At 38.0% G+C, this 72089-nt stretch overlaps 1 protein-coding gene across 3 annotated transcripts; it reads right to left on the minus strand.

Annotated features, from left to right (window-relative positions):
* Positions 1–3303: 3303 nt before the first annotated feature.
* SLC12A7 (solute carrier family 12 member 7) lies at positions 3304–59475 on the minus strand. Of its 3 annotated transcripts, XM_032442537.1 has the most exons (26): positions 59225–59475; positions 43981–44075; positions 42923–43045; positions 40375–40521; positions 39525–39579; positions 37402–37532; positions 36787–37028; positions 34194–34405; positions 33135–33302; positions 31982–32080; positions 31280–31337; positions 29463–29637; positions 28022–28140; positions 26791–26889; positions 24727–24846; positions 22091–22195; positions 19275–19443; positions 16573–16768; positions 16086–16255; positions 15810–15941; positions 13644–13751; positions 12003–12119; positions 10062–10243; positions 8833–8847; positions 4634–4767; positions 3304–4240 (listed from the first exon to the last, which is right to left on the minus strand). In XM_032442537.1, the coding sequence occupies exons 1-26, from the start codon at positions 59337–59339 to the stop codon at positions 4149–4151; spliced, it is 3378 nt and encodes a 1125-aa protein (XP_032298428.1). In that variant the 5' UTR covers positions 59340–59475; the 3' UTR covers positions 3304–4148. The 3 variants fall into 3 exon arrangements, with proteins under 3 accessions (XP_032298428.1, XP_032298429.1, XP_015710341.1); XM_032442538.1 differs by lacking the exon at positions 8833–8847 and having other exon boundaries at positions 59189–59475; XM_015854855.2 differs by lacking the exons at positions 3304–4240; positions 4634–4767; positions 8833–8847; ... (2 more) ...; positions 13644–13751; positions 59225–59475 and adding an exon at positions 57473–57500 and having other exon boundaries at positions 15653–15941.
* Between the last annotated feature and the right edge of the window lie 12614 nt (positions 59476–72089).

Raw genomic sequence — 72089 nt, forward strand, 5'->3', positions numbered from 1 at the left:
TATATACAGTGCAATTGCTCACCACCCACTGACCAACACCCAGCCACTGCCTGAGCAACAGCTACCCCCTCAACCACCAACTCCCCTCCGTTTTGTATGGTTTTTTAATCTTTTTTTTTTTTTTTTTTTTTAACATGTTGTTATATAGTATAGAATATCCCATTGATCACTTCAAGTCAGCTGTCCTGGTTGTGTCCCTTACCAGGTCCTTGTGACCTCCCAGCCCCCTTGCTGGCAGGACAATAGCAGAAACTTAGAAAACTTAATTATTCTTGGCACTGTATAGCACTGCTTGGCACAGCTACAACATCAGTGTGTTACCAACGCTGTTTTTCCCCTAAAGCCAAAAAGTGGCATCAGACCACACAATATGAAGAAAATAACCTTGTCCTATCTAGAACCAGAACAGACAGTGTTAGGAAGAGGCTTAATGCTAGCATTAAAGTCAGAACATGGTAAAGGTTTAGGGTTGGGGCTAGATTTAATTTTAGGGCTATGGCCAGGGTTAGCATTAGGGTCAGTGACAGAATTAATGTTAGAATATATGTCAGGGTTAGGGTTTCAGTTAGGTTTAGGATTAGTTTTAGGGTTGGGGTTTGGTAAGTGTTGGGCTTAGTTTTCACATTAAGGCTTGGATTAGGTTTTGAAATGCGGTTATTGTTAAACTCTGGTGTCAGTTACAGTGAGGGTTAGGGTTGACTATAGGTTTATGGTTAGAGGTTAATGTTAGGGTTAGTCTTAAAAGCAAGAGTTAAGGTTTGGATTAGGTTTTGAATTAGGGTTAGGGATTGGTTTATGGTTGCAGTTAGTCAGGATTAGTGTTGGGATGTGTTTTAGGGTAGTGGTTTGCTTTTAGTGTTAATTTGGATTAGGTTTTGGATTAGGTTTAAGGTTTATGTTTAGTTTAGAGTCACAGTTAATGTTTGGTTTAGGTTTAGGTTTAGTGTTAAGATTAGGGGTAGATTTACTATTAGTGGTTTTCTTAGGGCTTAGGTGTGGATTTCTGTTAGGGTGCTATCGAAATTTGCTCTACATCTACAGAACAAAATACTTCCAAAAGCACTGTCTGTAATACAGGAACTTAGACTTAATTTCAGTGGACAGATGCACTACACATTTTTTTTACCAGAATGTATATATGTATGTATATACCAACCCCAACATCAATGACATAGATGATGGAATCGAGTTCACAGACAACACCAAGCTGAGTGGTGCAGTCAATACATTGGAAGGGAAGCCATCCAGAAGGACCTGGACAGGTTGGAGAAATGGGCCCATGTGAACCTAATGTTGTTCCACTAGGCCAAGTGCAGAGTGCTGCACTTGCACTGGGGCAATCCCAGGTATTTTTACAGACTGGGGGAAGATCTCCTAGAGAGCAGCCCTGCAGTGAAGGACTTGGCGGTCCTGGTGGTCAAGCTGGACATGAGCCAGCAGTGTGTGCATGCAGCCCAGAAGGCCAACTGTGTTCTGGGCCCCATTAAAAAAGGGGTGGCCAGCAGGGAGAGGGTGGTGACTGTAGCCCTCTACTCAGCTCCTGTGAGGCCCCATCTTGAGTACTGCGTCCAGGCCTGGTGCCCCCAGTACAGCAAGGACATGGAGTTCTTCGAGCAGGTCCAAAGGAGAACCACTAAGATGATCAGAGGGCTGGAGCACCTCTCCTGTGTAGAAAGGTTGAGGGAACTGGGACTGTTTAGCTTGGAGAAGGGAAAGCTCTGGGGAGACCTCATGACCTTCCAGTACTTGAAGGGAATGTATAAAGAGGGGAGGGGAGAACTGTTTATGAGGGTGGGTAGCGAAAGGACAAGGGGGAATGGTTTTAACCACGACAGGGGAGGTTTAGGTGAGATGTTAGGAGGAAGTTTTTCACACAGAGGATGGTGACACTGGAACAGGTTGCCCGAGGAGGCTGTGGATGCCCCATCCCTGGAGGCATTGAAAACCAGGCTGGATGTGGCTCTGGGCAGCCTGGTCTGGTGGTTGGTGACCCTGCACATAGCAGGGAGGTTGAAACCTTTGAGGTCCATCCAACCCGGAGCATGACTGAGTAGTTAGCAATCACTACAACCTGCCCACAGCAGCAAGTTGGAACTAGATAGGAGTCCCTTCCAATCCAAGCTGTTCTATGAAAACAGTGATGTTGTCACATAATCATGTAACTAACAAATGAAGGGGGAATAAAATGACATCCAAATTAGAGACACATCAGTGAATAAAATTACAAATGGAGGCAGTCTCATAATTTTCTTTATCATGTACTACAACAAACAAAAAACAAAAGCATGTAAGTCACTCCATTCCAGTCCAAATACTGTAGAGAACTTTTACATAAGTAAACTAATTTATTTACAGAAGTGATATAATTTTCATTTTCCACTGTCCCACTTCTAGCATGTACTTAATCCACAACCAAATACAGACAGTCAGAGACCCTGTTTCCTATTCAGCTGTTATTAAAGCCACATATCTATTTAGAGTGCTGTAGTCAACCCACCAAGCAAAGTACTTGTACTTCTGTGTTCCGGTTGCTTTATACTGACACATTCATTTCATTGTAAGCAATTTATATATTTGTTATCCTTTCAAATAAGCAAAGCTGCACATATTTATCTTGAATGTTTACTTTTAAAAGCAATTACTTCATTCTGGAATTATTTAGAACTTGAGATGTGAATCTGTAGTTGTTTTCTTTACCTATAAGAACACTTTGTATTGTTTCTTATTTTCTATTACTGCTACTCGTTAAGTAGTTTTGATCCATTTCCTTGAGTAGGATAATAAAATAGTATTTCCTGTGATATCTCCATGCCACAAGATGTGGCAAGAGAAAAGAGGAAAAACAGAGGAAAAAAGCCCAAAACCAACAAATGCACTGGTAAGCCTGTTGGTGTAACACAGGTTGCCAAGGAAGTTACTTGAATATGGTTGTCTTTCTATTTCTGTGCAAACTTCACAGTATTCCAGCATTGCCACCTTGGCTTCCAGAGCACTGAAGCTGATACTCAGTTCCATACGCAGTTCCCTGGTCACAGTGGACTGATTCACACAGATGAGCTGATCGAGCCACTTTTCATTTTGTGGTGTGACAGCAGTACGTAACTATCTGGAACACAGCTGATCTTTCTCATCATGGTTACCAATGCTGAAACACACCACCCAGCACCTCAAAATGCCAACGTCTTCTCTTTGGTCTCCATAGATGTTCAGCAAGCAGCAATGCATGTCAATGGGTGCAAGTTTTTCCACAGAGGAATTCAGTATTCTAACTATTTCCTGAGCACAAATAACACATCCAAGGTATCATTTTTCTTTCAGAAAAAATTTATTTTCATAGCAGCAGATGCATGCAACAATTATGGAAATACACAGACGTGAACATGAGATTACACTCCATTGGTCAGCTGTTTACCAGTTGCTATGATTCTTATCTCCAGCAGGTGATAACACTGCATCACAGAATTCCTATGAATTGACTGTCGTAATTGTGCAGTATTCCTTCAGCTGCTGGTAGTTCATGTGAAAGGAACATTTGCAACTTACTGCTACTCTCACCTGGAACCTTTACATTCTTTGCTTGAAGTATTTTAAACAGGAAATTTCATTTAAAACAAATGTAGCAAATCATAAACTTAGGGAAATACTTTGCAGTCCGCAACAACATGTAAATTGGAGTATTTTTATATGTTTCTAAATGAAGTTTCCTGAACCAGGGACTAATCCCATCAGAAGCAACATAGCAGCATCTTAGTAAGTGAGGAAGCAAAGTTTTCCCTTTTATTTAGAAGCAGAACAAAGATTAAGAAAACAAAAGTTCCTTATATTTCTGTATGTTTAAAAATAACACAGCATTACCATTTGTTGTGTCAGCACAGATTAACACGACATAATGCACTATACATATCCTAATCCAGTCAGGATTTACTAATCCACTACAGAAGTGTTTTCATAGGTCTTTAAAATATACTTTTAAATATAACATTTTAGTAGGAAAAAAAAACCAAAACACCTCAATTTTCATGTTTCCCATGCGCTAGAGCTCTTAAATGAAGCTGCTCCCATTACATCAGATAGACTTTATACATTTTATTCCCTTCATTCAAAAGAAAATTAAAAAAAAAAAGAAAAAAAAAAAAGGAAAGCCAAGGTTAAGAATAAATGGTGATCACTTCACGTCCACTGCCTCGGACTAGGAGGACTCTGTCCAGACCTTCTGTTAGAACCTCCAAGAACTCCATGTCTGAAGTATTGTTAAGTCAAAGGATCGCAGAACAGGCGCAAAACAGCTACCAATGACTCAAGAACTCTGATGTACAATTGAAAAGCACATTCACCAGGGAGCTTCCCCTTTACTGTCCCATTATGCTTGGGCACTTCCACCTGTTTATTCAGTCAGAAGTGAGAACTAATTTAGGGTATTCCCATGGAAAAACATGCTATTTCTACCCTACTTACCTACAGGGGCGGGAGGGGGAGTTTAATTTAAAGGAGAAGTTAAAAATTGAGGAATTTCTTACATCAATTCAGTTGACAAAACCCCCATGGTTAATAGTGCTAGCATTAGCTACACTTACAAAATACAATAGCATAATCAGTGGTCCAAGAACTACACCATCATTATCGTAAAGGATACAGTTTTCATCTCCTTTCCTGTTTTTAGGAGGTCCAGGCATATTCAGGAGAACCAGCTGAGCATGTTGTGATTTATTAAGCACCACTCCATTGAGCTTTACAGCAGTGTGCATTCTTCTTACGTTCGACTGATTCCTAGTACACAAATATTTTTAGGTACTGAAAATACTTATGTATCTGAATTAAGACATTCAAATGTACGTATATTATGTATCTGAATTTATAAATTTAATCTAAAATGCATTTAATAATCTACTTCCATGGAAATCAATACTCATTCCAAGTAAACCTGAAAAAGTGAGATACCTAGGTTTGAAAGATCTCTTTACTTCAAAAATAGAAGTGATTGCTTCTGATTGATTTCAGGAATTTCTTTATGTTAGCATCTATGTTCCATGACTTATTTTCTCTTCAGAAGTAAAAAATAACAGTCTCCTTGTTGAGTTCCTGAGGAAGTCACGCTGTTATTTTTGTTACAAAACTAGCCAGAACTGGGAATGAGTCACATGCACCAGTGCAACGGAAATACCCAGTTATCAAAGAGATCCGCTATCCTAAAGCAGATTCTTTACAATTGAAACAGTTGCTTCAAAAGGAGCTTTGGAAACACGTGGTGACAGCACATCTCAAGAGCAGAACTGACAGGCTGTCATAAGATGCATCACTACATCCCATGCAATTTCCTTAGCACTTTCAGTGCAAGACTACCAGTTAAAGCATAACTGTGCTCCACTCTGCAATATTCATAGATTGTCTTAGGTCAGAAAGTGGACTGGCAGGTCAGTAGCAGCAGGACATGAGACATCCTCTGAACTGCCTGTCCAAGTCCATAACATGTTCTGAATTCCTGTAACAGTAGTCAAAAATGTAGTAGAAACACTCCACCTCTGTTTCAGATCAGGAAAACAATAGAAATGATTGATATTATTATCCTATAGAAAGCCCCACTTTCCTTTAACAGCTACTCCTACTATTAGGAACAGCACATCTTGAAGTGTATCTTTACCTTTAGTGCTGCAGGTGCAAATAGAAGGGAAAAACGATGAAAAATGGAAGACTGGAAACTTAGTAGTCAATGGAGACCAACCCTATCAATTCCAGTTCTCCTAAAAAATACAGTAGCATTTCCAAAGCTAAGTTTATCAGTCTGCCCTGGGGTGTTTCCTGTCATGGGGCCTTATGTCCTAAACAAGAACTATAAGAAAACCACATATAGAACAAAATACTTGAAGGTCAGCTTTCCAAAGGCAGAACAGCAGCTTGATAAGAATGACTAGGAGAGAGACAGAATTATTTAACTGAAGAGATGTATAAATACTGAAGTAGAAATTCTCTTAAAATACAGATGTGAGTGAAAATTTGCAGTGGAGCGGACAGGATAAATAAATAAATGGTCGAATTGCTCACTGTGTACAGTGTGAACTGAGGCTCACTTAACTTTCAAACACTTGTTGAACTGAAGTCGTACATGGAACACAGTGTAAGCCGCCTAGTTTTCTTAAGCAGCTCAAACTGGCAAATACACAAAAAGAAGCCAACACTGAGCTCAAAAAAAAAAAGAAAGAAAGAAAAGCAGAGCAGTCTTAAGCTGGTTCTACCCAAGCATGAGAAGGGATACATTATTCAGAAGTGCAGCAACCATGCACACTGACAAAGGCCATCCTTCTTTGTTCTGAAGACAGAATGGTATGCAATCATAAAGGCTACAGTTCCAGCTGAAGCATCTATCCCACCTACACCAGCACTCTTCAATGCCTCTTCCCAGAAACAGTGGCTGAAGGGGGAGTACAGACCTCAGGTTGCAGGAAGCAACTAGACTTTTCTCTTGTAGAAAGGCACAGGGATCAGACCTGCTTGCAAGAAGTGTGCCCAGACAGTAATCTCCTGCAGGAGGTAGCTGAGCATCAATAGGCAGTGAGAAGATTACACATCAGGGAATCTGATGTTATGTGTTTCCATGCACAGTCTGCATCAGACCCACAACCAGAAACTCCCTCAAAAATACATAGAAAGGAACAATACTCAAAACATGGAAAAATGTAAGCTCATTACAGCAAGGACCAGTAGAAAGGATGAGACTTTCCCTGCTGCATGAGATGCCCCTGCTCTAAAGACTGCAGAGGAAGGACCTATCATGTCACAACAGACTCCAGTGTCAACTGAACCACTTGGTCTGTTTTCCAGTATACTGAACAGAGCAACCAAAAAAGTATTATGGGTGACAGTCGTAGAGGTTTCTCTTTTGCAGCAAGTAGAAGCACCCATTTGCCAACCTAATTTAATCTCAATAGAGGCTTGCTCCATATCAGGGACTCACATTGAGAACATTACCAAGAGATAACCAAGCCTTCTACAGCCCACAGACAACTATCCACTGATGTTTTTTCACATGGGCATCAATTTCTGTCCGGAGCATCCCAGTCGTGTCATGAAGGACTACAGAGCAACTGCAAAATGCTCTCCAAGTGCACAGTCTTCTCTTTGGTCCTATCAGTCAAAGGAAAAAGCTTTGAAAGGGCCTTTTGAATCTTGCAGATCAGTGCATGGTTGCTGGACTGGTGTTACAGCCAGGGATTTGGCTTTTCAGACCACAGTTCTCTTTAAGGAACCTGGTTTACTGGGAATTGATTAATTCCACCTGTCAGAGAAGAGCATCTTTGGTTATGGGTTTGTCAGCAAGGTTGGTAATATAATCCGAGTCTACTGCACATCACCCAGCTAGGTGGAAGAGGTAAGAGACAAATTCTATAAGCAACTAGAAGACTCACAGTAACAAGTCCTTGTGTGATCAGATACATGGGTTCATGAAAGGTAAGTCCCGCCTGACTAAATTGATCTCCTCCAACAAGATGATCTGACTATAAGATGTGGGGAAGGATGTGGATATTGTGTATCCAGATTTTAGTAAAGTGTTCTGCCATCTGACCATAGTATTCTCCTGGAGAATACTAGTTGCTTAAAGTTAAAAAGCCAGTTCTTGCACTTGGGTCATTAAAAACCCCATGCAGCAGTACAGATTTGGGAAAAAATAGCTAGACAGTTACCAAAATGAAAAGAACCTGGAGGTATCCATCAACCACTAGCTGAACATTATCTGGCAGTAGGCCCAGGTGGCCAGAAAAGTCAATAGCAGCTTGACCTGCATCAGAAATAGCACTGCTGAAAGGACAAGGAAGGGGGTCATCCCTTTGTACACAGCACTGATGAGACTGAACCTTAAATATTTAGTTTAAGACACTCACTACAAGAAGAATATTAATTTACTCAAGCAGAGTAAATGTTTCTTGTGCAGAAATGAGCATCATAGCTGGTGAAAGGACTAGAGAACATGATTTCTGAGGATTGGCTGTGGAAACTGGGATCACTAAGTTTAGAGGAAAGGAGGCTGAGGGTAGATGTCACCTCTCTCTACAATTATCTGAAAGGAAGGTGTATCTTTCCTCTGGTGACAGTGAAGGAATGCGAGAAACTGTCTCAAATTGCACCATGGTACATTCAGATTGGATCTTAAAAAAAAATTACTTCATGGTGAGTGTGGTCAGGCCCAAGAAAGTGTTGGATTCCTCATCCCTGGAAATATTTGAGGGACATGTAGAAGTGGCATTAATGGGACTCAGTAGCTTAGGTTGACAATTGAAATTGATATCTTGAAAGTTTTTTTCCAATATAAAAGATTCTTTGATACTATGATTCAATTGTTTTTGTCTGCTTGCGTCATACCCAATGTATATCCACACATGAAGAGTAGAAGTGAGCCAGAATTGGCATTCAGTGGAAAGTTAAAAGCTCTTTATGATACAACTACCTGGACCACAAAGATGGAATTAGTTACAAGAATGGGTACTTTTCCAGACTAAGTATATATTCTGTTTTTTGGGGTAGTTAATCAGAAAATTAAATATTACTTCGATGGAGAAGAACACTCAAGTGTTTCATTCATACAGAAACTGAAGTAACTCCTCTGTAACTTACCTTGAAAGGAAAACTAATCGTATTCACAAAAAAAAAATTAACCATTTACAGGGCACAATACAAACTGCTTATCAGTGATAAATGCTAAAGCACAGCATAGAAAACAACGAACAGATCAATACACAAACTGCAGATCATGGCTTAGGAGCATGCAGACAAAGTACACCACCACAAGAGCCAAGGAACAAAGCCTAAATTGCTTAAATGAAAGGAAATTTAAAGACTTACAGATTTCCCCATTCTCTATAATGGAAGGGAAACAAATGCATAAGAAGTTATTTTTATAGTATCAAGTACATTTTAATTCAACAATATTAATAATTGTACAGGCATGCTAAGTTCAAACTGTAGTTTATACTCCCAATGATATGCAGTAGCTTCTAAATAAGAGTAAATGAAGTCTAAACTCTGCACAATTCTAAAGAAATAAGAGGAAATCTTTTTTTAGTTTAAAAAAACTAAACAAGCAACAACAACAAAAACCTCCTAAAAATGAGAGAATAATGGAGCTCAGAATAAAACAAAATAAAGGTATTCTAGAAGGTGACGGCTTCATTTTGCAAGGTGTCTGGAATCTACAAAAAGTAAACTCTTTGCAAAGAGCATAGAACAAATCCACAAAGCAACCTGGAATCTTAAGTACTTCTAGAAGTAGTTAAATCCACCCATAAGTCCTCAATTTAAGGTGTTTCCTTTAGACATTAAATTTCCCTTGCTATTCACAGTTTCACTTTAAGTATGTGTAGAAAATTGACTAGACCATCCTTTAAGGACTCAGGAAAGATGCACGTGTGCAACATGAATCCCAAAAGAAGTAAGCTGATGTCCTATCATTGGTTATGTATGCCTACTCTATCAGGCCTGACACAGGAAGTAGCACTTATCGAGTGTCTTCTGTTTGAAAGACATTAAGGAATATAACAGTTTCACCAGAAAAGACTGAATATATCAAGACATAAATATAAAGCAATATAAAACTTGTGGCTATATAAATTTACAGGATAAAGACCTAATGCCTTTTTAAAAAAAAACAACCACAAACTAAATATTTTGAAAGAATCTGCTCCTTTGTACTTGCTGCACAGCAGAAAAAAAAATTAAGGCAAATAATACACAATAATTAGGTACTTAAAGGAAGAAAGGAAAACAAAACACTTCAATCAAGAAGCTGAAAAATCTTAAAAGCCTGACGTACTTGACCTTCATTCATAACATTCCTGTAAATATTTTATGTGCTTATTAACTATTCATTACAAACACTTTTATTCCACCAGCCCATCTCACAAGAATGGCATTTAAGCCAAGTTCATGGAAAGATCGTATTTTCACTCAATTTCAAATAAACCAGAATCTCTTGAAAATAGACTGTACAAGGGCAACAAAAACACACCTACAGAAAGCAAACAAGAAAACCCCCCACAAAAAACACAAACTTCAACCACCACATGTGTACTTACGGCTTCATGTTAAAAATATCTTTAAAACCTGACACACTTGTGTCTTTGTTTTTATGTTTTTCAGCTACGAACTTCTCCTTAGTCCAGGTCATTTGCACTTTTTCTGGCATGGCAGCAGCCACGCTGGCTTTGACAGCTGGAGCTGAACGTGAGGCTGTGTTTCTGTCGTGGATCAACTGAGCCTGGCCACACCAAGAAAAAAAGTAAAATTGTAAGTTACAGATTATTAAGTCCTTGAAATGCAATTTAACTGCAGCATAGCAAAAGAAGAAAAAAAAGAGTATCTTATTTCAAAAACAAATGTGAGACAAACATCAGTGTTTTGACACTAGCATGAAAGGAAATTGATTATAGAAGTCTAGTTATTTACATATGCAGGATTACTTCCAGGCTAGGATATGATTTTGTAATGTGCTGAATAGAATTTGAATCCAGTTTGAAGTTAGCCTTCTAATATCAGGGGCTTCTGCCAGTGAACAGCTTGAAGGACAATGAACTATCAGTTATTTTTGACTTGCTCTTAAAACTTGCCCTTATAAACACTGTAGTTTCTATCAAAAACAGAACAACTTCAGTACCTTAGACTCTTCCAATTTGAAATGAATTGGTATTAGGGGAGTGATTATTGGTTTTGTGGGGTTTTTGCTGGTTGAGGTTTTTGTTTTGCTTAAAGTTTTAATAGTTTTAACTCTCTTCAAAGAGACTTGTTAAATCATGAACTGAGCACCCTATTCTATTCAAGAACATCAAGCATTCATTTTGGTCTCTCCACACACGTGATAACTCAGGAGAACTGATTTCATTCAGTCATAATGACATGAATAAAATTTAAGTAAATATGCGAACTGCTTTCTGTCTCTTACTACTGCTTCTCCCAGAGGTTCATGGATTGTAATTTCAGCTGCTTTTAACAGTCTTAGAGCTCATAAGTTTTCCTAAATTATTTCTCCAGTTCCTAGTCTAACCTTGAGTATTCCCAAATCCTACAGTTCAATTCTGTAATTCACATATAAACACCTATCTGTTTGATGGACTTCATATCTCCCAGAAGACTACATAATGAGTCAAGTCTACTAAGTAGACTTAGTAGTAACTAAGAAGTTACTGTGAATGTGGTAGCAATTCTTATAATAGAAAAAGTTAATAAATATTTCATTCAATAAATAATTCATGCTGCAGAGCAGAAACCAACATACTAAAACTAACAACTGTAAGGTGAATTCAATTGTGCTTTAACAAAAACTAAACATGTTCATAAAATCGTATATATAAAAAAGACACACGTTTGTTAGTGCTACTTTGAAGACAAATTAATAACACAGAATAAAACATTCTTCTCACTCTTCAAGAAGGGAAACAAAGGAATACATCACTTCTACAAACTAGGCACTGAATCACTGAATCTCCAGAGATGAGCAACACTTCAAGTGCACACTAAAAGCATTATTTACAGCAGTCCATTCAATTTCAAACCCTCCATGTAAAAAAGTTGTCATGACACTTATGGAGTAACAGTTGCATATCAACATGCAAAGAAGCCTTTTCCTCTTATAAAAACCCTAATACATCTATAGAAACTTAGGAACTTCAGCACCACAGTACAGCAACTATAAAGGAAAAACAATGCTCTGAAAGCATGAAATATTAATCTAACACCCTCCATTATCATTTTTAAGATAAGAAACAAATATTTATGCTTTTAAGAAAAATAGGTACTCTCAGATAATAAATATTTATTTTATGGAAACTAACTGTGACAAAATAAAGATGCAATTATTGTCACAATCATCTAGACGAAAAAATACAATTAGGAGAATACTAGAAGTTTATGAAGGACTGCTTTAATGGCAATGAAACAAACTCTTATTTCTAGTTCAGTTTGCATCATGGGCACTTCAAGCGTTGCAATAGGAAAACCTACAGAGTACTATTTCTAGCTACCTCCTCCTTTTCATAATCATTATTCAGCAGTGCCTGTACATCTTGGCCAATGGATTGTGGACAAGAGCAGCTTTTTCTTCTAACAGAGCCTCGAGATTCATCAGTGATGCTTTGAATCTGGGACAAAAAGGTTACCAATGACAAAAAAAAAAAAAGAGCCTGAGAAATAAATGGCTGTGTCATTTGAAACAAAAATTGCCTTTATTTATACAGATCTTAGATTGTTATAAACTTGGTTTGTTTTCACAAGCATGATATTTATTGAGATATATGTATAGTTATTTCAGTAACTAACTGCTAACAGTTTCAAAGTCTCTTCATGGAGATTTTTTAAGTCATGAAATTAAATCCTTTTGTCTGTACGAGTACCTCAAATACACATGCATGAGGGTCTGATGAGTTGTTACATGCAATGATTCAGATGAACAGGTTTCATTCACTCCCAATCAAAATATAGACAAAACTTAAACAGATGAAAAAACTACTTTTCAGCTCTAAATATTGATTTATTCCCAAAAAGTTCACTAAATATAATTTACCCAAATTGCTCTCAATCTTGCCTAGCAGCAACAATCTACAGAACACCAATTATGTGGAACAATCCAGTACAAAGCAGCACTGTGATGGATGACTTCCTTTTCACAGCTTCAACATAATCGCTACCTGGCCCAACAGTTAGGACTAGTCACAGAAGGAAGCCAACTGCAATTAAGCAAAGTGGCAATGAAGTGAATCTGTTTCTACAGTTCTTTTCATATTTGCAATATTATCGAACTGAATAATATCTGGCATATGCACCTAAGTGTGCATATCTTAAGCTCTGTAGGTAGGCATTTGTTGTGTTTACACTTAGGTAGAAGCAAGCTTTCTCAAAACTAATATGAATAGAAAAGAGTAAACAAAAGAAACAAGTCCTGTATTCCAGTTCCACATGAAAACCCAGCCACCACAGGGTCATGATCAAACAAATCTCCTTTAAAAACAAGTGAGAGAAAAGGGGAGGGACACGGGTGATTACACAGATATAGGAACAGGCCGAAGTGAGAAACAACAAAAGAACACCGCACAAGTTCCCTTTGTATAGATTTAAACCAGGTATGAAGATGTATCAACACAAGTATAAAACACTAATTTTGTTGGTTACAGGAAACAACAGAACTACATGCATGACCCCAAAAAATGGAACATTACTGCAATTTTAACCTGAAGTGGTGATACTAAAGAGAAAACTACTTTAGAGTATAGACACTTTTAAAAAAAGCATCTAGCTCACCCAACTGGAGAAGAGGCTCTCTGGCTATGCAGCATTCTTTCTCAGTATGCTGCACAGACCCAACAGATGCTCTCCCTTCAATGGCTGGCCTTTACATGAGCACAGCATGGCTCCATCCTGCTCCACCCCTTCTGGTCACACAAGGAACACAGGTACAAACAATTTGCCTGTGCTCCCCAAGCCATACACATCCTTTCACCAGGTGCTCAATCACCAGTTCAAGCCATGACCTAACCATTCCCCTACAGCTACTCACCCTAATTTTGGCTCCAGGAAACAAGCTAAACAAAAAAAGCTAATTGGTCCAATTGGTCCAACCATTTTTAGATTTTCCATAGAATATCACAGAAAAAGTTAGAAGTTCTTACCTCTCTTTCCCTTTCATTTTTTGATAGCTGCATCTGTTTTAGCATCTGAGATCTCTGCTCCATCATAAGAGTTCTCTCATAAGTATATGCTGAAATATCACTATTATGCTGCAGAAATGATTGACAACAGAAATATCAGAAGTACTACTCAAAAAAAAAAAAATCCAAAACATTTAGACAGTCATACCCCACTTATTCTTGCATTCATTGAACCCTGGGTTCATTAATGGCATTAGAGTAAGCCCAATAGTATATTTCACTGATCGTTTCCATTACCTGAAGATTAAGCTTTAAGAATGAAGACAATCTTCTTCCACAAACTATTGTACAATATCAACAAAGTAATATCAGCTAAATTTGAGATACATTTGACAGACTTTCTAATATATCTACAGAAACAAGTAAGGGTAGAAAGTGTTTGTTTAAACCATCTGATCTGCTGACTCCAGAGCACATTTGCATGCTGTTGTCTTTGAAAACAGTCTAGAGCTGCAACATAACACACCCTCCTTTCTCTGGTGAGAACTGCTAACAAAGAAGCACTAATGAAGCAACTTCAGCATATATTCCACCTGGAGTCCAGTTCTGGGACCCACAACACAATAAGGACAGCAGTCTGTTGGAGCTGCTCCAGAGGAGGGCCACAAAGATGAGGGCTGAAGCACCTTCCCTATAAGGGCAGGCTGAGGGAGCTTGGGCTCTTCAGCCTAGTGAAGGCTCAGGGAGGACCTTACAGCATCCTTCCAGTACCTGAAAAATGCCTACAGGAAAGCTGGGGAGGGACTTTTTGTAAGGGCATGTAGTGACAAGACAAGGGGAAATGGCTTTATACTGGATGAGGGTAGATTAAGACTAGATATTAGGAAGAAAATCTTTACTACAATTGTGGTGAGACATTGAAATAGGTTGCCCAGTGATGTTGTGGATGCCCCTACCCTGGAGGTCTCTGTTCAAGGCCACAGTGGATGTGGCTTTGTGCAACCATTTTAATAGATGTCCCAGCCTATAGCAAAAGGGTTGGAACTAGATAATCTTAAAGGTCCCTTACAACCCAAGACATTCTCAGATTCTCAGACAGGCGCAAATCTAAAATACAACCTAGAGCTATTACTGATGTAATTGACATTTAAAGTATTTCTTATCATTTGGAAGATTCTCATGCTTAAATGTACAAGTGACAGGGTATTCAGGGAAAGCCCATGAGCTGGGTTAATTGTTTGTTCAAAAGATGACACCCCCGAAATTCTCAAACTACACAACCAAATGCTTTTGTGTTATCTCAAACTTTTTTAGATCCAAGCAGGATTTTTCCCTAAAATTTCAGCTTAACTGCAAACATACTCTGAAGGGAGCATATAAACAGGAGGAGGAAGGACTGTTTACTAGGGTGGGATAGTAATAGGATGAGAAGGAATGGTTTTAAACTGAGATGGGGAGGCTTAAGTTAATTAGTTGCATGGAATGTTGGGATGCAGGTATCACATGACATGGAATCATGTGAGAGGTATCATGTGGTGTGGTGCCATCAAGTGACCTAAAGCATGGTGCAACATAAGGACATGTTAATGATCCAAGCTTATAGAACAAAGAAGTGGATAATACAACCAATGTGCTTGTAGATGCCCTAATATGGTAAATATGTAGATCCAACCAAAAAAGAACACATTGCATTAACAGCCTATTGTTGAGTGTCATGCATTTCCCTTAATAGTAATAAAGGCTAAAGAAATTGTGCAATAAACGAGCACCTTCAGCATCCTATTGGCGTGTGGTGTCTCCTGTTTCAACAGACAGACATTATGCTACACCGAGCATTCCAGTTGGTAGAAGTTTTTCCCTCAGAGGGTGGTGAGGCACTATAACAGGTTTGTCCAGAGATGTTCTGGATGCCTCCAGGGATGGGGCATTCAAGGCCAGGCTGGATGTGGCTCTGGACAGCCTGATCTAGTGGTTGGTGACCCTGCACATAGCAGGGGGGTTGAAACTACACGATCATTGTGGTCCTTTTCAACCCAGGCCATTCTATGATTCTATGATAGCACTTCATTAAGAAACAATTTCTTCTGGGTGGGACTGAAATCTTTGCAGCACTGTATTTAGGCTAACAGATCCGTTTTCCAAGTTTAGACCTAATTTCAGCTTTAAAAAAAAAAAGTAGTAACTTACCATTTCAACAACTTCCACTTCAGCATTCAGGCGAAGATGGTACAGGAACATCTGAAGATCTTTCTTCATTTGGATGCTGTTATCATCCATCTGAGCAACCGTGAAGATACGCATTTTACATTTTCTCCAAACCTAGTCAAAAATAATTTATTTTTAACTGTTCATATTACAGTGACTGCTCCAAGCATAATTCTTCTGTGGCCTATTTCATCAGAGAGTTTTATGAATACCCATTACAAGAAAATGGAATCCAAGTTGTTTTTTTATTGTACTTGCCTTGTGTTGTCGAAGAAGAAAAGGCAGCAACATCAACATTCCACCATCATGAACAATCCACCAGACATCTATGTTTCCTTCAGTAAAACGTTCTTGATTTGTTGGAAACAAGTCAATGTTTTTAGCCACCAGTAAAGCTTGCTGAGCTGCTGTTGTTTCTCGTACAGTGTCTGCAGCAGAAAATAAGACATTTGATCGAGAACTTCTAGTTTTCATTCACGTTTGTTTTTTGTTTTAAATTCAAAAGCTTAAATCCACCCAGATTGTGCCTCTGTTGTAAGAGGACATCCTGGGTTTAGTGACTAATCTGCTTAAGAGGAAAAGAGAAATTAATAGCTAAAGAGACATAGGAAACCCACTCCACATTAAGTCAGAATTCAGGAAGCACTGAATGTCAACTGGATATTCTACTTTTTTTCCCCACACATCAAATACATTAGTCATATAGTTGTCTTAAAATCACGAAAGAAAAATAAAAAACAAATACCAACAAAATTTTTCCAAGAGAAGTGATTTTCTGTCTGCTTCCATGACTGTGGCCATGCCATCAAAACTGTATTGTGTTTCATTCCTCCCAGGCCAGCTGACTGAATTAAATGTGATATTCCATCTCTGAAACTAGGAGATACCACAATCTGGCAAAATCCCTTAGTCTTTTCGACTCCCATTAAAGCTTTAACATTCTGTGGAAAAGGAAGATTACACATGAGGAAATACAGTCATCAACACAGGTAATAAATATCATAAAGAGCAACAGTAAATGTACAAAAATCACTAGATATTAACGTACCAACAACAAGACGTCACTCTAATTCCATAACAGTGAACATGACCCTACAATTAAAGCCTCAAATAACACTAAGTAAGATACCAGAGGTTTTTCATTTGTTTAGTCATCATTCATTTAGTCATTCCAAGGAAGATCATTCCAAAACATTATTAATGGATAAAATAGCATTTTAATGGAATTGCACATCCTTTCTTTTGGAAACGTAAGCGTTTGGGAAATGAGATGCCAAGGTCTTCAGAAGTCCTTGAGAGCTTTGATACTAAGAGGCCAATTCTGTATTTACCCACTCCTAACATGGTAAAAAGAGATGTGCAGACTATCAGAATCACTGGCTATATTTAAATCCCAGAACCCTTGATTTCAGTATGGCTCTCCTTCATTCAAATGTTTGACATAATCAAATAATTTGTAAACAACATTCTAAACAGGATCAATGTCGAGCAGGAAACAGTTTTGGCATTACCCACGCTCTCCAATAGCATGACTTTCAAAATCCCATCAAGAACTTGCAAGGGAGCTCAGCATAGTTTCCAAAGAAAACACTGAAGCACCAAAACTTGGAATTTTCGCAAGCATCAGAATACTAAGGTTTGTTGTTGTTGTTTGTTTTTTTAAGAAAAATCATTCAGAAGCTCAAAGGAATAGAACTTTTTGGACTCACAAAATACGATCAGCAGATGCAGTAGCACTAAAACATTCCTATATTCTTAGAGCTCAAACATCTTGTAAAATGGATGGATTCACTAGGTTTGCTCACCGGCTTTGACGTTTTGTCAGAAACTAAAAATGCTGAGGACTAGAGAACTATCAATACTGATCTGCTCTTTAACCAAAGGACTACCGTAGTCAGCATGCTGTTTGTGACCAAAGTCTCCTCAAACTGGTTATCCATAACTTAACATCTTGTTTCTGTTTTCTTCTCAACAAAGGAGGGCTTAATCCTCCCAATTCTGAATCATTTTCCCTAGTTCATAGACAGAAACTGTCCTGGTCTCCCTGTCAGCTGTTCCTTAAGCATATTTCCATCTCTCATTCCCCATGGCAATGGGAGGGCCAGACAAAATAACGGTTGTTTAAAAGGTAAGACAATCATCTGCTCCTAGATCCTATGCCTGACCACACAGATTGCCACTTGAAAAGTACAACAAAGTACAACTGCAAGAGAAGCCCTACAAAACACCAGCAGGGAGATATTTGATTACAGAACACTGGTGCTAGCTTAGCGTGTTTCACATGAGGAATTTTGTTCTGTTTAGGAAAAGTAGTCCTCAGAGAATTTGATAGTAAAGCTAACAAACCTGCATATCTAAACAGTATCTGTAGGGGCTTATCAGTTTACATGTTTAGTTTTTCTCATTTCTCTTGAAAAAGGAAGGAAAAAAAATGATTTTTGACAAGTCAGAAACACTATTTTCTAGCTGAAATTTTCCAAAAATCAATAAAGTCCTTCATACATTCAGTCCTTTGAAATGTCTTCATTTCTATCTTAAAAGCAATCGTTGACTATGATACCAGCAGGTCTAACTTCTTAGACGATCATGGGGATTAGGCTTCCCTTAAATTCATTTCCAGTTCCAGCTCTCAGATCTATTTTTGAGATAGTCTGAATAATTCACAGGAATCTTTACATAGAGTTGAAAACTTCAATCAAAACAGTAGGCTTTTCAACAGATTTCCATTTCAACAACACTGAAGATATTAACCATTTTGAAAGACATAATGGCCAAAGCCTACATAATATTTTCTAGAAATGTTTCACTGTGCTCTGTAAAGTTAGGAGTAAGAGAGCTATAAGCAACTGTATATCCATGTCATTACCAAAGTATCAACACTGGAACTACTGGGGTATACAAAGAAGTAAACAAGTTGATTAAGATGGAACAGGAACATATGCTTGCTTGGCACGGAAAATCAAAGTTATATGAACAGATCTTCAGAATTTCTGTCTATTAATTTCCAGTTTTCATTCTAGTGACAGATTTAACATTTTGAGTTCAGATATTTTCATGTTTTTTCCACATAGCTGAAATTATGCCAACGTCTGCATTTCTTAAATGAATAAATCAGTCTTCTTATGAAGTTTTTTTATTAGTTTGTTTGTTTTTTAGAAATATATCACTCAGATTTTCAGATTTTACAAGAAAATAATTCAATTCTGAGCCCATCTGGCCCTCAACACTGAAAAAAAATAAGCATCAGTCCTGACTCATTAGGAATTTTTGTAAGACATTTTGTTATAGTACAGCAAACTGTTTTTAATTTAAATATACAAATAGATCAATGAAAACATTTTTATAAGAAGCTTTTTTTTTTTAAACCATACCTTAATTCAATATCAGATTCAATATTTGAGTACTAATAGAATTTACAAAAAGTTTGTCAAGCTGGCTTCTACATACCTCTTCAGCTTTCTGAGTTTCTACACATTTATCCAAGTAGGTTCCTTGAAGCACAGATCCCACAATAGTCAGCCCTTTACCAGCTTTCAGCTGAGAAGTGAAAGAAAGCAATCTCGGATGCTTCACCAACTGTTCACAATCCAAATTTAACAAGACCAAAAGTTGAGGTCTGCCAAAAAAAGTTACATATGACACATACATACACAGAAGTAGCAAAGAACAACAACAAAAAAAACCAAAATAGAATTAACAAGTAATAAACGTTAAGAGAATGGTTTCACCGAGAAAATTACTGAAGCAGAAATATCACCCCTTGGAGGTTTTCTAGTGCAACCTGCAGCTTGAAGCAGTTAAATAGTGAATTGTAATTGTACTGATTGTTTAGGTCTCAGTCCAGTTGGATCTTGAAAAGTTTCAGGGTAGAGATTCTACCACCTCTTTCCATTATATCATTTTCTCTTATTCTCACACCATATACTGCTGTAAAGTATCTCGCTCAGTAACATCTCTTTAGGGACTGAATATTTACTAGCTGTTTACACAAACCTTTAGGTTCCACTTATCCTATATTTTCATGATGTGTGTGCCCTGATGGCACAGTGGTTAAGGACACCACCTTGCAACACTGGGGCCCAGAGTTCGATTCCCCCCTGTGGCGCAAGTGGTAGAAGTGCCGCTCTGCTACACAGAGGCTCGAATCCCGGGGGCTGGACTCGATGATCTCTAAGGTCCCTTCCAACCCGCACAAGACTATGATACTATGATGATGATGTTCATGTTGACTCATTCCTATACCTGACTAGGTCCTTCCTAAAGATGGTCATACCCTCAGACTGCAATGATAGCACCACAAGTTCAGTTTAACCTCCATGCTAAATTTGGTTGCATTCTATTTCCTCTATTCATTATTCACTTCACATACTTTCCCCAAACTGAATCGTATGATTTTTCTTTAATTACCAAAAGTTCAAAAGAGCTGCAAAAGAAATTGAATGTATTTCCCTCCTCAACATCAGCAGAGGTTTATACTCAACTAAGTCTTTTTCTAGCAATTACCTTGACAAAACAAGAGAATAAGTTGTCTGGAATTGATGTCAGACATTTAATAGAAGCATTGTCAGTTTACACTGATGGTTGTCAGTGCTTGTCGTTTCATGCACAATACAAAAACTAGAGACGGGCAGTGGCTCACACATGCATGGGAGCTTCTCCAGTTTAACAACTCCACAACTGAAGTTAAAATAATACTGTTACACTGAAGGGCAGCAGAACACAACTAGTGATAGTTTCTTTTTTGTGTGTGTTTCACTGATTAAAGAGTACATTAAGAGTGACAATGTGTAAAAACACATTTGTTTTTAAACCTGAAGTCTTTTTTTTTTGTTTTGGCTTGGAGAAAATTGTTAGTTTAGCAAGCAAAAGGAATTAACTGAAAAAATAGCAAGGGACATTTATTCCCATTAAATACAAAAGAGCTCCAAATGTAAAATTTTATTTTAATGAGAACTAAGCACTCTCAGAAGTGTTACTATTAAGTAAAATTTGCCTTACATTATAATAGGTATTAAAAAAAGTTCTGATACAAGTTGCAGCTTGTTTTGTCCCTTATTGGACAATCTTGCAGCATGTTTAGATTATGGGAAGGGTCTATTTCTTTGTATTGAACAGATAAGGGAGACTCAACAACTTTGTATGGACTATGTATGAACATCTGGGAATACCTCCAAGTGTATATAAATTGAAGACCTTTTTGTGCAAGGTATGTGTGATAGGAGAGTTTCCTCCCTGCATCCAGCAGTGCTATTAAGGAATGCCTACTTTCTAACACTCCACATTGAGTCTTAGAGAATTTCTTGATTAACAGCAGCTCTAGAAATAATTATTCCTCTGCAAGTTTTCACAGTGTATTTCTGTTGAGGTTTAATCTGGCAGGCAGCTAAGCACCACACAGCCATTTGTTCCCTGCCAAATGGGACAAGGGACAGTACTAGAAACAAAACTCGTTGGCTGAGATAAACTAGGACAAAAAAGAAAAAAAAAAAAAAAAAAAAGGAAAACAAATAACAGTGTGATGATAACTATATACATAATCTACAATGCAAATACTCACGACCCACTGAACAACACTTAGCTAACAATACTTGCCACCTGTCACTCCACTAACAAAGCAAAGTCACACCACGCTCTGAACAATCTCCAGCTAATCCTAAACAGGCGTCTTCCCCTGCCCTGCTTCTCTGAGCTCTGTTGCCTTCCCTATAAAGTCACATGGCTTGGCATAGCCTCTTAACTAACTCAGGCCAGGTGTCCTGGCTCTGCCCCACTCCCTGCTTTCACACCATAAAGGTATTAGCTCTTCACTGATAAGAAATCTGGGGCCACACACCCATCACACAGCAATAACCAAAACACTGCTGTGCTATTAACACTGCTTTAGCTGAAAACAGAACATTTTCACAGGGAATGATATATAAAAGCAAAAGAGCCTTATGCACTTGCAGCACATCTTTAACAAAACATTCAGATCAAAGGTAACTGTTGCTTTGAATCTGAAAACCTCTAATAAAACATTAACATTCTGCATTTTAGAAAACCACGTCCACATTGCATGGGTGTCAGTTCAATTTTATCCATGTAATCAGCAATCTGCAAGGCTGATTACACACTACTCATAAACAACAGAATATGGATTACATCTTTCCTATGCTCAAGTTAAAACATTAAATTAATGTTGACTTTGGTCATTAGCTTTACCAGTAGTATTCACAATAACATCAGCTTTATGTGCGAATTACGTAATCTTAGAAGACTTTTACCTCCAGTTTTTGGTGTGAGGAGGACCATCTTCAACACGAAGCAAAGCATATCGAGCTGCATTCAAAGAGAGTCCTCGTATTCCATCACCCCACTCTTTTTCAGCTCTTTGGAGTACAGAAGAGATTTAATTAACATGGTGCAGCTTATTTATAGAAATTAAGAATATTTTCCCATGTGAAAAGTAAGAAGTATCAAAAATAAGCTTAGTCTCCCCTTTTTTGTTGTTGTTGTTTCCACCCACAACCCCCCCACAAATGCTTGACAAAATCTCATATTATAGATTTATATCTCAGGTCCTTTCAAGATATCTGTTTATAATATTTTTAAGTATTTATTACGGTTTATGCTAAAGATAAAAGGGTTTGTTCGCAATAATGGTAGCCTCCTAAGTTGCTTTCAAGCATTAGAATAAGCAAGATTTTACTTCCTATGTATTAGTGTTCTACCTTCTCCCCACATCCATACTGCTTTCTCTACTTCCTTTCTTTCTCAGCTTCTTCCAGAGAAACCTAAATCTTAATCCTTCTTCCCACTTTCCTCCTCTACATTTTTAGTGGTTTTTAGGATGCTTAGGTGGATTCTCACTCCTCCCATGAAATCAGACTCTGCATTTACAAAGGGAGAGACTGAGAGCAAAATAGAATCTTTCTACAGGGTAGATGCAATGGCTAAGTTTCAACATTTTGAGAGTCTGAGTATGAATGTGGATGTACGTATAATTTTATATATGAATATACCAATATACACACATAAGGAGAACCAATCATTTGATCTGACTGATGAGGTAAAACAGACAAGAAAAATTTCCTGTTGAATAACCAGGAGCTGTTACAAGGGCTGCTTCAAAAGGAATGCCTCCTATTTTATTTACATTGGCCCATGATGTTGATGGTATGGCAGCAGAGTTTGAACCTTCCCATGAATATTCTATTACATTATGTTAATGTGCAAAAGATAGCAACAGAAGGGAAGTCTGACAAAATGACACTTGACATAGATGAGTGTATGAAGCAAATGTATGGAATTGAATTCCTCCATGAAGAAAAAATTGGCACCTACTGAGATTCATTAATTCTTGCAGAATGTTTATGGAGACCAAATAGTGGATGTTGGTACAGTGAGGTGCTAGTTGGTATGTTTCAGCAGTGGCAACAGCGATGTAAAAGACAAGCCACAGTCCAGATAGCCAGGCAGATTTTTTACTTCTTTTTCACTGCTGGTGAAAATGCATAGCTAATGGTAGTGACTATCTTGAAATGTTTTGTAGCTGAGAATCTGCTTTGTCAAGCAGTGTCATTGTGCTCTTTTTATCTGTTTTAGTTTCCATAGAAATAAATAGGAGGCATTACTTTCAGAGTGACCTATGTACAATCCAGGAAAATTCTTTCCAGGAAAACATCTATTCTGCAGATAGTGATATGAAAAGATGGAGAATCTACAACATGGGGTTGTTTATATCAGTTGATCTACAAACATTTATGCTTAATTACTTATCAAAATAACTAGACTCATTTCAATTTTCTGGTCTTGGTCTTTTTTTGGCTATAATCTCTTGTCAATGGATGCCTTTTCCTTATAAAGGGAAAATTTATACACTAATCATGATCTCCTCTAAATTTTATTTATGTATTTAATAAATTGAATATGCTCTTTAACTCCCCTACCTCCCTTCATTTCTTACAAGTGTAGCTCTAAAAGTATATTTCAAGTTAAAGATTATCTAGACTTCAGAAAATAAATCATTTTCAGTGGGTGTTCTGGTTTCTTAAGCGTGATCCATTCTCAAAAGTGCTGAAGTTCACAGAAAAGAGCAGAGTTTTACCACTTTTGCAGAAGTTCATTGTATTTTTGTATTAGTTGCTGCTTGGTGCAAAAAGATGATCAAAGAGGTTGGAAGGGATCTCAAGAGATAATCAAGTCCAACACACCCCTGCAAAAGCAGGTAATTTATAGTAGGTTCCACGCATAGGCCTCTAGACAGGTCTAAATATCTCCATACAAGGAGACTCCACGACTTTTCTGGGCAACCTGTTCCAGTGTTCCATTCTTCCGCATGTTTACATGGAACTTAATAAATCCAAGTTTTCGGCCATTGCTCCTTATCCTATCACTGCACACCACTGAAAAGAGCCTGGTCTCATCCACTTGCTACCTCCCTCCTTTTAGATATTTATAAACGTTAATCAGATTCCCCCTCAATCTTTTTTTCCCCAGGCTGAACAGACCCAGGTTACTCAGACTTTCATCAAAAGGGTGATGCTCCAGGCCCTTAATCATCTTTGTGGCCCTCCACTGGACTTCTAAGAGATCCCCGTCTTTTTTGAACTGGGGAGCCCAGAACTGTGATGTACCTCAAATACTGAAATTAACAACACAATATTAGTTCAAATTAATATTTTCCAGCCATATTGCTCCTTATTTTGACTAGTTATGTTTGCTGAAGATTTTGGAACTGAGCTGCCAGAGAAGTGAGAATTTTCAAACTTGTAACCTTTAATGTAGATGGAATCTTACCTTGTTTCAAAGAATATTCTTAGTTCTATTGATTGAGTTGTACCTATTTTATATAACAAAAATCTTTTTTTCTGAATGTTAAATATATTAAATATAGAATAAATAAGATATTTGGTCTTACCCTCTATATTCTATGTATTTGTATATACATCCTGCGATTAGCATGGCAATCAAAGCATAGTACCAAGAGCAAATGAACATCAAGGCAAGACATAAACTCATTCCCAGGAATGAAAGAGTCCTAAAAGAAACCATTTTTTCCATTTTTTAAATAGGCATGCATATATTCTACAGTCAATTCCTTACTTAACTCCCCAAAAGATCTCTCCTTACCTTCCAATGTGAATTCATAAGTATATAAGTAAAAATACACTGTCACAATTTTAGTTTATAAAAAATTACATTCTGAAGTCTTTTGTGTGAAATAAATACAATTGAAATAGACATAATAAATTTAATACATCTGTCAGTTCTGAAACTTTTACCATTACCTTCAAGTAGGATCAGTTTCGAAATACTTTGTAATCACTTACTATGGACTGGAATTTAAACCCGAAATTTCTCAAACAACACTGAAGGACTTCATGTTACTTAGAGCAAGAACAGTTGATTAATTTAAATTAAATTTGACTCACAATTTATTTTTCCACTTACACTGTGATACGCCTCTTGCTTAAGAGCATACACGTAGTGGAAGGCTTGTCTTTCAAAGACTCTCAAGAATGACTGAGCTAGAAAAGTCACAGAAACATGTCCAGACTGAAGTTCATATGCCTGCTCTGCTTCCACTATAATTCAGACAGATGTAGCTCAGCTCAGAACTAGACAGTTTTCTGACTACATTTAGTTAGATACTTGAATTTCAAACACCTGCTTTCAGAGTCAGAACTTGCTTTCACTCTATCGACAAGGCAGAAACAACTTTTGTTTGGTTCCTTTAGTTTTCTTCTTTATTACCATGCAAGCACCGATTCCAAATGCATCCAGTTTTAATTCAAAGAAATGCTACCCTGCTTTTCTGAGTACATCAGTCTAAATATATTTTGTATAGCAGAACAAAAGCTCCTCTTTCATAATTTCAGCCAACTAATGATATTGGTTTCAATTACAAAACAGTTCCATCCCACTTCTGACCAAGTATTTTGACATTTGCTTTTTCTGTAAAAAATGATTATGTATTCACATGGTAAGTCAGTTGGTTCACTAGTCATTGTGAAAATGTGGGACAGGGAGAACTGTTGCCAGATTTTAGAACTCTTTGCTTTTCCTTCCTTACCATGGTCCATCCTCTTCTTGGTACCCTCCCATCTTATCCATCTGCATTAGCTTCTATGCTCTGTACTTCCTAATATTTCTCACACAATCCCATTATTTGTGAGAGGAGGAGCTTTACAAACAAAGCAAAACAACCAACCAAAAGATGACAATTCCCTATTTTCTTCTTGATGTTGAAGTGGTAAGACTTGAAAACCAGCACTGAAATATTTTGAGATTTAGGTGCCAAACTAGTAAGTGTTTGCTGAGTATACCCTAAAAAATATTTCAGGAATGAAAATATCACATTTTATTTATACTCTACCATTTAAAGTGAGGAAAACAAAACAAAACTTCCATTCTAGAATCAGGCCTGTTTGTCTCCAAAAGGTTCTGGTCTTTAAAGCATTTTGGCACTAAAATTTCTCAATGGAATCACTGTTAATTTAAAACAAACACAGATACATTTTCAGCACTGGGTCAAAATTAAAAAACTTTCCCAATCTTACTATGAACTTCTTCATCCTTTAAGCCTCTAAAGCCTTTAAAAGAAAACAAACATACTTTTTATATAATTGACCTTCACCAACTCTGTCAAGTAGTCATTGTGTACTGTGTACTTTTATACATACTCAAAGTATGACGTATTTTAAAAATACGTCAGTTACAGAACAACCTGGTGTATATTAATTATTATATTTTTCTTTAGAAGTGTTGTTTTTTCATATATGTATTACAAAAGTTAAAATTAATCAGAAGGTCTCTCGGACTATATACATTTTACTGTGTAGACCATTCCCAGACCCTGTATGTTAGTCACATGTTTTCAGGCTCACAATTACAACTCTATTCCAGACAGACAAAAAGAAAATTAACAAATCAAAGCTGTATAAGCAGTTTTAATTATTCTGAATGAAAGAATACCCCCTACCAGTGGTAATACTTGAAACGAGGTCTCCAGTTGGGAGTTCGTAAGAGTGTCTGAACTGCACAAGCCAGATTTACAAACATGTAGCACATCAGGAAAAACCTATTAAAGGGAAGAAAAAAAAAAAAAAAAAAAGAATTTTCTCCAACAGGAAATGAACTACACAGACTCCAAAGAAAGGGTAGAAACTCCTAAGAGCTGCTATGGTTCTGCGCCTTGGATTTAGAAAGAAAATATACTGATAAATTGATGTTCTAGTTGCTGCAGAGCAGCGCTTACACTAAGTTGAGGGCTTTTCAGCTTCTAATACTACCTTGAGATCAAGCAGGCTGCAGGCACAAAAGGAGCTGGGAGGGGACAGAACCAGGACAGCTGATCCAAACTGGCCAAAAGGATAGACCATACTGTTTGACACTATGCTGAACAATAAAACTCAAAGGAGTAGATGGCTGGGGGAGGGGGATGGAGAAGAATGTTTGCTGAGTGTTTGGTAAGCGGTGCACAAGAAATTTGGAGAGGACAGCTGCAACAGGAGGCCTCACAGTATCAAAGGGATATACTACGCCACATGAAATCATACTTAACAATAAAAGCTGAAGGATAAGGGGAGGACATCTGGAGTGAGGAAGTTTGTGCTCCCAGCTAACTGGTATGAGTGATGAAGCCTTGCTTTCCAGAAAGTAGCTAAGCACCTACCTGGAGATAGGAAGAAGTGATCTTATTTTGTTTTGCTTGCATGTGAAACTTTCATTTTACCTATTAATCTGTCTGTATTTCAACTCACGAATTTTTTCACTTTTAATTTCCTGAATCTTCTCCCTCATCTACTACAAGGAGAGCGAATAAGTGGCTATACAACACTTAGCAGACTACTAGGGTCAGCCCACAACAAATGGAATAAACCTCCATGACAGAGTCAGTAAACTAACTATCCATTCATACCCTAAAATTTGAAAATGTTTCAATAGGGGTATGCTCATTTATTTATTTTTTGAAAGTTAAACATTTTTGCTAGCATTCAAGAAATCCATCAAGGAAAGATTACTGTGCCTAGAAATTAATTGCGACTAAAAGGTTTTTGCTTCAGACTATCTTAAAGATCAGACTGAAATGTAACTTGTTAGAGGGCAAGGTATATTGGGTATTATTCCAAAGACAAAAATCACCACCCAGTCAATTCAAAAGTAAAACACAATTAATCTGAAAGAACATGAAATAAAGAATTCATACTCACATTGAGAGAATGGGTGCTACATTGTCCAAAGAAGCTATGAGAATTCCTATTTCACAAATAGCAGCTGTAAGGAGCAGGGCCCAAGTTGGTTCTCCATTCGCTTTTCCATGGCCAAATACCTAGTTCAATTCAAGTATAAAGTAAAATTGGGAAAATGCTGCTTATTATACTATTGTATGACATGGTGCTGATTGTGAACTACCTGGAACTAAACCCAGTAATCATTTACAAGAGAAAATAAACAAAAAAACACATGTTTTTTTGAAAGTGTAAAAATATATATCTCCAGTATGAAAAAAAATGTTTACTAAAATAAACAATGACTACATTACAGTACTTAGCAGCTTCTGTTTAAATAATTTAAATTAATTTTAAATCTGCATGCATCAGTTGCATTTGTCTGTGAACAGCTAACAGTTGAAAGTATTACTTTTTGTATAATACACAACGGGCACCAAGTCTGTAGTTATGAACATACACTGATCTTCGAAGAGGACCTAGGCTGCATTTTAGGTTATTCTGCATTCCCCTCCCCAGTTATGAACACTAAACACTCACTGCTATTTTCCCTAATTACTTCCTTTTCAAATGTGTAGGTTGTTCACTCCATTCATTCATTATTCCATATTCTCATTTCCCTTCTGCTTCCTCTCATGGACACAATGACCATCGAGGTTCTTTTTCAACCTTCATAACTGTATTCTATTCTATGATTCACTGATAAGTCTACTTTTTATTTCTAAATGTTATTTTTTCCTGATTATGGTTTGAAAGTCCTTTGCTTCATTCCATTCAGATGTCCTACTGTTGCCCCTGTATTAATCTCTTCTCATTCCCAATGCAACAGTTATATGACTGCAAGTACATTCCAAGTCTCAAATCCCTCAAACAAGACCATCTTGATACATGAAGTCATAAGATGGAATTACTCTGTCACCTATTTCTTTACTTCAATTAGCCTACAAAAATGAATAAAAATGAGAACTGTATCTCTGATGTGAGAAGTAATATTCATCTCCATCATGAAATCAGCTCAGTTCACAAACACCAATTGTTAGCTATGTCTAGAGTCAGAAAGCTTAGCTGTTTCTTAAGATTGTTCATTTTAACTTACATACATCTTTCAGTTTTGACCTACTAACATATATACTTATATTAGTATATTTAATTAGTTATTTTATTAGTATATTTAATTTAGTTATTTTAGTCCACACATACATATATATATATATATATATATATATGTGTGTATAAATTGCACTGAAATAACCGAACTTTGGTTTGCAGTAGCTTACTACATTGCTGTACATAAGTAGGCCTGAGCTCCAAATCTTTTCCTCATAGTTCTGGAGGAGCAACAGAAATAAGACCTCATTTTTTTTTAATTATTTTTTTAACAAAATAAATGCCACATTTGAAATATATAAAAGTATTATCTCACTTGAATAAATGGTACAATGCCATCTCTTGCAATGGCTTGCAACAGACGGGGTGCACCAGTGAGACTTTGGAGACCAGCACCACATGTTGAAAAGAACGAACCAATCACAATAACCCATGGAGAAGGCCAGGCCAGTGTACCAACCACTAGGTTTCCATTAACTGCTTCACCAAACCTTAGAGAAAGAAGAAACAACACAAAAGCAAAGAATAAACACACAAGTTAACAACAACAACACAGTAAACACTAAAATAATTTCTTCTATTCCCTCACAACCCTCACAATCTTTTTGGACAATTTTAGGTGCTTAGATGCTGCCTTTTAAGATGACACAGTTACTATTAGCTAACTTGGCAAACTTTACAAAGTTAACAACACAAAAAAAGGAAGAAGTCTGTGACACACCTGTATGTAATACTGGTGTGCCCAGTACATCAACAGGAGATATGTTGAACTAATGTATTCCTTTTAGTAGTGTGATACTAACAAATAGACAAGGAAATACAGAGAAACTACTAGATATAACCATCTCAAGTTATTAACATTTTCTGATTATTATGCTACCCAATGCAATTCAAAAGAACAACTATAACAAGGGAGTATCAAAAAAAGGAAGAAGCACTTTCAATACTGCACTGAGCACTGAATCCAATGCTACCTATTTTTCTTTTACTATTTTCTTACTCCTAAAGGAATTCATGCTCATTTACAGAGACCTTGGGTAAAGCATGAACAATTTCTCATTTCCCACCCCCCCTCCCCCCAGTGATTTGTTTTTAAAACAAGTATGCCTCTTGTAGTTCAACTTCACTTTGTAAGCAAGTAGCCAAAATTAGTTTCAAGAACCCATGGAGTATGGTACTGCATATAATTATTTATTTATTTTTATAAACACCAGAGGAAAAAAAAAGGCTGTAGGCTAAGAAAAGTTAAATACTACTTCTCTATTAGAACCAGCTACTTGACAAGGTTCGGAGACATAGTAATCAGATCAATATAAACCAGTGTTCAAGTTCCTGCATGTTCCAAACCTTGCACAACCACATACTATCTTCCGTAGATGAGAAGACAGAGGAAGACATCCTTTAAATACAAGGAACAGGCTGTCCAGAGGGGTTGTGGATGCTCCGTACACGGAGGTGTTCAAGACCAGTCTGGATGGGGACCTGGACAACCTGGTCTAGTATTAGATATGGAAGTTGGTGGCCATGCCTGCAATGGGTGGGGTTGAAACTCGATGAACCTTAGGGTTCCTTCCAACCCAAGCCATTCTATGATTCTATGACAGATTAACTGCACTCAGCTTGCAAAATCTATCCTGATAAGAGTCCTAATCTACAAGTAACCATTTTAGAAACCAAGAGGTGTCATGCATCCACTAGTTGATATATTGTATTCTTTCTGATGAACTCCGCTTGTCATACAGCTGTCAAAAAAATATTCTTTATTCCCTAGGAATACACATTCCTAGGGAACGCACATTACCACTCCTGAACTAATAAAAACACACTTGTCTCCATCTCAGCCAATTCTACAAATACCAACAATGCTTTTGTCTTTCAAGAGTGTTTAATTAGGAACAGTTCCACTTCACAAACGTTTATTTCAGATGCTTTCTCTATCTCTTGCAGTCATACAGTTCAATATCCCTTTTGGCTTTTGCAACCATCTCAGCTTAATAGATAGACTCTTTCTCCAGTATTAAAAATATTCCACACAGATGTTTCCCAGAACGGCCATTAACGAAATGAGATCTGATTAACATAACTCATGATCATACATGCTGCCTATAAAATTACAAGTGGAATGCAACTTACTTATCTCTTAATACCACACCTTCTATACAGGCACCAAACAACACTATGCAAGAAAGATCTATTATTGAGAATGAAGGAACTTAACAAATAAAATTAAAATAAATTATATAGAGAAAAACATAAATGTCCATGATAAATAACTTCAGGTTTTTGTTTTTGTATTTATTATTATTCTCCCATACTAATTTTTAGTTTATGTTCTTTACATATGTCCTGCATTTGATCCTCTGTTGTTTTGTAAAGTATTGGAAGCAAACAGCTTGTGCATCATGAAACAGAACATGTAATTTCTCATGTGAAGATATTTGTGCCTTCTAGTTACTGAACAAATAACAATTTCTACTGCTGTTACCCAGCTTTAAGATTTTTAGTGACTGTATTGAATATGATAACAACGCAATCTGCCAACTGAAATATGCTATAAATCTCTATTGGTTAACTATAAACAAATTGTAATTTGGAGTTTGTTTTACCTTAGTAGAAGGCTGGAAATTTTAGCCATCTAAGTGCATATATTTTATATTTTATAATATATGTGTATGCATAAAAATATACAATATATATAAATATAAGAGATTTATTTTCAGACTAGATTTCATTAATTTTACACTCAGGCTACTCAATGAATTTTTTAAAAATTAACCAATAGTATGCCTACAGAATGTGGACTAGAAAAAAAAAAAGTCACAGCACAAAGGATACAAATAAAAGAAGTAGTTGAAATAGCTAAAATTGTTCCAGTAGGAATAGATTTCTGAGCATCCTTAAGATCACCAGATCTGTTTGAACCTGCCATAATACCTGAAGAAAAAGAAATTTGTATGTCATAAAACCAGTGAGTTCTAACTTCATTTAAATGACTAATAGAATGGGAACATTTAACTTTTATTATATCATAACCAAAAAGCAGGCTACAGAAATGTATTATATTACTGCACAAATCCTTATTTTGTATCTTCATTTGATTCATAAATTTGTGTTACTACTTATCATTAAGCGAACTAATTCCAGAAGACTCAGTAAAAACTTAATCATTTTTAGAACAGAAAAATGTACAAGAAAAGCAAAACATAGGAGATGGATGTTATAAACATGAGTTTAGGAATTTTAGTCAGCTTGACCAGATGTACAAATTCTTACTAAGCATACCATACATAGTAAGATATGCAAGTAAATCTACTAAATAAAAGTGAAACAAGAAGAAAGGAGCAATAAGAAACACAAAAGGAATAGTCATGAGATCACAGGCACACCTTCATGCTCAAAACTAATTAGAGAACAAAAATGTTTACTAACACAACATTAAAAAGTAGAATAAAAACAAACTGCTTAATATGGGATTTTTCAATAAATGTTTTTCAGTTATTTCAGTAAAACGAAATCTGAGGAAAACTAGCCTAACTTTCAGACTCAATCAAAAAAAGTCTCTGTTCTTAGAGCTGAGGAGAAAATAAACAAACAAGAAAAAACCCACAACCTAGAAGTTTAAACAAGGTACAAGGAGTTCATGGCTTGGACCTAGAACACCTTAATAGGTAACAGTCTTCTTGCATGCATTTATAGATTAAAACATTATAAAGATAAAAACTTCTAACTCAGCTGCAACTTACTGTGGATAGACATCAAGGTTTGTTTTTTTCTGTGAGAAGCAGAAAACAGGCTGTCAACTGATCCATTGTTGAAGTTCTATAAACCCCTAAAATAACCAGCAGCCAGCTATGTATTTATAGCACCTGAAAATCTACTACTTAAAACTTGGATAGATAAGGAATACCATGTGTTATCAATATTTGCAGCAAATTTTTTTCTTCAGCTATAAACTCATCCCCATTTAAGAAAAAAAGTTTTAATCTACCTGTTACAGACGGGAAATAAATCCCTACAAGCACTGTGAAGTAGGTCATGATATCTGTGAAAACATATGGGCGTCCACCAATTTTTAAGTCTTCTGATCCAGACACTGATGGCTGATTTTTTTTCTCAACTATTGATCCTTTTTCTGAATACGTGCTCCACAGATTATCTACAAGGGGAAAAAAAAGCCACTGTAGCCTCTGCTTCAGAATATTAGAGAGAGTGAGAGAGCAATACCCTTGTAAACTGAATGATTTTTCATCTATAAAAAGCATGACGTTTCCCAACGCTTCCTTATGAAATTTAGACACAGCAGCAATAACATCAGTATCAGTCATAACTGGTAGACATTTCCACCAGATGCCAGTAGAGATGCAGTGGTATATAGCATATGCTGTAAAAAATTATCTTCTGTTAAGGTCTGAATTACAGAATTATCAATCTTTACAGAGAGTTGCATATTTCTATAATCTAATTCTGTTTTAAGGGAATGTAGAGGACAGGAATCAGAACGTCCTTCTCATCCCCATAAAAATTATTTTTTTCCTATACAATACTATCTGTTACATGTTCAAAATGAAATTTATGAACCTGTGCAACTAGTTTAAATCTCAAGCATCCACAATTGTAAAAAAAAATATAAACGTAAGATATTCTATATACTCTTTATAGAAAGTCTCCTGTCCAAATGCTAGACTAGTAGCTAGAAAAACTTTTTTTTTTTCTTTTCTTTTTCCAAACTGGCATGCTGTACAACATTGGACAAACAACACCACTTCTCAATGCGCCTCTCTCAGGGGGATTTTAAAGTAACTGTATTTGGTGTGATAGAAAAATAGCTTTTGAAAGAGTGCCTGAAAAGTCTTAATGATCCCCATATGAAAACAATTCATGCTAACCTTCCAAAAGCAGATGGAAATGTTAAAGAGGGAAGCAGACTCCAGGAAGCAATCTTTCAACAGAAGTAGATTATAACTAAGGACTAGTGACAGGCTAGAACGCTCCATCACTGAACAGCTTCAGGTCAAATCAGCCCAGATCACTGTGCTTTCTGACTTACCAATTAGAACTCCACTCAATATTCCTGGAATCCCTTGAATTTCTGTTACATTATTGAGACTGAAGTAATCATCACACATCGCAGTGGGCGAAGAACTATTGCAGAAGAGGAGCCACAGGTTTGTAGTCTTTGTTTCATTATTCCCTTCAGTAAATTTGGCACAGACATCAAAGCTACGTTTTGACAAGGTACGGTTTCCAAGAAGACAGATGCTACAAACAAAAGTGTTTCTTCAGCATAGTACGGTGCATTTCAGCATTTTTAATCCATTAGACTTCTTCATAAGTGCAGTATCTATAGTACCTATATTATGGTCTATACAACATCTATTAAAGCAGAAGAGAGTCTCTCCATACAAAATCATCATCAATAACATTTAAAACACCACTCAAACATTTCCACAGCTATTATGCTTTCTGATTATTCTTTGGAAAATACAATAAATTCAAGCAGTTTGACCACTAAATAACAGCACTGAATATATCATCATCTCTATTAAAAAAAAAAAAAAAATGTAAAATAAAGTCATTTGAATATATAATGTAGCTACAAGCTTGACAAAAATAAATAAATAAATAAAAATTAAGCAAGAGTCATGCACTTTTCCAGGAAATAGTTTAGATTAAAAGGTAAGGAGGTAAGCCAGGAAAATTAAAAGAGTAAAGTTTAAAAACACTGAACTCTTAGCTCAAAGTATCATATAGTTCTTTGCAAGAAGCAATTACAGCACTTCGAAAACTTGGAATGTTTTTCAAAAAGCAAATGGTTATTAACAAATAACAATAAGCATCTAGAAATTTTGTTTTGTTAACCCTTTGTTAAGCTATGCAAAAGACATTTAGGAGAAATCTTCCCCAGGCTTATTTAAAAAGTGGTTCAGAGTGTCTATAATGATGAAATGAGGAATGATCAAATAAAGCATCAATGTTAGGCAGGTAAGTTAGAGCATGTAAATAGTAAAAATCTGGTACTTCTGACGGAGTTCAGGAATCTGGTAACAAACAGCATAAACACAGCCATTTGCTGTCAGGCCAAGTATACTAAGTCATGCAGTATATTTACTTTGTACAAGATCCTGTTTCTGATAGCAGTACAGAGCACTAGGACAAGGGAAATTTGAAGGACACCAGTACATCTATAGGTTCAGCTGCAAATCTATGGAGGTCAAGCAGATTTAACAGAAAGTCTGCTGCTAAAGAGAATGATCTTCCTCATTTTTTATTTTTGCTATTGGATTTGGTTAACTACTCAATCTATAGGAACTTCCTTCAGTTTGATTTAGCTGGAATATCATGATGTAAGCTAATAAGGTACAGTATTTTACCATCTACAAAATGCCTAAAACTAACAGAGATGGAGTGAGGTGATAGATATAGCTAAGTGAAAGGGGAAAGCTGGTGTTTTTATAAAATGTCCAAATGTTAGACTAGAAGCAAGAAAGCTATTTTTACAAACCCACACCAACTTGCTGTATGATGGTGAGTTTGGTGACCTACTCACAGCTTCATTGTAATATGAAATACAACTGAGTTTCTTATTTTAAAGCAGATTCACCAAAATATGAACTCTATCTACAGAAAGATAAATTTCGTTTAATATTTTTTCCAAATAGTAATGTATCACAGAAACAGTTTCCAGAACTTGGTAATAAGTCTTACCAACGCTACATATCCAGATAATCCCTCTTTTACCTATATCGACAACTGAAAATTTTTAATATTTTCATAATGGAAGTTCCAGTTTCTAAGAAATTCAGAAGTGTCAAATTTGAAAATATTTTTACTTGCCAACAGAAAAGTTTCTGCTTCACAGTACCGCCCAAATATACCACCTAACTGCTCAATTTATGACTCAACCATTAACACTTCAAATTACTATGGAATTCTGCACCAATCATATAGCAAAGGATCAGTTCAATCAGTGGCAATCCCCTACAGCGACTCTCAACTCTTACCACTGTTGTTTTAAGCATTACTGTTGCATGCTCTCCAAGCAGGAAGAGATGGACAAAAACAAAACAAGCACATTAATAATTGGACAACAGAACAAATTTTTAGTGAGCTGAAGAATGGCACGAGATTAAACTAGATTCTAGTAACAAAAAGAAAATTTTTCACGGACAGCAAGTGAATTTAACAATGTGAAGTTTCTACTTTGAATGGGGTGAATGGAAGTTTCAATTCATGACAATTTTTTTTAAGTACGCTACCTACAGTTCATCGTTATAACATTTCTTCGAAGATTTTATTTCATTCTGTATATTTGATTTCTTAATTCATTAGATAAAGCAGCTATATTTACTGTCAGCAAGACTATTTTTGCATTTAGGTGTGAAAAGAACAATGAAATACATTAAGTATGAAAGAACATTTTCTGAAGTATTATGTCTCACAAAGGAAGATTCAAATAGGTAGTTCAGGATAACAAAAGAGCACTTAAGTGCCTCATAAAGATACGAAACCTTCAATTGAGATCAGTGTGAGCATATTTTTCAGTTTAGCTTAAAATGTAATTGGTCATAGGAGCTATTTTTTCTCCCTACTTTTTCTTTTTTTAAATAATAATTTATACTACTTAATGATATGTCACTTACGGAAAGTCGGGTGGGTCGATAGCAGTCTTAATAACTCCAGCATATATGGCAATGATGGACAGAATCACACAGGCAAGGAAGACCAGTGCAAGTTTGTTGACATACTTGACTCCCACAAAGACTACTATAGCCATCAGAACGATAATACACGTTCCATAAACTCTCATGTTATTCAGCATGGCCTCTGTTTCTTCACCAACCTCTTCTGCTTTAAATATAGCAGCACTTGGAGAAATGTAAGTCTGCAGGAGATATAGAAAATTACCTTTCATGTAATAACAATCATTTTATGAAGAACTAAATTTACTTGAACTTTAAAATCCAAACTACCACAGTTAGTTTTCTTACTCCAAAGAGAAGTTCAACCAGATGGCATGGTTATTTAGTGAAGAAAGAGCAGAAACAAATATCCTAACATGAATCTAGCATAATAAAACAACAAAAAGTAGAATAGGAATATTGACGTACTACAAACATGATACTAAAGCATTCAAAAATCACACTAGACTAGATTTTAGGCCTCACTATAACTTATCTATAATTACTGTATCTAAACAATGCTCGAGCAACCTCTCAAAACAGACTGAAACAGACTTATGAGAAACCACTACTTACCAATAAGATTTCAATGGTACCAAGAATGTACATTGCTCCTGCAAAGGTTGTACCCAGGTAAAAACAAAGTCCCACTGCTCCACCAAACTCTGGTCCTAAAGATCTTGAAATCATATAATAGGAACCTCCAGCTGTGAATTCAACCAAAAAAGTTCCAACTTTTCAGATTAATAAAAGCAGCAGAGATCAAAACATTTAGTTATTCAATCAACCTAGGTACTTGAGAAAATCTCCATGTGCATCTCCATTAGAATGTTCATACCAAACCCATATTTGATGGTTACACAAACTATGCTGTTAGAATTTACGCTCTGAGGTACATATCATCACATACATTTTCACAAAAGCAGTGTTTTCAAAATATCAAATGTCCAAACTTTTTAAGCATTAGATTCATCCATCAGAATTAAAGTAAAAACTCTTTAAAAAATGGATGTAAAGAGGCACTAGCCAGTTTTGTTGGTTATTTGTCTAAGACCATACTAAAGAAATGAAGATAAAATTAAAACAAATAGGCAGTCTAATAACTTTAAAAAAAAAAAAAAAAGCTTACAGATTTTAAGACAGCTAAACCTGGCAATTGAAGATGTTCGTTGTTTTTTTATGTTACACAAATAATTCAACATAATAATTCAACAGTTGCTCAGAAGTCCTGCTATGTTTTCTGTTTTCATTAATCCCTAGCAATACTCAGTCAGCGAGATAAGTTCTGGTGCCAGCTTGGCCCTCAGCAAAGTAGTTGACTGTGGCACTACAGACTGTTTAACAACCAGCACAAACAAGAAAATGCATCAGGTGTTAGCTGTAGCTGACTCTTTTCTGAGAGGCACAGAGGCACTAATTTACTGCTCTGACCCACTCTCATGGGAGCTGTGTCTCTTAGCATGGGCTTCTATGTACCACAGATGTTACCAAGAAATTACCAAGCCTTGTACAGCTTGCATTACCCCTATCTCCTGCTGTTATCTCACGTGGCACCAACAACACTGTCAAGAACATCCAAAGTTTACCATGAAGGACTATAGAACCCTTAGAATATGAATAATATGAAGAATCACTTATGTCATAGAAGATTTTTTATTCTAAAACATTTACCAGTGAATCAAGATTATTGGAAGCCTGTAAAACCACAGGAGAATATTACTGGAGGACTGCAAGTTGATATAGCTTACTGATTAGTACTTAGTAAGACCAGAAAGAACAGTAATGACAGTTATCTAGACAGACCTACAGAAAACCTTCAGGCTCTTCTTGAATAAAGCTGGATTTTTTTTCCAGAGCTAGAGATTTTTCCAAAGGGAAGGAAATAAAAAAGGAGGATGAATATTGATGATGTTTACCAAAAACCTTTATCTACTCTCCTTTGAAAGGCGAATAATAAATATTAGTTTTCAGTTTACAGATGCAATGAACAGCTTAAACAGATTCACTACTACTAAGACCTGCTTTTTAACTTTAAAAGCAACAAAATGAAAGTGATGGCGAAAAACAGTAAATTTTATAGTAATAATGTGGAAGTAATGAACGAAAAGTTTATTCCTGACTAGTTTCCTTTCAATCATAGGTACTTTGTCCCTTCCATATGTTTCAGGAGTACTAGTACAATAAACTTAAAAAAAATAAGAGGGAAAAAGAGATGAACAGTGACTAGGATATGTATGCTTAATTATAAAACAAATGCAATCAAAAAAAATCTTACTGCATTTATATTTCACATACTGCACTACATCTGTGAAACAGAATCATGGAATGGTTTGGGTTGGAAGGAACCTTAAAGATCATCTAGCTCCAGCCCCCTGCTATAGCAGAGACACCTCCCTCTAAATCAGATTGCACAAAGCCCCATCCAGCCTGGTTTTGAATGCTTCCAAGGAGAGGGCATCCACAGGATCTCAAGGCAACCTGCTCCAGTGTTTCACTACCCTCACAGTAAATAATTTCTTCCTAATATCTAGTAAAAACCTACCCTCTTCCATTTTAAAGCCACTTCCCCTTGTCCTGTCACTACATGCCCTCATAAAAAGTCCTTCCCCAGCTTTCCTCTAGGCCCCCTTCAATTTATCTCAGACTTGATCATTTATCATTTGACCATTTTTTATTTAAGATTAAAAAAGATTGATTACCTGGAACCACTCCATTTGTTGCTATTGCACTCATTGAAATTGCAGTTAGCATAGTCTGTGGAAAGATGAAACAAAAAGTTAAAATATTTAAAGTATTTTAAAAGATGAGACAAAACAGAGATCAAAAGCAAGTAAGAATTTACTTATAAAACATCACAGCAACTAAAACTGATCATCTTCAGTTAGATATTCCCATGTAAATTGAGTAGTGAACCTTCTACAGGAAGACTGAGTTAGTTTAGATGCTACAGACAGCCTCCAACTAGAATTAGACAAGTACAGACCGCTGAGTATGTACTTAAGATACTCTTTATTCCAATTTAATGGTATTGACAGACTGGTAAAGTATCATTGCTATGACAAATTCATCTACTGTTGGTTTCACATCGCACAAAATAAATTTATGAACACAACGCCAGTAGTTTATGTTTTGGTTTGTCTGAAAGTTGTAAAAAATAAATAAATGAATAATAATGGAAGAGTTCATGTCTCAACGTGATACAATACATACCATTAAATATTTGCTATGAGCTCATTCAGTAGAATCCATTAAATACTTCAAGCTAAAACTTACTGTCATTGGATCACAGAAAACCCAATATATGATGAAATGATACATGAGGTTCAGTGCATATATTTAAATGTAATAGAAGACTGTCATCTAAACCCATCCTGTATCTTCAAATTACACTGAAATTCTATAGAAAAATTATTATTATTTTATAGATAAATTTATATTTATGAAGAAATCTTGTAATGTGTATTTATATTTGAGAAAGCAGCTGTATTCTGGTTAACAGAATAGTAAACTCTAACTTGCTGCAAGTAATAAAGAAAAAGATTATCTTACACAAGCACAACACATGAAAACAATGATGAAAGACTCAAGAACTCCAGCTGTTCCTACAATCCATGTCAAACGTAGGAAAAGAATAACTCCCAAGATGTTTTGCAAGCAAGGCAGATACACACCAATAAATGTGCCCATTCGTGGAACCTGGAAACAAAGACACACAGATCCATTCAGTCTTCATTATTAAAATAAACCTTCGTGAAAATCAGGCCTTTTCTGCTGAAATACTCAACTTAGAAGCAATAAATGTACATAGTAATCTCCAGGTACAGAGGTTAGTCTTAAATCACAACTCGGGCTGTGAAAAATGAAGCCAATTTGAAATAGCAAGCAAGGGTTGCACTAGATTTCCAAGTACTTAAAAGGACACAATGGCACACAGACTTTATTTTTTTAGCATACTGGATAATGTTAGTAACACTGATGTTGTATACAAGCTCAGTTATTACAGAATCACTGAACAGTTAAGTTGGAAGAGACCTCTGGAGGTCATCTGGTCAAAACCCACTGCTCAAGCCAGGACACCTAGAGCCGATTGCCAAGGACCATGTCCATACTGCTTCCAAAGGTCTCCAAGGAGACTACAACTACTGCCCTGTGTCAATTCTCTCTCACCTGTACAGCAGTGTTTCTTGATTTTTACACAGAAAATATTGCCTTCCAATTTGTGTCTACTGCCTCTTGTCCTGGCATTGGGCATCACTGAAAAGAACAGTGGGCTCTATTCTCTTTATAACCTCCCATCAGATATCAGTGTGTATAAATAAGATCCCCGCAAGTTTTCTCTTCTCCAGTCTGGATAGTTCCTTCTCTCAGTCTCTTCATATAGTAGAAGTGTTCCAATACTATATTAAATCATTATAATTATACTCTATGAGACTATTACTTTGGTTTTAGGAGAAAAACAATGTTGATAACACAGCAATATTTTAGTTGTTGCTGAGCAGTGCTGTATGGAGCCAAGAAAATTTCAGTTTCTCAGCATACCATACTGCTCTGCCAGGGGCCGAGAGGACACAAGGAGCTGGGAGGAGACACAATTGGGACAGATAACCTATACTGGCCAAAGGCATTTTCCATACCATATGACATCACACACACACAAAAGAAAGAAGAACAATCTTAAAAAATAGCAAGGAGTTGGCTAGGGGAGCAGCTGCTGCTTGAGAACTAGTTGAACAGAACTTGAACAGAACTGGGTGGCTGGTGCACCACTTGTTTTGTGTGTATGTGTGTATATATATATGTATATATATATATTGTATATATGTATGTATGTATATATGCGTGTGTGTGTATTATTACTACTACTTCCTTTCCTCTTCTGTCTTAGTAAAAGAGTATTTATCTCAGCCCATGAGTTCTTACTCATCCCCCAGTTCTTTCCCTTATCCCACCGGAAGTAGAGGGGATGTAGTAGAGGAGGGGGCAGGGGTATTAAGCAAATGGCTGCATGGTGCTTTGATACATGTTAGGTTAAGCCACAACACTTTCCCAACAACTCCCAGTAGCAGTCAAGTCTTAACAAAAACAGTTCTAGCGCAAGTACTCAAGTACAATACTGTAAATCCCTCCTTCAGTAAAATAAATTCCAGTTATACCCTTAATTCCAAGCAACTTTTCGTATCCATCTTCCCATGTCCTTCTTCCCTTCTATTCTTTCTCATCTGTCTTTCCTTCTTTCTTCATAACTTCGAATATAAGTTCAGTAGCAGCACCCCTTCCCCTACTCAAAAACAAATGACTCCCAGTACTCTCATTCTCCCAGTATTTACCCTAAGTTTCTCAGATTCAGTTTCATGCCCAGCCAGTGGCAGCTCATCATCCACCCTTGACTGCAAATTTTTGTGCTATAAATTTTTGTGGTTTTGATCCTGGCTTTCTCCTTCTAAGGCAGCTTCCTTCTCACAGAAGGATCAATATAGTATCTATTATTAGAGACTGATCAGGTAGCTTATGTTTCTCTCTTACTAATGTATAGATAAGCATTTGGGGCACCCAGCAGACAACCCTTGGAGATCTTAGCTGCTCTCTTCAATCAAAAGAGAGCCTCCTCCAAACACAGGAACAATAGACCTACTCTGAAAAAAAAATACAAAAAACAAAACAAACATAAAAACCTGTTACCATATTAAGAAGAAAATACACTTCTGATCATAAAAAGTGACTTGTTCTATTTCAAGTTTTCCTCTAATTTCAACCTGAGATAAAAATCCAGCCACTGAAATAAACCAGTCAAATGAGAAAAACATCAAACTGCATCCTCACTAAAGGTAAAACAAAGTTACTGTTGCTAACACAGGGACAGAAGGAAAAGAATTTAAGAGGGAACTGAGACATATGCAATGCTTGTTTACGGTCTGAGTCTTACATACATTTCATTTGGGACTTCTACAAGGAGTTGCTAAGACATGCCAGCAAGATCACTGAAAACTTCTGCTTTTCGCTCTCCTGTTTTAAAGAATTACACTATTTCTTTTTAGGTTGAAAAACATTTCTCTTGAATATGGCTAGCTTTGTTATAACTTATCAAAAGTTAAAATACCTTGACTTCCTTTCGCTTGCTATCTTCATCTGCTTCATGTTCCACCACACCTTGAGTCACATTTGTGTAGTTTGCTAGTTTATTAAGAAGAGACGACACCATTGGATTGCTATCCATTTCCTCCTGTCAGGATTTTAAAAAACTGCATATAATAAAAGCTTAAATTATGATTTTATGATACTACTTCAAACATACACTCAACAGATTAGCCCTTAATCACTCTAATCTGAAAACTAACGTGACCAAAACCAGACATATGTCAAAGAACAAAAGAAAAATCTTTATAGTTTAATGCTACATGATTACATTGCAGTCCCTCCCTATATTGCAGTGACAGGGTCATGACATTTAGACACAAGCTGAATGCTGGGGAAAAAGAAAAAACCTAAAAGTAGCCTTAGATAGAGTGAGAGCACCTTCACTCTCTCAAGAACCATGATCCATAAGGACTATTCTTAAAACAATGTGTGTATTTTGAACAAACATATACTTGGGAAGACATGATACCAAAAAAAGTTCCCATGCTAGATCAAAAACATGTTGAAAATAACTAATGCAAGTATATATATCAAGGATGATTAGGGACAATAAGAAGGGGGTGGGGGAGAGGGGGAAGCAGCAGCAACAATTTGTCAACACTGAGTAATACAGTATCTTATTTGAATGAGAGGTAGTTTTGCATATTGATTTATGAATTAGAGTTTGAAGGAGATAATTCAGAGACAAAACTCTGGTATCATGATTTCTGTCAAAGAAAATAGTAAGAAATTTCATCAGTGGCAAAGAGATTAACTGACAAACATCAATGACAATCTTGTCTAAAGTTCAATGAAAAGCAGTACACAAGTTTTTGTCATACAGAAGAGCTAAAAGATTATGTTTTCTGTGCTAATATTGTTGGAAGAAAGAAGGGAAGAGCAGAGAAGGACAACAAATGAATGGGAGGTTGAATTCAATGTATATATGTAATGCACATATATACGATATATATGTATAGTAATACATAAACTACAAAACAAAACATGCATACAGACACACACAACTGAACGAGAACTTACCTCAAAGAGAGCCATATTTTTACCTTCGTACATGTTTCCTCTGTCCATCTCTGCACTATTAATAAATGGACTACTTTCCCTGGAAATACCATCTCCTAGAAGAAAAAACAAAACAAAAATCAGCAAGGTTCTTCATAAAAAGGATATTCTGAAGATGTTGTTTTAAGAATATTTCAGGAAGCAAATGGAACTGCAATCCAATACCTACTTCAAAAACAGGACAACTATGAAATACCTAACCTGATAAGGAATGACCACTCTGAAAAAGCTACAAGACACTAAAGCTAGCTAAATGATCTTACAAAGAAATAACTTGGGCTTTTTATTGTTGCTTTTTGATGCCTTAGGCTTTCAATGTTCAGGTTATGAGTTCAAGAAGATATGAGTCAGATGCACAGGGACTCTATGACCACATCTAAGGAAATACTTCAGCAGTACTGAGGAAGGAATTTATGAAAAAAAGTTGTAAGAACTATTTTGTAAAATTTGCAGAGACTCTATGACATTGCCATGTTTATTCGATTTCTTATTGAGATACCAATCAAATGAAGCTGTAGACTCTCTGACCTCCAGAACACCTTTTCAATAAAAGAAATACATCATCTAACAAACAAACATCATCTAGCAATACAATGTAAGAATGTGCTCATACTGTCACAGCACTGGAAAACCCAAATTGCCTCACTAGACCTTACAAGTTACAGCAACAATAACTATATGTAGTCTCTTCACTACACAATTGAAAAAGAGCTGGAGGGAAAAAAAAAGAAAAAAAAAAAACTGTACTCTTTTCCCTTCTTCACTCTACCCTTTCCAGGGTACTTCTCCCAACTTGAAGTCCCAGAACAAATCTATTGTAAACATGGGACACCTGACAGCAGTACTATCCTGGTTGTAACAGGAGATAAATATATCTCATTACCTTAAGAAGATAAGACTAAAAATATTCCTGCAAAATAGCCTTTCAATGTTCATCACTCCCTCGTACAATAGGCTCCACACGATCATAACACTATGAGAGAAGCTGCAATCTTATCAGAAGAGATTCAAAAGACAGCTATTGTCCACTAGTCCTCTAGAATTACTTCCATGGTCCAAACAATTTTTAATTCATTCACAACTACTGTTCTTACCTAATGCTTTACCATATCCTCCAGCTTCCACTTTTGTTTCTCTATAGATCATAATTAAAGTCACACTGCTTCAAGCCCTCTAGCCTGGCTAGTTATTCCCACTTTCTCACACATCAGCTTTCAAGTTTAGTTGGTCTTGCTGTTGTTGCTTTTCGCAATGCGTGGAATGCATCAGTCCAGCACAAGATTGTCAGGGAAACTGGCTTTTATCCTTAAATTAGCCCCACCATACTTAAGAGAAAATAGTTCAGCTAACTTTTCTGTACAAACAAAAATGCAACTATGTCCTCAAATACATGCTGACTTCTCACATCACCACACTAAAGCATACCAGTACTACAACTTCGTAATTTCTTACAAAACTACCAGAACATTGTTTTCTTCAGCTGCATTCCTTGAAATGACTATGCTGTTTCTGTCAAAGTTTTTTAAAAGCATTCCTTGTAAAACCAATGCAGCAGTTAAAACTCTTACATTGGATAAGGTTTCTTAATATTTGTCTTACTAAGACCACAGTTCTGTTGACTTTTCTTGTTCACTGACAGCTAGTAGCTCTACTTATTAGCTAAATACTAACACTCCCTTTGAGGTACAAATGATTAGTCTTCAAAAATGAGTTGGTACATTTCAAGTGTTGGCTTTCATAACTGGAGTTGTGGGTGTAACATAACTGGAGTTATGACTCAGCAGCAAATACTAGACTACACAAAGTATCAAAAAGATATACTAAACTATATATTGCAACTATACATTCACTTTATTAGTCTTAACACTTTAGGAACACATTAGGATGTATTACTTCTCAGAAAGGGTGGTCAGGCACTGCAACGTGCTGCCCAGGGAGATGGTGGAGTCACCGACCCTGGGGTTGTTCAAGACTGGATGTTGTGTTGAGGGACATGGTTTAGTGGGAGCTATAAGTAATAGGTGAACAGTTGAACTGGATGATCTTTTAGGTCTATTCCAACCTTGGTAATTCTATGATTCTATGATAGAATGAATTTCTCAGCACTGTACATTGATAATTTAGGTTATAGATAGCTGAATACTGAAGTCCTCCATTATAAGCTCAGGATTTACCACAGATGTTTAGGCTGGATATCAGGACAAACTTCATTACGGAAAGGGTTGTTAAGCACTGGAATAGGCTCCCCAGGGAGGTGGTTGAGTCACCATCCCTGAATGTGTTTAAAAATGGTTTGGATGAGGTGCTCAGGGACGTGATTGGGGTTGTTAGGGTGGTATGGTTAGGTTGTGGTGGGACTCAATGATCTTGAAGATCTTTTCCAACCTGAGCAATTCTATGATTCTGTGTTTCTTGATTCTGTTCCAGTAAGAAAAAACTCAGAGTATCATCTCTAACAAACAAGTTTTGTCAAACACATCTTCAAATGGAAATACATAAAACAGGGTTTCAGATCCTCAAATTCTTTTCTCCAGCATTTCCAACCAACATTGCACCGCCTGTCCATGCCTCTCTAATAAAATTATGAGAAGAGTAACTATACCTGCTGTATCACCCTACCCCCTAACATACTAAGCTAGTTTTCCAACAGCAGTTACATCATAACATACAAATTACAAAACAACCCAGGGCTGTGTGGTAAAGTTCTAGCCCAAACATTATTATTCCAACTGCTATCAAACCATTTCTCATTAACACCTCCATACACCTAAGAAAAAATGTTGGAATTAGGCCTGTGTTCGAAGACTTTGTATTGAAGTCCAAAATGCACTTGGATCAAATTCTTATTTCCTTCCATATTCCATTACATTTTGTTGCCATGCAATATCTGGCTGCAGAGAGGCAGTCTGACAAAATGGCATCTGACCTGGAAGTGCATGTGAAGCAAAAAGTTTGTAATTTGATTCCAATGTGTGGAAAAAATTGTACTCACTGACATTCATAAACACTAGCTGAATATCTGAGACCAAAGACTGAATGCTGGGACACTGAGGCCACAAGTTGTGCATTTCAGCAGTGATGACAGTGACCTGAAAGACAAGCCACATTCTGGACAGCTATGTGCAGCAGTCAGGTCATGAAAGTGGTTCAATGAGCTCATCTACTCAAATTGGTGGACTATGACCAGGGAACTGTGCACAGAGCTGAATAATGGCTTCAGCACTTTGGAAACAACTGTGGGAATGTTGGAATACTGTAAAATTTTCACCAGGTGTTTCTCTATGCATTCTCACACCAGAACAGACTGGACCCATATCCATTTTGAAGACTGTGAAGCACACTATCAGTCTTGGCTGGACTGTACTACAAAATTCAGTGTATATTCTGGATTAAATGCCTTCTGACTTCTATCTGCTACAGCCAATAAAAGATGAACTGTGAAGGAGACATATCCCTACCAACAACGCAGACAGTAGCAGTAGGCCACCTTGCTGGTTCATACATACAAATGCTGTATTACAAGTTCTTGTTCACCACTAGTGAAAATGCACAGCTAATATTAGTGACTTTGTGGAAAAATAATGTTCTATAGCTGAGAATTTGCTCTACTAACAGCATTATTGTATTCCTTGCATCTATTGTAGCTTCCACTGAAATAAATAGGAGGCATTACTTTCAGAGCAATCTATGGATACATTCTTTAGCAGAAGTGGGTGGAGTAACACTGAGCTGGGAGAGAACTGTTTTGCTGTAACTTTCCATCCAGCTGAGTGTGTACGCTAACTACACAAACACTTAGGCTGTCTCTGTAAAGACAATATCAGGATAGGAGAAAAAAAAACAAAACAACACACAATCTGAGTAAGTAAAACCACTTATTTAGCAGTAACACCATTATAACGGTATTGTTGAATGAAATGATAGTTCCGTGCATACTCCGCAGTAGACCGTAAAAAAATGTCTTGTGGAAGTCTTGTCTTAGGGAAAGTAGCAGAGCAGAGCTTAGAGATAGAGATGGTAAACAGTCATCTAAGTGATCCTGAATCTGCACTTGGATGCCTGTTCAAGGACTGTTTTGTCCTGTTAAGGACAAAAAAAAGTACTAGACCACAATCTTTTTTTCCTGTGTTTCCACAGATTACAGAATTTCTGCATTTGGCAGTACAACTTTGAGAAAGCATGCTAAGATTGGACCTCAGTGTTTTCAGAAGTGAAAAAGAAATAGCAGAGTTTAATGATGGTGATGATGATTAATGATTTTCAATTAGCAGAAAACTCTCAAAGAAGTTGTTCCTTATTTTTAACTTAACTAGACCTTTTTCAAAATTTTTTTGCTGTAATTTCTTAATTCACCTTCCAAAAATAACGTGCAAGAAAAATTCAAGCTCTGAAAGCCTTCTAATATTAGGCTCAATTGTGCTATTTAAAGCAGCATAATAATCACCTTTCTACTCCAAGGATCATGCCAGCCCTCTTTAACACAGCATTAAACCAAGCTAGAGCTATTCTATTTCAGCCTGACCCCTAAATCCTTTCCAGATTCATTATTTCGTTTCTCTTCCACACTATACCTGTCATTTAATGCTCACACTCAAAAGTGTTCCTATTTGACTTCATATTTAAACACATTTTGTCCAAACAAACCTCACTTAGCAAGCATCTCTATCTCTTGTTATATTACAGGAGTTTAACATCAATCTGAAGAAGAATAGCTAGTAGTCTTTTCGTGGAAAAGGAGTACAAGTGGCGTTCTGAGAAGCAGGAATTATTGACATTGAATCACATGGCTACAAACCTGATAGCTTGGCCTTGGTCAAGTAAAACTGGTCTCTGAACAGCTAAGCAACAGGTACCTGTTTTTATTTGTTGAAAACAGAAAAAAGCTTCCATAGCTTTTGAAAAGCTATGAAACTAGAAAAAAGTGTTCCAAAATAGCAACTCTAGACTACAGCCCACATATGTTGGAATACATTCCAACTATCAAGATATAATGAAATGTCCCTTTCCAAAAAGAAACTTAAGTAGTCATGACATTAGTATTGGATCAGATTAAGAAGGCACAAACCACTACAAGCTGAAAACGTAAAAGTCCTGTTTGTGCAAGGGTAAACACGCATCCACTATTAACGTAGAAAAACAATTTAAGGTTAAAAAAAAATTGGTTTAAAAGTCACTAAAAATGAAATATCAAAATGTCATGTTCAAGAAAACTGCCTGTGTCAAAAAAATATATCTTCTACATCATATGCATTTACTTTCTACATAACCAAAATTATTTTTTTATTAGCAAGCAAAAGGACTAAGACAATATTAAAAAAATTAATTTCTTACCCTCCTACTCCAAAAAAACCATACATTTTATGGAAGTACTCTTTCAAGTACTAAAGTAGACTAAAACTTTGAAAGTCATTGTCTTACTTCAATTCATATTTTGAAGACATCAGTAACCTTGTTTGAACACATCTTGCCTATCATAATTTTTACATGGGATGAGATTGAAAATTCACTGCAATCTACTTCATTCACAATTTAATTTTTAATAAGGAATTGTCTAAATAAATCACTGATTTCTCACATTACAGCAATTAACAACTAGCACAATTTATCTAAATTAACTTGAAAAGCACAACAAAACATACTTAAGCTCCTTGTAAACCCCTTTATATAATGGAGGATTCCAATACTATAACCACTCACCTTGTCTGCATCACTAAGTTTTACTTTTCTTCAGCTATTTTAACCAAGCACAGCGTAATTTCAATGTCAGCACACTAAATTTTTAATCAATTCTTTACAAGACAGCAGAAGTGCAGAATCTGCTACGTCAGTAAAATACTCAATATATCTACAGTACTATGTTTTAAAGAGACTCACTTGGATTCTGCCCACTGTCTTCATTATCTTGTTCATTCATAATTAAGGAAAAGAAAAAAAAATCCAATAATTCCTCTGGGATGATTCTTCACATATCAAGAACAGAAACAAACTGACGGTTGCTTCTTCCCAGCTTTGTTTAAGACCTCAAATCCTGTTTCTTACTAGTATTGGATTAATCCTGCAACAAGTCATTATGGCTTCACACAGTGTGAAACAGGCACATGACACAGTCAAACTACATGACAGTCACAGAACTCACTGATCGGAATTAAGCTGAAGGATTTCCGTCAGCAATTAATACTGTGCTTAGTGAAACAGTCAGGATCAAGTCACTCAAATCCCATGTCTTTACCTAATAATAAATGCAGCTTAAGGTTTTCTTCCCATTAAATAAATTCACTTCAAAATGTTTCCACTAACCAGTAGAAGTTAACAATTAATAATGACCTATTCCAAAGACTATCTATGGCCAAAAAAGCTGGTTTTATGTATCAAGTACATATGATCTTCAGCAAGCATAGCTGCTAAACACCGATTTTATGTAGGAAGCACTTTCAGGGTACTGAAGATGTAGCAGATTAATAAAACACTTTAAAGTATATGTGATCACAATGATTTTGCAAGCTCTTTTTTAGATTTCATAACACTTGTTTTAGAAAAGAGATTCCTTTTACGCCCTGCTTCATAAGTTGTTAATTCTCTTTCAAATTAGATATATCAACATCAGTGTTTTCTAGTTTGTGTTATTTTATATATTCTATATTAGCCTAAAGCAGCTTCATATAAACGGTTACAATTCATTATATTGATTTTATTGCTTAAAACATATTATTTCCTGTGGTGTAATCTTTTAATGACTCCAGAAACCTACTTTTCTCTGTGATCCTAACACCTACACAACAAGCAATAACCTGTGGAAAGGCCAAAAAGTGTTGAAAGACATTCCAGGAACATTTCCTAAAGTTCCAAAAGTCGCTTTTACTCAATGATGCTGACAAATCTTACCTCCTGTCACTTTCTGTTTTCTCTCCTCAACAACCTCCTCCACACACAGGCAGTTCTGCTAAGCAGCTGCACAAGACCAGTCCTGTCAGCAGTTTTTTGAGGAATGTTATAAAATTCCCTTTCTTAATCTGAAAGGACAATAGACAAACTTCCCATTCTTCACAAAGTAAGAATCAGAATGTTTCCTTCTTCTTCTAAAGACAGAATTTGATTATTTTTTTTTTCATTAGACACATATTAGTTTTCATAATAAATAAATAAATGTTTTCTAAAGAGGTTGCCACTCAAACTGTCACCATCCAAAGGCTCCCATAATGATTTCCTAAACAGGCCGGACACTGCTTATTTTTGACTGCTGCGAGTTAGCTAAAGATTATAGCCAATTAAGGAAGCTAATTGAGAAATAAGAATTAAGAATTAAATTTGGAAGCACATAAATACTCTCCCACTGATGGGAGCATTATTAAGACGTATTTCCCTGTAGCTAGGATTCAAGAGCAAAGTTACTGAAGTACCAGAGTTAATACAGTTGTAACTGCTCATGAGTTGATTTCTGAAGTAATTCTAAGAGATTGATCTGCCAAAATAGCTTAAACTAAAAGATGTAATATCTCAACATTTGGCAGAAGAAATGGGTCTGTGGGTCCTCACACCCCATCAGTAATGGAACTGGGGCCAAATCAGCCCATAAACAGTCAACAACTTTGTACCCCACCCTACACAAATCCTGAGGCCTCTGTATAGACTAAGAAAGGCAAACTGTGGGAGAAAGGACAGATGGAACAAGATGCTTCCCTGCAAGACAATTCAGCCATCAAACAAGCACAGGCACTTAGTATATTTGATCCCACTCTACCTCTGGCAAATTAGGTGTGCATGTAACCCAGGAAGGATCTGGGTGGGAACTGTATCAATCTCAGGTTTGGCACAGAACAGAAAAAAAGTACTGCCCAATTGATAAACAGTTACTGGCCACCTACTCTGCCCTGCTGGCAGGAGACCAATAACACAAACAGCAGAGGTGGTAATAAAAACACTACTTATTCTATGATTCTATTCAAGGGTGGGTAAAAGATAAATCACATACTCCTAAGAGAGGGGTGGCCCAAGCCCAGACAGGGGCATGTTGGATCACCTGTCTGGGACAGCAAAGTCACTTGTCCTCCTCACCGTCAAAAGAAGAGCTACAAAAGATACTAGGCACAGTGATGTACCATAGTCATGCCCCTAAAGAGACCACTGTCACTCCACTGGGGAGGAGTGCCTAAAAATACCCTGTCCTAGAAGATGCCTGGTACATGGATGAGTCCAGCAAAGGGAATCATATTAAATGGCAAGCACTTGTATGCCATCAACTGGAGCCATCTGGATAAAATGGACAGAGTAGCCAGGGAACTAAGAGCAGTATGAATGGCTATAACCCAGGAACCAGGTAACAGTGCACTGTACATCTGCATGGATAGCTGGGCAGCATACTGACGACTTACATTTTGGACTGCACAGTGGGTCACTCAGGAACGGACTACCCAAACCTGACCAATCCGGTGCAGAGACATATGGTTGGATATATGGAACAATGAACTGTATATGCCTACCACGTATCCAGACACCAGCCCATGCAGTCACTGTGGAATGATCACAGAATCACTGAATCATAGGGACCTCCAGAGATCATCAAGTCCAACCTTCCCCACCAAAGCAGGCTCCTTACGCCACGTTGCACAGGCAGGCATCCAGATGGGTCTTGAATGTCTACAGAGAAGGAGAATCCACAACCTGTTCCAGTGCTCCACCACCCTCATTGTAAAGAAGTTATTTAGCATATTGGAGTGGAACTTCCTATGCTCCAGTTTACGGCCATTTCCCCTCATCCTGTCCCCACAGACCACTGGAAAGAGGTTGGCCATCTTCCTTTCTCTCCCACACCTAATATATTTATAAACACTAAGAAGATCCCCTCTCAGTCTTCTTTCCTCAAGGCTGAACAGACCCAGGTCTCCCAGCCTGTCCTCACAGGGGAGATACTCCAGACCCTTTATTATCTCCATGGCTCTACAATGGACTCTTGATGATGAAGTCGACACATTAGCTTGGATAAGGTGGCTGGATGATTCTCCAGTCAAGAACATCAACCAGTAGCTACATAAGAAATTGTGACATGCTGGACAGAAGACAATGTGGGCAGCAGTAAAAGCATGGGGACTGCCCATTTAAATGTCAGATATCATCCAGGAATGTCAAGAATGCAAAGCATGCTCCAGGATGAAACTGAGACCTTTGCCAAAAAACAGCAGCACATCTTGCTAGAGGACACCAACCCTTGCAGAGATGACAGATCAACTGCACAGGCCCTCTCCCTCTATCTGAAAAGGCCAGGTATGCCTTGACCTGCATTGACACAGCAAGTAGACTAACACAGGCCTACCCAGTGCGAAAAGCAAATCAAGCCCATACTCTCAAGGCATTAGCAAAATTGATGGCAGCATACAGGACTCCCCAGGTCATCAAAACTGGCCAGGGTACATATTTCAGAGGAACAATGGTACAAAAGTGGGCTGAGGAAAATAACATTGAATGGTAGTTCCATCTGCCTTATAATCTGATTTGAGTGCAATTGATAGAGCAACATAATAGCATTCTAAAGGCAATTAGTCCTTGCAGGGGTGGATTAAGAGACTACACAAAACGCTGAGAGGGCTCAATGAAAGATCCAGAAAGATCCAGTATTCTGCACACATCACAAACAACTTGTGCCTCCCACTTAAAGATACAAAGTAAAAGAAGTAATGTACAACTGAGACCCCATGTTGGAATGATATGTAATCTTCTACTCCCTGCCCCTGGGAATCTAGAATCAGGAACCCACAAGGTAAGATGGCTGTGGGAAGTGCAAGTCGGGCCAAAATGGTGTGGCCTGCTTGCACCATGGGAGATTATTAGAAGAGAAATGAAAGGTAATACCATAAGTAATTGGCACGTAGCCATCAGAAATTATAACACATGCTCCAATTTTCATTACAAAGGGGACCCTAATTATATCACTCTGGCAGATCAAAACTCACACACAGAATTACACAGAATTACCCGGGTTGGAAGGGACCTCAAGGATCATGTAGTTCCAACCCCCCTGCCTAGCAAAACTCCCCCTTTGATACCTAACATAATTATTCAATCATCAGTATCAGGCCAAAGGGTGTAAGTATAAAAGGCCTGGACATGCCCCATCCAAGAGGAAATTTTGACTCAGGACAGGAATATGGAAAATTTGCCTCTTTTAGTGCTAATTAAACATCTATTCTACTCTCACCAAGACTCATGACTGGCTATGACAACCAACAGAGTCAGAAGCAGAAGTTCTAGTGTCACTGAAGAATTACATGGCATCTTGTTCTTCAGTGACATTTAATGATGGACTTTCAAACATCTTTTGCAAAAGAAACTGGAAGGACATATCCTACAGGGGTCAGTGCTGCGATACTTTTTAGTATCTTCATTAGTGATGCTGACAGTGGGGTCAAGCATACCCTCAGCAAGTTTGATGATAACACCAAGCTGTGGGGTGTAGTTGACACACCAGAGGGACAGGATGCCATCCAGAGGGACCTAGATAGACTTGAGCAGTGGGCTCAGGTGAACCTCACAAGGTTCAACAAATCTGAATACAAGATTCTGCACCTGGGTCAAGGCAACCCTCACTACCAATACCAGCTAGGGAACAAAAGGATTGAGTGCAGGCCTGCTGAAGACCCGGAGGTACTGGTGAATGGGAAGCTGGGCATGAGCCAGCAATGTGCCTTCACACCCTGGACAGCCAACCATATCCTGGGCTGCATCAAAAGAAACATGGACAGCAGGCAGAGGGAGGTGATCCTGCCCCTCTACTTCATGCTAATGAGGCCTCACCTGAAGTACCACATACAGATGTGGAATCCTCAGTACAGGACTGGTACATAGACTGGTGCAGCACTTCCTGTCTACAAATGATCCAAGGGATGGAACACCTCTCCTATGAGGACAGGCTGAAAGTGCTGGGCTTTTTCAACCTGGAGAAGAAAAGGCTTCAAGGTGACCTGATTTGTGGCCTTTCGGTACCTAAATGTGAGCTACAGAAAAGGAACACTCTTTATCAGGGTCTGTGGTGATAGAACGTGGGGAAATGGCTTCAGGCTTAAAGAGGGTAGATTTAGGTTGGTGGTAAGGAAACTTTCCAGTGAAGGTGGTAAGGCATTGCAACAGGCTGTCTAGAGGTGCAGTGGATGCTTCATCCTGGAGACTTTCAAGGCAAGGCTGGATCAAACCCTGAACAACCTGATTCAGCTGTGCATGTCCATGCTCACTGAGATGAACCTTAAAGGTCCCTTCCAACTCTAAGTATTCTGATTCTTACAACAATTGAAGATCACAGATTCTTTATGTCACAATGGAAAAACTGTACCCACTCAATGGGAAATAATATCAGCATCACAGCAAATTGTATCTATGTCACAACTGCAATTATGAACCAGACTCAAAGAATAGCTTAACCCTGATATGCTCAATCATTGGATCACATTCTGATTGATGACCCAGTAAAGGGGCAGGGCCAACCCTGGCCACACATGTGGAAACAATTCACCTTGTAGCTATTAACCCAGCAAGAACACATGCATTAACATAGCTCCAATGACTATGAAATATGAATGGATCAATTAGAGTCCCATGGCAGAGCTGGAAATAGAATCATCCAGGAGATTATCTGGATGGCCAATGCCCCTCGAAGCAAAGATGACTCCTATTTTTAACAGTGATGCCTGAGACCAACTGTCATACATGCATTTCTCTGCAATTTGAATAGTATTTCCCATTTCAAAGTTATATTACACAACATGCCAGGGGTAAATGGGAAAGCAACCAATGACTTCTGTAAAGAGACACTGTTTCCCAAAGCTAAGAGAGTTCTTTGAGAGAATCAACAAGTGCATAATGGAAACACAATTTACATAGTCTGCAAGGATCTCTGATACAATCTGACAAAACAACAAGCCATTCACTGAACATGCTTAAAGAAATAAAGCTGCCATGCAATCAAAGAGGAAATCTCAGATAAGCTGTTAATACATAACTGAATGAGAAAATAGAAGACATGTATGGTCTATTCAGATGAGAGGTGGTTAGAATGTAGTTTGACAAACAGTATTAATAGCGTTTAGTATTAAGTTCATAAGGTGATAGGATTGGGAAATGAGTAGATTTATAAAATCATGAGTGATCTGAAGAGGGATTGGCAAGTATTAACATGATTTTATGATTAGTTCAGAAACAAAGAAACGAGATTATATGCTTATGAGCATTAAACTTTCCTGCCAGTTTCTAACATGCCTAAAATGACATCATTTTCCTGACCATATAAGGGGGGAGGGGAAAATGTCCTTTTTATTTTGTAAGAAAAATAAATTTAGAATTTGATTCACTTTTTCATATTTTTTCAAGGTTGGATTTTTAAGTTTCACAGAAACCTCAGCTGCTTCTAACCCACAAGTAGTTGCAGCCTGAAGGAGCAAAGAAACATTATTATATTCACCAGTCCATGTTTCCTTGTGTATCCCTAGACATCAGCCTCTGGCCACCACTGAAAATACTGTGCACATCACTGATTAAGTGCATGAATAGGGCAGAGAGGGATAAGTAATATATGGAGATTTTAAAGCATGAAGATATGAAGAAACTGCAAGGGGGCGAAATGTATTGCAAAAATGCAATAAGGTCTTCTTCCATGCAGCAAGTTTTGAACTACAGACTGGTTCTGAACTTTTGTGCAGGAGCTGACCCTTCACTCTCTCTCTCTCTCTCTATATATATATATACATACATACACACACATCATCTGCCTCAACAATTTCCTTGTCTTTCAGGAGAATTCATGCTTAAATATGAATGCAATAACTTACTTGAAGATAAGCAGGTTTGTCATTGATACTCCTGGTAACTGGAGGTCTCCAATTTAAGAACTTTTTGTAGGAGTTACTTGTCATATTCTTTTGTAAATAAGGCGCTGCTGTTGCCAGGTAAATAACATCATGGGATGCTAGTTATGCTCTGTTATGTTGAATGGCTAATGAAAAACAAATTTGTATATACCTGTCAAAACCCTGAAACTGACTGACAGACATTCACTACTGATATGTGTAAAGATAAGGGGAAAAAAGCCAGAAACTCTCAAAAAACTTCATTTACTACAACACATTCCTCTTTCTTCCCTGCTTTTACCAGTTATTATTTCCTAACCACCCTTCCTTTGCTTGTATGGAATTACAGTGACACTGAGCAACACAAGCACATACAAATTCCTCCTGCTACTCTGTAGTTACCAGGCTCCAACCTTCAATTGTGTTGCTCAATTGATAAACCAATTTCCACACTTTTGTCCCTCATTCTTCATCACAAATCCTACTTTAGACAGTACTATAATCCAACCAAACAGCCACTCACCTAAACTTCACCCTTCTTCACACAAATACAGGGATCATGCAAAAAGAACACTTCAGAATTTCATATGTTTATGAAGGAGTGAAGTAAGAAAATCTCAACTTACTCTGTGATTGCATAGGTTATCAGTAGAGAACGCCTGAATAAATACACAGAATAGTTGATAAGTATCTCGATAACAAACCACCAGGAATATTTTATTGGTGATTCAATGGCTTACAGGCTGTTTCTACTTCCTTCCAAAACAATTAAAAAAAAAAAAAAAAAAAAAAAAAAACACACAGAAAAGAACCAAACACAAAAGAAACCACTACAGCAGACAAGTCAGTTCCAGAATGATTACTCATCTTTTACGTCAGATAATTCAACTAAAACAGATAAAATTCTAGTTAGCCCAAACAATAAGATCATATAGGGCATATAGACTATGGGTGATCTGAAGAGAAATGTTCCATTATACCTCTTTTCTTACTCCCATCCCGGCTCTTCACTGTATCCTCCCTCCACTTTGTTACAGCTCTAGTAATTGTCATATATTTTTGCAGCACTCATTCATCTCACTTCCAAGAACAGAAGCATGTTTTCCTCCCACTGTTTGAGTTTTTCTGCCAGTTTAGCATAAGCCTTTAGATGGGCTTAATCACGGTACCTTTTAGCTGCCACTGACATTAACAAAGCTTGTATTTAGGATTCTTTAACATTCTCACAAGAATGAGCTAAGGATAACTATTTGATTACAAAGCATTAATTTAACAATCTTATGCATTACAGCTTTACACAGTACACACATCCATATAATACCTCAAGAAACATTAAGCATACTGCTCATTTCCTCAACCCATGAATCTGAGTACAGCAGTTAGTCTGACTTACTGAAATTAGACTCAGAACATGTTTTGACTGTTCAAAATACCATGTAAGATTCAATCAGTTTTCATGCTGCTAGCAGCAGTTCAGGGACCATACTTGGAATTACTGCTGCAACATGCTCTGGAAAGAGGAAGTGTTCAGGGCTTCTCAGTCAAAGGAAGAGTTATTGCTTCCCCAGACAAGCCTTACTGCCTGAGTGAGAAAAGAGCTTATTTAACCCACCACTGCTTGTAGACAAATATCCATCCTGACACACAACAGGCTACCCTGAAGAGCGTCCTGCATACAACATTACAAAGCTTCACCTCAGGCTCCCTCCTGCTCACCTTGGTAACTTCAGGGGTGAGGCCTAGCAGAAGGCAAGGCTCCTAACACAGTACTGCCAGGCAGCAAAAGCCTACCTCACCTAATAAGACATAGATGCTGGTGTAAAGGCGCACAGCTGGCCCTGAAACAAACCAGGTACAATTACACTCTTCTCCACAACCAGAAACTTTCCCTCCTGCCTCTTTCTCTAGCAGGACTTGACTTTTAAAAAGAGACATATCTTTCCTGCCTGCGGCGCTGGTTACTCCTGTTCTCGGTAAGGCACGAGCAGACGCAGAGGGATTATCGCGCTCCCCGCTCTCCGAGGGCCGCAGCGCCGGTCCACGCTTCGCAGCGCCCCTCCCGAGCTGACCCGGGAGTACTTCCTCGTCTCGGCCAGCGGCGGCTGCAGCAGCGCGTGGAAATAGAAACTCTCAGCCACCTCTTGCATTGGACTTTCACCCTCTCCCAAAGCGCAACTTCCTTACCTGCGTAGGCAGACCCGACGCCACCCTCTACGGCAAGGAAACGTATCCGCTCTAACAGTCGGCACGGGCCCCCCGGGAGAGACTCGGCCCGCTTCACACAACCCAGCGGCACCGGGAGCCTCGCTCCCTCTAACGCAGAGACGCGGCGCTGCCCTCACCCAAGTGCCTGATGCCGCCCTGCTCCCCTCTCTCACCGGAGCCCCGGTCCCTGTTGTCCTCTTCCTCCTCCTGTCGCCACACATCCCGCTCCGCCGAGTCCCGCTCCCCGCCCTGTGCCTCTACCGGCACTACGGTGAAGTTGGTCGGCATAGCGCGCCGCCGAGCCGCACACGATCCCGGAGCACACAGTAGCACCTCCTCCCTCCCAAGGTAGCGGGCAGGGTAAGCTCAGCGCTACCGCCTCCCTCACGTGAGAGCCGTTTCCTCAGGCAGCGGGAGGTGGTGGCTTAGTGCCTGTCACCACCTCCTACCACCACCGCCCCCTTTCTTTACTGAAAGCGCTTAGGCCGAGGCTCTTATGGAAAAGGCGGGGGCCGCTTGGGAGTGCGTGCACGGGAAAGGAAGGCGAGATACGCCGAGGTACTGGCAGGAGTAAATAGGTCCAGCTGAGTGCCGCTGTGAAAGCGGCCTGAGGAGGGTGTGTCTGTTTAAGTGCTTGAAAGCTAAACTGGATTATTTAGTTTTATTTGTTTGCTTTCTAGCTATGGCTATTGGGCATGGAAAAAAAAAAGCTGCTTCTCCTGTGTCAAATCTTGCCTTATATATGTGCCTGCAGCACTAGGACTGCCACACTGTTGCTTCTCAGCAGCAGACAGAGCCTATTTTTCTTTGCTTTCCTCCTTTCCCAGCAAAGCACTCTAACAGAGCAGAAGGATCCCATCGTTATATACTAATGCCTTTTGTAAGAGGACTCAGGTCTGTGGGTCCCATACCTCAGTGGTATACCTACCTAACACAGCAATTGAGTAGGGTCCCATACCTCAGTGGGACCACAGCAATTGAGCAGGGGCCTCCAAAGAAGAAGGTGGGGAAAGCAATTCTGGCCATCAAAGATGGTAGTGAAGTCATAGATGTGGAGGCAGTAGGGCTCATGGCAGGTCAGCAAGAAAAGAAGAGGGAAAGAGACAGGACAATTGGATATTTCATATGGTCTTGGTAGATCTGCCCCCATCCAAACTATGGTATAACTACAGCAATGAGAGTGTAGCAGCATGAAAAAAATAACTTTGTCTTAGGAGTATCTTTCTCCTGTACTTTTCTGGACTCCAGAAAGTGATTGGAATACTGCCTTCGTTAGTGACAGTAGATTAATAGTGTTATTAATTTTACTGCAGAGGCAAGGGTATTTTGGAGCACGTTTTACTTTAACTTCATCATGGAACAGTTGATTATCAAGATTAATAGTACTAAAACCAGAAACAATTATTAATTTTACTGACATGTAATTTAAAAATATATATAAACAAATAAATTAATGTACAATGAAGATGATAAAAACTATATCACAGATGGTAGAATGCTGAGAAATTAGGATTGCAGTGTTCAGTTCTGATTCAACCTGATACAACTTCTATGTATATGAAAAGTCAACAGCTAAAAAATGAGAAACCTTGGAACAAACAACTTTTGAATGAACAGAGGGACTGATTTCTTTTGAAGCTTTCTTCTGTTGTAAACATGGAGATCCATGTGATGAAGAAAAGGTGTAATTCAATGGATCAAGGATGGTAAGATCAAACAGGGATGTAAATTATCCCCGATTACAAGGGATACCCTGTAATAAGAGCTATGATTTCTGAGCATCTCAATTTCTTTTTGCCCAATATGGACCAGAGAATGGGAAAAGAAACCCTATTCTTAAGTTGTTTTTCTTTATCATCTCCCTTCAAACAGCATGAGAAAAATAGTGTTGCAATACATGTGTAAGGTAGAAAATAATACAAGGATGGTGATTAAATAATACAAGCCAAAGGTTATCTATAGAAAAAACTCACCAATACTGATACCTCCAGTCTAGCTGGAAAATGCTGAAGCTGGTCACCAATCTCCACAAAGGAGCAATCTCCAACAGAGATACTGCTGTCATGGTGGTCAGCCCTTAAATGAAGTCTAGGAGAGGTGGAGTCAAGCTCCACCACTTCCAGGAGCACAGCTGAATTACCTTCACCTGTGCTCTCACATCTGACCCGACACTTGCCTCAGCTGATTAATCAGAGGTTCAGGCTGTGATTTACCAGTTTCCCATACAACATGCCAGGTTGTAGATTATCCTAGATTATCCTGATTGTAACCTTCTAGGAATAAGAAATAAAAAAAGAGCAAAGGTAGAATGAGATTAAGATGTTGTACAGATTTGTGTCTAAAATGCACACTGTTGGAATGATGCACTACATCATAAATTAATAATTAATGAAACGTTACATCAGAGTTTTGCTAAATATATATATATATATAAACCCCAAATCTCTCAATTTGTGACACAATCTTTTTGCTTGGCAAGATGTGAAACAAGCAAGGGGAGCTGGAAACTGTGGTGCACTTGGAAAACTTTGATCTTATTGCCATCATGGGAACATGGTAGGATGATTCACATAACTGGAACACCACCATTGAGGGCTATAAACTTTTTAGAAGGGATAGGCAAGGTAGGAGGGTTGGGTGGGTGGGTGGGTAGGTGGGTAGGTAGGTGGGTAGGTAGGTGGGTAGGTAGGTAGGTAGGTAGGTGGGTGGGTAGGTGGGTGGTGTGAGTGGGTGGGAGGGAGGGAGGGAGGGAGGGAGGGAGGAGAGGGGGAGGGAGGGAGTGAGTGTTGCCTTCTGTGTTAAGGAGTGGATAGACTGCAAGGAGCTCCAAAAAACAGCCAGGAACAGGTGGAGAGCCTGTGGGTTAAAATTAGGGATAGGACCAATAAAGGACAGCTGGTGGTTGGGGTCTACTACAGGCTGCCTGATCAAGAGGAGCCTGTTGATGTGGCCTTCTTTTGTAAGCTGAAAGAAGGTTCACACTCACAGGTTTTCATCCTGATGGGAAGCTTCAAGTATGTAGAAATCCACTGTCAAGACAATATGGTGAGCTGCAAGTGATCCAGGAGACTCCTGGAGTCCATTGACAATAACTTTCTGAGTCAGATTTTGGACAGACCAACAGAAGGCTTCCATTAACAGAAGTGTTAATGGAAATGATGCTCACCAATGTGGAGGAGATTGTTAAAGATATTAAAACTGAAGGCAGCCTGGGCTGCAGCAACCACACCATGACTGAGTTTGTGATCTTGAGAAACATGGTGCTGGCAAAGAGTGAAGTCAGGACCCCGAATTTCAAGAAAGAGATCTTCAGGTTATTTAAGAAACTGTTGAACAAGGTCTTCTGGGAAGAAGTCCTTAGAGACAAAGGAGCTGAACAAAACTGGCTACTTTTTAAGGATGTCTTTCTGAGAATGCAAGAGCTCTCCATGCCTCACAGTAAGGTAGCAGGCAAGGGAGGGAAGAAGCCAGCATGGCTTGGCATGGGCCTGCTGGTCAAACTGAGGATAAAGATGGGCAGGTACAGACAGTGGAAACAAAGGCAGGTCAGCTGGGAAGAATACAGAGATGCTGTCCACGTTTGCAGAGATGGGATTAGGAAAGACAAGGCACAAATGGAACTGAACATGGGGAGTGTTGTGGTTTTGTGATTTTTTTTGTTGGTATTACACATCATAACAGTCTGCAAGATTCTAGATACTGTACTGAGTCTTCCTTTCCTAGCAACTGCCAGCTATGAATCTGCTCTTCATTTTAAGAGCACTATATAAAGGATTAAAGACCATTACATTTATTGGAACATATTGATTTCTTATTAGATTCATCATTTTCAGTTTTGGAGTTGCATATATGTATAACTAATTAAGGGCACTGATGAAGATAACTGCTTAGTACCTACATCTCCCAGAGGGAGTAGCTAATTTTACAGACAGTGCAATGTTTAAACAGGTTTCCAGGTTCTCCTCTCAGTTGCTTATGCATGTTTGCAAAGCCAACACAGGGATCATGTTATCAATCTCTCCAAATGTATTCCTCCTAATAAATCACATTATGTGGAGGAAGCTTTACCCAAAATCCAAGCATGCTGAGTGGAAGGGAATATAGAAGGGTTTAGGAAAAATCTTAGAATCTCTCAGCTTTTTGTGCACATTCAGTCTCCTTGCTGGTGAGAGCAATTTGAGAAGCTGCAAAGTCCTTCAGTTAGTCTAAGTACTTACCAGTAACAACTAAATATTGGTGTTTTATCAACATTATTTTCATCCTAAATTAAAAAAAAAAAAAAAAAAAGAAAAAAAAAAAGAAAGCAGCACCATACCAGATACTAGGAAGTAACTCTATCCCAGCTAAAACCAGGACAGTGATAATTATGTTTTGAGGTGAGACAATCCTGACATATAAGTTTTGCCAAAGAAGATTACATGTCTCAACAATTATTCTAGTACTACAGCCCATTTGATTTGGTTTCGTATCAAATGCAGATTAGGATTTGCTCTGACGCTTTTATTTTTAGATTTTTATAGTAAAGTCTGTGGGTGACAAAGGTTGCAATAATAAGTGATGGTGGAAATGTTTATAATTGGGAAGACATATAAAGGCATGCTGCCATAAGTATATCAGAAGGATCAGGACTGCAGGAAACAAACACTTCTTTTGATAGAGCATTGGAAGGAAAGGGGGCCCAAGAGAGTTGGTTGACATTTTGAGAACCACATCCTGGTGTATCAGGGTGTTCAGAATCGAGGATGAGGCATCCTCACAAAACACATGTTCATGCACATTATCAGCCAAAGTGAGCATTTAAGCATTTTATTGCATATATATCGATCCATTGAGAGATGCCAGAAGGACGATTAGCCATAAGGTATGGGATCAGTAGGTTCAGGACCTTGCAGGCATCCCTGTGGAGTCCTCTGGTGTCCTCTGCCTAAGTTACTTCACCCTTCCGCCCTCCTTGGGATATCTTTATATCCTGAGCTGGATTATGCACTCTACATGTGGCTAGTATGTGAATGCATAGTGTAGCACAGGTGGGGCAAACAATTCATGACTTGTTGCTGGTGCCTTGTTACTCTTACAAAAATACAACATTGGCCACCATTTCCGAGTTCCTTCATCATTTCAGTGTGATTTCCATATACTGTACAGTTTGTTCTGCATGTAGGTCTTTGGTCTCTGATTAAACAGCTGAGGCAAGTGTTGGGTCAGCTGTGGGAGCACAGGTGAGAGTAATTTAGCTGTGCTCCGGAAGGGGTGAAGCTTGACTGCCCCTCTAGACCTCATTTAAGGGCTGACCACCACTAAGGCAGTACCTCTTGGAGATTGCTCCTTGGTGGAGATTGCCTCGGTGTTTCCCAGCAGACCAAAGGCTTCCATATGGGTAAGTTTTTCCTGTACATGACCTTTGGGATATTTACTACTATCTTTACATTATTGTCACTGTACAATAACATTTTGGATATTTACTACTATCTTTTCATTATTGTCACTGTACACAAGCTCTTTTAAGCACTTATTCCATCCTCAGCAACTTTGCTGAAGATATGTAGCTGGGACAAATGCCTGACACACCATGTGGTTGTGGTACTGTTCAACAAGACTTGGGTAGGCTGGTGAGTTGGGTTGAGAGGGACCTCATGCAGTTCAACAAATGTAGGGTCCTACACCTGGGGAGGAAATAACTGCATGCATCTGTACAGGTTAGGGGATGGCCTGCAGGAAAGAAAGGTGGCCTGTGGAGAAAGACTCATGGGTCCTGGTGGACAGCAGGTTGGCCATGAGCCAGTAGTGTGACCTTATGGCTAAGAAGGCCAATGGTATCTTGAGGTGCATTAAAAGAATGTGGCTAGCAAGTTGAGGAAGCTTTTCCTGCCCGTCAAATCTGCCTTAGTGAGACACCATCTGTGTCCGGATCTGGGCTACTCACTTCAGAAACGATAGTGATCTTCTAAAGAGTCCAGCAGAGAGCTGTAAAGATGATGAGGGGCCTGGAGCACCTCTCTTGTAAGCAGATGCTTTATAAATATATGAAGTGGATGAGACAAGTGGATAGGGGAAGGCTCTTCAGTGGTGTGCAGTGACAGGACGAGGGGCAACAGGCATAAAATGTAACACAAGAAGTTCCATACAAACATGAGGAAGAACTTCTTTACAGTGAGGGTTACAGAGCACTGGAACAGGCTTCCTAGAGAGGCTGTAGAGTCTCCTCCTCTGGAGAAACTCAAGACTTGACTGAACACCTTCCTATGCACTTCCTTCCTGTAGGGAACCTACTTTAGCAGGGCTGTTGGTCTTTGATCCTCAGAGGTCACTTCCAATCCCTACAATTCTGTGATCTTGGCAAACAGTAACTCTAAAAACAATACAGTGTAATTCAAGTTTACTATTACACTTTTCCAATCTGACAATTGATTTCTAATAGCTAGATGTTCTCATCCTGTGGCTCGATTGAAAGCCAGCTATTGTATTTTGTATTTCCTGAGCATAAAGAAGTGTTTCCAAGAGTCACATGCATCATGCTAACTGGAACTGTTCTAAGATTGTTGACAACTTGTGTCTCTTTTATGAGGAGGAACATCACACTGCCATCAGCCAATTCCTTACAGTCTTTTAACTCTGATCATACAGTTCAATTTAGCACTTCACAACGGACATCTTGAGAGTCAGAGTTTCCATTGCCCAGATGTTCATACCAAGGGCATCTGTGGAGATGGTGCAGTAGCTTTCTGTATCTGAAACAAAGTGTTGGACCATGACTCTGTCTTGCAGTCAGAACACGTGAAAATGGAAGCTTATGAAAACTGTTGCAATTAATCATTGCCAATGCAGTGTTTTTCACATGGAATTCTCTGACATCAGAGCCTGGTATAGGGATTTTCCTTTTATACACACAGTAACTAAGATTGGTCAATACAGAAGTTTCCAAAATGCGAGTCATGTCAGGCACAGAAGGGAGAAGCTAGCTGAGAAACGTCCTAAATGAGATCTAATTATCCCAAGATCTAGTCTTAACAGTCAACAGTTAAAAGTTACAGAAGAAGCATGGAAAGAAGAAAACATATTGTGTTTTACTTTGAGGAATTCTGCATAAAGTTGCCAAATTTTCCAGCACGATATTTGAAAAGGCCACAATAGGCAACTTTGAGACTCAGCTTAATTTGTTTCAGCCAGCTTTGCTGTTCGAGGGATTATCTTGTTCTAACATAATAATTAATTTCTGAGGAAACACAACAAAGAAATCTATTGCTTCCACCCTTCTCCATCTTCAGAGATACCCAAAACTTTCTGCAGGAAACTCAGTGCATTAGTAGGCCATAATTGCTTTGACCCACAACACCTGAGAGGCAACCATGCACATGTCTATGGTCCAGGGTCTCCATTTAAGTTCAGGTCTGGACTTTTGATACCTACTTGATTTATGTCAGAGGTGTATTTTCTTACAGTTCCATCATAGCTATGCTTGGATATGGACACTGTTGATATAGAATTGTTTGCCTTACTTGTGCGTAGTGAAATCGGGCTCTGGCTAGTGAAGCTCTTAGCCCTGCTAGCCTTGCTACAGCAGTTTGCTTTCTGCCCAAAGGGAGTTCAACCCTCACTACTCCCTGATCGTTGCCTGGACAAGGCCCTTAGAAACCTGATTTACCCATGGAGCTTTTCATCAGCATATAATGCTGCACTTCCAGAGGACCTTCCCAAACTACTTTTTGTTTTCTTTTAATTCTGATTCTGTACTAGCCCAAATTGGAGAATTTGCTCTATAAGAAAACAGGGGAATTAAAAGTTTAATATATTTCTTGCCTTCAACCTCCACATCTGCTCTTTTCCCTTCTATTTTTGCCTGTCTTTATCAGTATGGTATGTTGTGTGGACACCATGGTACCAAGTTCTGTTAGTTTGTTGTGTTCTACAGGCAACACTGAAGGAATATGAATTGTAACATGTCCTATCTCTTCTGATGATGAAACTGAATGAGATCAACCCCTTCTATGAAAAAGGCCAACTTGTGTTCTGGTGAGTCAAACACTGCTGACTTGGAGCTCTTCAGAGTCTTGATTTTCATTTGTCCTTGTATTGTTACACATCTCTTGCAGAATTAAATTTTCCATTCTTTCCTTCCTTATAAATTCTTTAATAACAGCCTCATTCCATTTATCATGCTACTGTTTTCTTTCTCTTTTTTTTTTTTTATCTGGGTAGCTTTTCTTCTACAGAGAAGCAAAGGCATACAGTGCACCTTAAAACCACTCTTGTAAAAGAAAAACCATGGTACAAACTTGTCTGTAAGATGAAGGTAGCAACCCTCTGTGCTCTCTCAATTGCTTCTGGTAGGGGAGACAGTGCTACAGACTTTAAACAATGATATTGAAGATCAATCATTGCCAAGGTTTAAATTTGTTGTAAAAGTTCTATTATGCTCAATATGTAAGGAGAACATAGAAACATTAGAAATATGTATTGAGCTATTTAAGAGCAATACCCAGTCAAATGAATGGCAAGTAAAATCATTACAATAATACAATAGACTTACAATAATACTTTCCTTTTATATGCTCCTTCGCTTTAACTGTGTTCTATTATTTTGCTGACACAGTGTACTTGGAAAAAAAACCAATACAAAACAAAAAAAATACATAATGCGTAATTGTTTTTCCTCTGAAAGAAGGAATGTTTAATGCTGGCAGCCCTTTCTGCTCATTAAGAACCCCTTATTGTTGAGCAGCAGTACTGTCTGGTTCCTTTATATACACCCGCCCTAAATGAGTCCTGATTTCTCTACTGCACAGTAGAAAGAATAGGGTATAGCTTCTATCATACTAATGTAGGTTACTACTTTGGGATGTGAGAACAGCACAGCTGAATCCCCTCAAGTAAGGAATGTTTAGAACCAGCCTGAAGGAGTACACTAAGTAAAAAGTTGTTATGCTAAAAGTAAGCATGCTCCTCCTGTTTCTAATTAAAAAACTCTTGACAGTCACTTGCATATTTTTCAATCTGTCCTCTACATGAGGTCACTCAGTGGATGTGCAAAATCAGGGTTTTCTCTGCTTTGTCTGAATTGCAGTTTATCTTTGCACACAGACTGATTCTTCATGTGTTAAGTATCCTAAACAACAGCATTAAAGGAACTTTTGCAAACTAAAATCAGGTATTGACTGAATCAAGCTGTATGCTTGTAACGTTAACAAGAAAATAAAGTGTGTTTTCTCTGTTTTGGTCATACCTGTGTGTGTAATATCAAGGATTCCTCTTTGTTGAACATTACTTTATTTTGTAACTTGTCCATCACCATCAAATGAGAATATTTCATCTGACTCTAGACTCCACAGTGGGTTTAGGAGTGACACAGTAAATCCATCCATTTTACAGCTTCTGTAGATCACAGAATGTAACATCTGAGAATTCAGAAAACTAATAAAAACAAAGAAAGAAAGGAAAAAGAGTTTCTTCCAAAATGCTGAGCGTGAAATCCTGAGATGTTTGTTATAGTTTCTCTCTTCCATTTAATACCATTATGCTTCTCTGCCAATACCAGTGTATGGGAAATTGGTAATCACAGCCTGAACCTCTGACTAATCAGCTGAGTCAAGTGTCAGGTCAGCTGTCAGCACAGGTGAGAGTAATTTAGCTGTGCTCCTGGAAGGGGTGGAGTTTGACTCCACCTCCTCTAGACCTCATTTAAGGGCTGACCTTAAATGCAGCATCTAAAGCAGCATCTCTTGGAGATTGCTCCTTGGTGGAGATTGCCTCAGTGTTTTCCAGCAGACTAAAGGCTTCCATATAGGTGAGTTTTTCCTGTAAATAACCTTTTGGGTATTTACCACCATCTTTTCATTATTGTCACTATACAACCAGTGATACAGACAAGTTGAAAACACACACGGAGGTAACTGTAAATATATGTGTTTGCTTATAAAGAGTTTCTGAGAGGTTCACATTTATGTATGTGAATGAGACCTCATTTTGCAGTATTTTTCCTTGGGTGCTGTCTTTCTTTTCAACTGAAGAGCTGTAAAACAAAGTTGGAAACAATGAATTTCTTTGAACTACAGTTTTTCTGTGACAAGCTCTCCAATTATTTCTCAATAAAGGGAGGAAATATCTCTTGTGTGTTAGGGAAGTTGGCTAAATTCAATTTGCAAACTGATATGGAACTTCTAATGTAAAAGAAACCTTCCTATAATCTAGAGCAGTGGCTACAATTACAACCTCAAATTTGAATTTTACTAAAATTATGTTATATCATGCTTATATATATATATATATATATATATATATATATAATTATTACCTCCTGGTGATCAAAGAGCATGGAGGCAAGAACCAGGTTTTAGTTTATTCAAATAATAACTGTAAATTAGTAACAAATACAGCTGTGAAGGGTTCCAGGAAAACACTATGTTGTGCCTACTAAATAGACTTTGATCACACTTTAGACAGAGATTATGTGCTGCAAACTTATAGACTGAGAAATGCTAATTTGTTTTAGAATTGCTGTCTATATGTCTACTACCACTTGTTCTCACAGCTTTTCTTTGGAGATTAACTCAATACAGGCTGATTTTTGCCTTACAGGAATAAATGCTTGTGCTTTAACGCAGAGGTGAGTGCTGATTTGCGTTGCACATTCACTACACCCTCAGCTGTTTTCTGCGCAGTTTGGGATACGGTTTGCAAAGGCTGGGTGCTGGGCATGGCCTTGCAAGTCTTAATGAAATGTCACCTATTTTGCAACAAGGAAGATGGCCTGAGCCAAGGAAATTACGCTTAATTTTACTTTAAACACTTAGAGCATAAACAGGAAGGCCTTTTTTTCCCTGCACAGCTCATGAGGCAGTGATTTCCTGAAATCAGACTCAGTAAACCATGGACAGTCTGGTCCCTGAGTACATACAACCAGAAGTGTTTCAGATCATTAATTCTCAGCAGAGAGCTAGAATGCTTGTATATTTATATATTTTAAACGTAGGTAACTAGAAACCAACTATTATTCTTGCTGGAAATATTTTGCTGTACTGAGATTGAAGTTTTCTGTTGTTTTTTTTTTTACAATATTCCTATGAGTGCATCGCATCTACAATGAAACTGATAGAATTACTTTTGTGTCTTTACTTGGTGATGACCTCTTAAAAATAGCTGGCCTCAAAAAGAGGTGCGTATTCTTTAGCTTATTAGTTTAGCTCTCAAAATCTTACTAAATAATTCCAGAAGAGCTTGTCAATACTGGCACAGATAGAAAAGGCAGATGATACTGCAAAAGTTATGTTTGAGTTGACAAGATATGTTATTGTTTTCTGTCCCTTAAAGCAGATGTTATAATCAAACTGCAACCTCATAAAGAATTCAGTTTTCCTTATATTTTGAGAAAAATGAAGACTATAGTTCTGTCACTGATGTGAAGGGGTAACTGTGTCATTACTGATTTTCCTCTCTCTCTTCTTAATGAAAAAGAAATTAATCATCTCTCACAATGACCAACGCACTCTTAATAGGACAGCTTTGTAACATTAAGAGGCCTTTCTTGACACTAAGATAATCAGAAGGCTGGAGCACCTTTCCCGTGAGGAAAGGTTGAGAGAACTGGGCTTGTTTAGTTTCAAGAAGAGAAAGCTCCAGGGAGACCTCATTGTGGCCTTCCAGTACTCGAAGGGAGTATATAAACAGGAGAGGGAACAGCAGTTTATGAGGATTGATAGTGATAGGACAAGGGGGAATGATTTTAAACTGAGACAGGGGAGGTTTCAACCCAGGTCATTCTGTGATTCTATGATGATTCTATGACAGAGTGAGAGACTCATTTAAATGTTGCATAGTTTTAACCTATGCCTTCCCACTTCATGATTGTACGTACTTTCTATTACCTAGATAACCTTCAGTATATACTTTCTACTGAAATTGTCTTATATCTAAGTACATCAAAGTTTTTGCTCTGACTAATTTATATTTTATTGTAACTTATAATTACACATGAGTCAACTTGTCCCCCCCAAAATAGCTGCCATTCTTTCAGGTAGGATGGAGTCATTTTTATTCATAGTGTCTGGTATGGTGCTATATTTTAGCTTTAGGAGAAAAAAATTGCTGATGACACAGTGTTTTAGTCGTTGCTGAGCAGTGTTGCACAGAGCCAAGGACATTTCAGCCACCCTCCTGGACACACTGAGTACAGAGTTGGAGACCTATTATTGTGTCCTGGATCTGGCCAGTGGATTCCTTAGCGTCCTAATTGCTGATGAATCATAAGACCAGTTTGCCTTTACATGGGAAGGCAGGCAGTGGACCATCCAGGTCCTACCACAAAGGCATGTTCATTCTCCAGACTTCTGCCGCAATTTGATGGCATGTGATTTGGCAGGATGGGATAAACCTAATGATGTAAAAATATATGATTATATTGATGATTTGAAAGTCCAAGGGCCTGAACTGTCGGTAAAATTCTTCAGAGTAATTTGGTAAGATTAAAGTCTTACCTAATGTGATTATTGATAAAATTCATGTATTCCTTGTACCAACCATGGTGAAACAATGAGAGGAATTTTTGAGGATACTGGAGAACCTTCATACCCTACCAAGTGCAGATCTTAAGACCTCTATATAGATTAACTAAGAAAGGCCAGTTGTGGGACTGGAAATGAGCAGAACAGGATGCTTTTCCTCAAGCAAAGTTGCTTGTTAAACAAGTACAGGTGCTTAGTATATTTGATCCAACTCTCCCCACCAAACTGGATGTACATGGGACTCAGAAGGGTTTGGTTGGGGACTGTGGCAGCACTGGGTTCTGTTCAGACCCCTATTAGTTTTTGGTCTCAGGTATGGCAAGGAGCAGAAGAGAGCTATATAGTATGACTGAGAAGCAGTTATTGGCACACAGCAGGCAACAGAACCAATAACACAAACAGCAGACGTAATAGTAAAAACAACACTGCTTTTTCAGGAGTGGATTAAAAAACTCTGTGGTAAATGCAGTGCACCCCTTGCCAGACCTCATTTAAGGGTTGTCAGTAGAGGTAAAGGATTCTCATGCTGGAGATCCCTGCCTAC

The sequence above is a fragment of the Coturnix japonica genome, chromosome 2 (genome assembly GCF_001577835.2).
Source record: "Coturnix japonica isolate 7356 chromosome 2, Coturnix japonica 2.1, whole genome shotgun sequence".
NCBI lineage: Eukaryota > Metazoa > Chordata > Aves > Galliformes > Phasianidae > Coturnix > Coturnix japonica.

Excerpts from the sequence above, each read along its gene's own strand:
- SLC12A7 (XM_032442538.1), bottom strand. The coding sequence starts at position 59,339 with ATGCCGACCAACTTCACCGTAGTGCCGGTAGAGGCACAGGGCGGGGAG. Across the intron at positions 39,580-40,374 it reads TTTTCATGTGTTGTGCTTGT|ACTATGCTAACTGCAATTTC; the intron begins GTAAGATAATCT and ends ATCTTTCCACAG. Across the intron at positions 37,029-37,401 it reads GTACCATTGAAATCTTATTG|ACTTACATTTCTCCAAGTGC; the intron begins GTAAGTAGTGGT and ends TATCTCCTGCAG.